The 72,089-nt window shown below is 38.1% G+C and overlaps 4 protein-coding genes and 1 pseudogene across 6 annotated transcripts; 2 read left to right on the top strand and 3 right to left on the bottom strand.

Moving 5' to 3' along the window:
• Window positions 1–9,890: 9,890 nt before the first annotated feature.
• On the top strand, window positions 9,891–10,202 carry LOC103891379 (cornifin-like; annotated as a pseudogene).
• A 7,310-nt stretch (window positions 10,203–17,512) lies between these two features.
• SPRR1B (small proline rich protein 1B) lies at window positions 17,513–19,225 on the top strand. Its single transcript, XM_009244046.3, has 2 exons — window positions 17,513–17,557; window positions 18,652–19,225. Exon 2 carries the CDS (start codon window positions 18,671–18,673, stop codon window positions 18,938–18,940), a length of 270 nt encoding a protein of 89 aa, XP_009242321.1. The 5' UTR covers window positions 17,513–17,557; window positions 18,652–18,670; the 3' UTR covers window positions 18,941–19,225.
• A 6,857-nt stretch (window positions 19,226–26,082) lies between these two features.
• LOC100457143 (small proline-rich protein 2D) lies at window positions 26,083–27,470 on the bottom strand. Of its 2 annotated transcripts, none has more exons than XM_054558941.1 (2): window positions 27,422–27,470; window positions 26,083–26,716 (listed from the first exon to the last, which is right to left on the bottom strand). In XM_054558941.1, the coding sequence occupies exon 2, from the start codon at window positions 26,695–26,697 to the stop codon at window positions 26,479–26,481; it is 219 nt and encodes a 72-aa protein (XP_054414916.1). In that variant the 5' UTR covers window positions 26,698–26,716; window positions 27,422–27,470; the 3' UTR covers window positions 26,083–26,478. The 2 variants fall into 2 exon arrangements, with proteins under 2 accessions (XP_054414916.1, XP_009242311.1); XM_009244036.3 differs by having other exon boundaries at window positions 27,428–27,470.
• A 15,463-nt stretch (window positions 27,471–42,933) lies between these two features.
• On the bottom strand, window positions 42,934–43,126 carry LOC100456773 (small proline-rich protein 2A). Its single transcript, XM_054558934.2, has one exon. The coding sequence runs from the start codon at window positions 43,120–43,122 to the stop codon at window positions 42,934–42,936; it is 189 nt and encodes a 62-aa protein (XP_054414909.1). The 5' UTR covers window positions 43,123–43,126.
• A 16,573-nt stretch (window positions 43,127–59,699) lies between these two features.
• On the bottom strand, window positions 59,700–61,085 carry LOC100456432 (small proline-rich protein 2E). 2 transcript variants are annotated; one of them, XM_002810175.3, is made up of 2 exons: window positions 61,043–61,085; window positions 59,700–60,332 (listed from the first exon to the last, which is right to left on the bottom strand). In XM_002810175.3, exon 2 carries the CDS (start codon window positions 60,311–60,313, stop codon window positions 60,095–60,097), a length of 219 nt encoding a protein of 72 aa, XP_002810221.1. In that variant the 5' UTR covers window positions 60,314–60,332; window positions 61,043–61,085; the 3' UTR covers window positions 59,700–60,094. The 2 variants fall into 2 exon arrangements, with proteins under 2 accessions (XP_002810221.1, XP_009242298.1); XM_009244023.2 differs by having other exon boundaries at window positions 59,702–60,332; window positions 61,039–61,085.
• Window positions 61,086–72,089: the final 11,004 nt, after the last annotated feature.

The raw sequence follows: 72,089 nt of genomic DNA, 5'->3' as shown, positions 1-72,089 counted from the left end.
TGATATTAATTACACTCATATTGCTATGTAATCATCACCACCATCCATCTCCACAACTCTTTTCATCTTGTAAAACTGAAATGCTATACGCATAAAAATAACAACCCATTTTCTCCTTTCCCCAGGCCCTGGCAACCACTACTCTATTTTATGTCTCCAGGATTTTGACTATTCTATGCACCTCATGTAAGTGGAATAATAGAGTATTTGTCTTTTAATGACAAGCTTATTTCACTTAGAATAATATCCTCAAGATTCATCTATGTCATAGCATATGTAAGAATTTCCTTCCTTTTTAAGGCCAAATGATATTCCACCATAGGTATATGCCACATTTGTCTTATTCATACTTCCATTGATGAACACCTGCGTTGCTTCCACATTTAAGCTATTATGAATAATGCTGCTATGAACATGGGTATATAAATATCTTTTCATGTCCCTGCTTTCAATTCATTGAAGTATATACCCAGATATGGAATTTATAGTTCATATTGTAACTCTAGTTTTAATTTTTTAAGAAAAGGTCACACTGTTTTCCAGAGCAGCTGTACCATTTTAAACTACTAGCAACAGTGCACAAAGTTTCCAAATTTTCCACATCCTCACCAACACTTCTTATTTTCTGGCATTTTGATGGTAGCCATCCTAATGGGTATGAGGTGGTATCTCATTGTAGTTTTGATTTACATTTCTCTAATGGTTAGTGATGTTCAGTATCTTTTCATGTTCTTATTGGCCATGGTATACCTTGGCCAGTGTTTTCTGAACTTATTTAAATAAATGCTTAGGCAAGTTATTTACCTAGTTTTCCTATTTTTTAATTGGGACATTTGGTTTTTTTGGTTGTTGAGTTTCAGGACTTCTCTATGCCTTTTGGATATTAATCCCATACGATATATATGACTTGCAAATATATTTTCCCATTCAGTGAGTTCCCTTTTTCACTGTTGAAGACATTCTTTTAGTATACATTATTTTTTAATTTACTAAGTCCAATTTATCTGTTATTTGTTGTTGTCTCTACCTTTGGAGTCATATCCAAAAAAAAATCATTGCTAAATTCAGTGTTGTAAAGTTTTCACCCTATGGTTTCTTCGAAGAGCTTTATAGTTTCAGGTCTTACATTTAGATCATGAATCCACCTTGAGTTTAATTTTTGTATGCAGTCTTAGGCAAGAATCCAACCTTATTCTTTTGCATGTGGATATCCGGTTTTCCCAGCACCATTTGTTGAAAAGGCTGTCCTTCCAAAAATAACTTTATCATGTTTTTGATGGTTTATCTCTGGGCTCTCAGTTGTATTCTACTGGTTTAAATGTCTGTATTCATGCCAATACCACACTGTTTTGATTATTAGAGATTCATAGTAAGTTTTGAAATTAACAGGTGTGAGACTCTTTCTGCTTTGCTCCTCTTTTTCAAGATTCTTTTGGCTATTCAGGATCCCTTGAGATTCCAGATGGATTTTAGGATGGGTTTTCATATTTCTACATAAACATCATTGGGATTTTGATAGAGATTACACTGAATCTGTAGATCGCTTTAGGTAGCATTGACATCTTAACAATATTAAGTCTTCCAGGCTATGAACACAGATGTCTTTCCATTTATTTTATGTCTTCTTTAATTTCTTTCAACAATGTTTTATAGTTTATTGTAAAGTCCATAACTCCCTCTGTTAATTCCTAAGTATGTTATTCTTTTTCATTCCATTATAAATAAAATTTTTTCTTAATTTCCTTTCAGATTGTTTATTATTAGTACATAGAGACAAAATTGATTTCTGTGCATTGACTTTGTATCCTGCTATAATGTGTTATTAGTTCTAGCAACTTTTTATAGAGTCTTCAGGTCATATCATCTATTAACAGATAATTCTACTTCTTTTCCAATTTGGATACCTTTTATTTTTTCTCCTGTCTAATTACTCTGGCTAAAATATCCAGAACTACGTTGAATAGAAATGGCAAAAGAAGACATCCTTGCCTTTTCTTCATCTTAAGGAAAAAGCTTTCAGTCTTTCACCATTGAGTGTGATGTTGGCTGTGGTTTTTTCACATGGCTTTTAGAATGTTGAAAGTTTTCTTCTATTCTTAGTTTGTTGAGTGTTTTTATAATAAAAGAATGTCAAATTTTGTCCAATGCTTTCTTTGCATCAGTTGAGATGATTATGTGATGTTTTTCTTTGTTATTTTAATGTGATATATTATAATGGTGAATTTTCATATGCTGAACCATTCTTGCATTCAGGAATAAATCCCACTTGGTCATGGCATATAGTCCTTTTAATATACTGCTGAATTCAGCTTGTTAATATTTGTTAAAGATATTTGCATCAATGTTCTTAAGAGATATTGTTCTGTAGTTTTCTTTTCTGTCAGTGTCTATATCTGCGCTTGGCATCGAGATAATGGTGACTTCATAAAATGAGTTAGAAAGTGTTCCCTCCTCTTTAATTTTTTGAAAAGTTTGAAAGAGATCGCTGTGAATTCTTCCTAAAGTTTTTGATAGAATTCCCCAGTGAAGCATCAAGTCCAGAACTTTTCTTTATGGGGATATTTTCAATTACTGATTCAATATTTTTACTAGTTATAGATCTATTTGAATTTCCTGTTTCTTTGTGATTTGGTCTCAGTAGGTTTTGTGTTTCTAGGAATTTATCCATTTCATCTAGGTTACCCAATTTGTGGGTGTACAATTGTTCATAACACTCCCTTATAATCCTTTCATTTATGGAGAATAACTATAATGTCCCCATTTTCATTTCTTATTTTAGTGGTTTGAGTCTCTTATCTTTTTTCCTATTCCATTTAACTAAAAGTTTGTCAATGGTGTTAATCTTTTCAAATAACTATTGTTTTTATTGATTTTCTCTATTGTTTATCTCTGTTTTGCTTATCTCTGCTCTAATCGTTATTATTTCTTTCCTTCTGCTAGCTCTGTGTTTAGTTTGTTCCTTTTCTAGTATCTTAAGTTGTAAAGTTAGGCTGTTGATTTGAGATCTTACTTGTTTTTATAAGGTAAGCATTTATAGCTATAAATTTCGGCCATGGCACTGCTTTCGTGCTTTAGGTTTTGGTATGTTGTGTTTTTGTTTTCATTCATTTCTAAATATTTTCTAATTTACATTGTTATTTCTTCTTTGATCCACTGTTTGCTTAAAATTGTGTTACCTTCCATAAATTGGTACATTTTCCAGTTTTTCTTGTTATTGACATCTAACTTCATTCTGCTCATTGAAAAAGATACCTTGTGTGATATATATTTTTTAAATCTACTGAGACTTAATTTTTGCCCTAACATATATTTTATCCTAGGAAATGTCCCACATACACCTGAGAAGAATGTGCATTCTGTTGTTGGATAGAGTGTTCTGTGTATATCTGTTAGATCTAGTTGGTTTACTGTGTTGTTCAAGTCCTCTATTTCCTTACTTATCTTCTGTCTGCTAGCTCTATTCATATTGAGAGTGATATGCTGAAGTCTCTGGCTATTGTTGTAGAATTGTCTATTTCTCCCATAAGTTCTGTCAATTTTTGCTTTGTATATTTGATGATGTGATATTAAGTGCATAAAAGTTTGTAATTGTTGTATCTTCTAGCTGTATTAAACCTTTGTGTATATATATACATATGTATATATATGTATCCTCTTTTTCTCTTATAAGTTTTTTCATTTAAAGTCTGTTTTATCTGATGGTAATATAACTGCCTCTGTTCTCTTTTAGTTACTATTTGCATAAAATATCTATTTTCATCCTTTCACTTTCAACCAATTTGTATCATTGAATCTAAAGAGAATTTTTTCTAGACAGCATATAATTGGATCATGTTTTTAAAATCATTTTGCCCATCTCCGTCTTTTGATTGGAGAATTTAATGCACAGACATTTAAAGCAATTACTGGAGGGGAGGGGCCAAAATGGCCAAATAGGAATAGCTCCGGTCTGCAGCTCCCAGCAAGACAAACACAAAAAGTGAGTGATTTCTGCATTTCCAACTGAGGTACCCAGTGCATCTCATAGGGACTGACTAGGTGTCTGGCATGATCCACAGACAGCAAGGAAAAGCAGGCTGGGGTGATGGTTCACCTGGGAGGTACACGGGACAAAGGGACCACCCTCCCCCAGCCAAGGGAAGTGGTGAGGGACTGTTACCCACCCGGGGTACCATGCTTTTCCCACAGATTTCTGTAGTCCAAGAATCAGGAGATCCCCTCATGAGCCTACACCATCAGGGCCTTGGGTCTCAAGCACAAAACTGGGCAGACCCACCGCAGCTGCTCCCACTGGCGGCTGTTTGGGCAGGCACTGAGCTGCAGGAGTTTTTACCTACACCGGCGGCACCTGGAACTCCAGTGAGGCAGGAGAACCATCCACTACCATGGAAAGGGGGCTGAAACCAGGGAGCCAAATAGCCTCACTCAGCAGGTCCCACTCCCAAGGAACCCTGCAAGCTAAGACCCACTGGCTTGAAATCCCCGCTGGCCAGCACAGCAGCCTAGAGTCTGCCTAAGACGACTGAGTTCCTGGGAGGAGGGGTGGCTGCCATTACTGTAGCTCTAGTTGGCAGTTTTCCCCTGTCAGTACTAGGGAAACTGGGAGGTTTGGACTGGGCAGTACTCCCCACAGCACAGCACAGCAGCAATGGCAGATCATGGCCAGACTGCTTCTTTAGGTGGAACCTGGATCCATCCCCCTTCACCAGGCAGGGCCTCCCTGCAGGAATTCCAGCAACTCCAGCCAGGGGCTTACAGACAGAATTCTCATCTCCCTGGAACAGAGAACCTGGGGGAAGTGGCAGCCATGGCCTCAGGTTCAGCAGATTTAATCTTTCCTACCTGCTAGCTCTGAAGAGTCCAACTCATCTGAACGAGAAGGATTCTCCCAGCACAGCGCACCAGCTCTGCTAAGGGACAATTAGACTGCTTCCTTAAGCAGGTCCTTGATCCCATGCCTCATGACTGGGTGAGACTTCACAAGAGGGGTTGCCAGACATCTCATACAGGAGAGTTCCAGCTGGCATCAAGTCGGTGCCCCTCTGGGACGAAGCTTCCAGAGGAAGAAGCAGGCTGCCATCTTTGCTGTTCTGCAGCCTCCACTGGTGATACTCAGGCAAACAGGGTCTGGAGTGGACTCCCAGCAAACTGTAGCAGACCTGCAGAATAGGAATCTGACTGTTAGATGAAAAACAAACAAACAGAAAGCAACAACATCAACAAAAAAGAGCCCACAAAAACCCCATCCAATGGTCAACAGCCTAAAACATCAAAGGTAGATAAATCCACAAAGATGAGGAAAAAGCAATGCAAAAAGGCTGAAAATTCCAAAAGCCAGAATGTCTCTTCTCCTCCAAATGATCGCAACACCTCTCCATCAAGGGCACAGAATGGGGCTAAAGCTGAAATGGATGAACTGACAGAAGTAGGATTCAGAAAGTGTGTACTAACAAGCTTCACTGAGCTAAAGGATTATGTGCTAAACCAATGCAAAGAAGCTAAGAACCATGACAAAAGATTACAGGAGCTGTTAACTAGAATAACCAGTTTAGAGTGCAAAATAAATTACCTGATAGAGCTTAAAAACACAGCACCAGAATTTCATGATGCAAACACAAGTATCAATAGCTGAATTGACCAAGCAGAAGAGAGAATATCAGAGCTTGAAGACTACCTTGCTGAAATAAGGCGGGCAGACAAGATTAGAGAAAAAAGAATGAAAAGGAATGAATAAAACCTCCAAGAACTACGGGACATGTAAAAGACAGAGCCTATGATTGATTGGAGTACCTGAAAGAGACTGGGAGAATGGAACCAAGTTGGAAAATGCACTTTAAGATATCATCCAGGAGAACCTCCCCAACCTAGCAAGACAGGTCAACATTCAAATTCAGGAAATCCAGAGAACCCCAATAAGATAATCCACAAGAAGATCTGCCCCAAGACAGATAATCTTCAGATTCTCCAAGGTCAAAATGAAGGAAAAAATGTTAAGGGCAGTCAGAGAGAAAGGCCAGGTCTCCTACAAAGGGAAGCTCATCAGACTAACAGCAGACATCTCAGGAGAAACCCTAAAAGCCAGAAGAGATTGGGAGCCAATATTCAATAGTCTTAAAGAAAATAATTTTCAGCCCAGAATTTCATATCCAGCCAAACTAAGCTTTATAAGCAAAAGGAAAATAAAATCCTTTTCAAACAAGCAAATGCTGAGGGATTTCATCACTACCAGAACTGCCTTGCAAGAGCTCCTGAAGGAAGTACTAAACATGGAAACGAAAAACCATTACCAGCCACTACAAAAACACTGAAGTACACAGACCAATGACACTATGAAGCAACTACATTAACAAGTCCACAAAATTAACCAGCCAGCATCATGATGACAGGATCAAATTCACACATAACAATATTAACCTTAAATGTAAATGGGCTAAATATCCCAATTAAAAGACACAGAATGGCAAGCTGGATAAAAAGGAAAAGGCATTAACCGACTCCTTAATAAATGTCATTAAGGTGATAAAAGGCTTCTGGAAGTTATATCTTATGGTCAAGATTAAAATTTTATAGATTGTTTGTAGAATTTTGAAAAACAAATTTAATTGACTTCTTGCTGTTTTTATTAGGGCTTATTGTTTGGAAAATTAAGTATCCTTATTATGCTTCAAAAACTACAGTACACCTGTTGTTAGATTCCAGTCTTGCCTAATGTTTTTCAACTGTTATTATTTTCTACAGTTTGGACCAAATTCTAATTTTCTTGGCTACAAGTCTTCAAAATAATGTTTTCAATTCTTTTCCTTCTTTTTCCCCCCATTTTTCCTAATTGAGAGTCACTAAAAACTAAGCTGTGCTTTCTTAAAGCCCTATGAACTGAAGCTGGACAGCTTAAACTTTGGAAGAAAATAATAGCAACCTATTTACATACATAAGCCACTTTCATACCTGCCTACTAATATATGGACTTCAGAGTAATGTGTCCTACATCAATTTTCCAGGGTTTTCCTTTTGTTTGTTTTTCTCCCTTCCTCCCCCTATTTTCTCTTCATACAACATGAGACTTCACAATCTGCTAAAATGAGCTTTCCTAATAACTCAGGACCTACCCATCTAGGAATAAACCATCCTAGCCATGAGAGATCAGATGAAACCTGGGAAAAGAGACTCAATTTCTTCTAAAATGCTCTCTCCAAAAGATTTTTTTAAAAGAAAAGGGGGGGAAGAATGATAAGAAAATAAATCTTGGGGCCCCCAAATCACTAAGCTAAAGGGAAAAGTCAAGCTGGGGACTGCTCAGGGCAAAACTGCCTCCCATTCTACTTAAAGTCACACCTCTGCTCACCAAGATAAATGCATATCTGATTGCCACCTTTGGAGAGACTAATCAGAAACTCAAAAGAATGCAACTATGTGTCTCTTATCTACCTATGATCTGGAAGCCCCCTCTCTGCTTCCTGCTGTCCCACCTTTCTGGACCGAACCAATATTCATCTTACATGTGTTGATTGATGTCTCATGTATAAAACCAAGCTGTGCTCTGACCACCTTGGGCACATGTCGTCAGGACTTCCTGAGGCTGTGTCATGGGCATGCGTCCTCAACCTTGGCAAAACAAACTTTCTAAATTAACTGAGACCTGTCTGGTTTCACAGCTGGAATGAAGGTAAAACAGCCCTCCCCAAATCCACTTCCTTATAGCAGGGCTCATTTTGCATATAAAAGCCCAGTTGGCCAGAGACTCCTAACCAGACCTGAGAGGCCAGGGAGCTCAATCTTCTGAAGTAAGAGTTCCAACCTGAAACTGTTTAATATTCACCTAATTGTATCTTATTTTGATTGGTCTCCTTGCAATGCTAAGGCTATAGTTATTTGAAATGGATTTGCAGTTTGTACTTAAGGGTACTGTAATGCCCAACCTTGTTTTTTCTTTTTCACCTAGCCTTATTTCCACCTGAATAGACTCTCCCTTAGCTAAGAGAACCAGACAAACTCCATCTTGGCTCTTTCACTGGTAGCCCCTTCCTCAAGGACTTAACTTGTGCAAGCTGACTCCCAGCACATCCAAGAATGCAATTAACTGATAAGATACTGTGGCAAGCTATATCTGCAGTCCCCAAGAATTCATCTGATTGATAATGCCCAAAGCCCCACGTCTATCACCTTGTAATAGTCTTAAAGCCCCTGCACCTGGAACTGTTTACTTTCCTGTAACCATTTATCCTTTTAACTTTTTGACTACTTAACTTCTGTAAAATTGTTTTAACTAGATCCCCCTCCCCTTTCTAAACCAAGATATAAAATTTAATCAAGCCCCTTCCTCGGGGCCAAGAGAATTTTGAGCGTTAGCCATCTCTCGGTCACCGGCTAATAAAGGACTCTTAATTCATCTCAAAGTGTGGAGTTTTTCTAACTCACTCGGGTACAACAGTACTAAAGCAGTTCTTTTTGACTTCCCACTCAGATTACAGCTGTGGGACTGAGACTCAGAAAAGGGAAGTGACTTATTTTAGAGTGCTACTCCTTGAGCAGGAGGAATGAACTAGACTCCATGCCCAGGACACTTTTAGTGATATTTTAATCATTTGTATGATTTTGAGAATTGTCAGCATCAAAGGCACTTCATTAGACAATTTGGATGTTCAAAACTTAAATCTAGGTGCAGTGGCACATTCTGTAGTCCCAGCAACATTGGAGGCTGAGGCTGGAGGATCACTTGAGCCCAGGAGTTTGAGGCTGGCCTAGGCGACATAGCGAGACCCCATTTCTTAAAAAGAAAAAAAAAGTTAAATTCTTCCTTGCTACACAAACTTATGATCTATCAGAGAACATAACACATGCATAAACTTTGCAAACATACAGCATGGGGAGTGATCAGTAGAGAGGACAAATCATGTACCATGCTGTGGCTAAATAAGGAAGATGAGTGTAAGGTTCTTGTATCAGTTCAAACCCCAAGAACGTGCCAACAGACAACACGTGCTGTTTTAATGAGTGCCTGGGTACAGGCAAGCTGAGGCCTAAAATGGCGTCAGCCCCAAGTGAGGACGGGGCAAAGGTTTTATAGTCTCCTGTAAACAGGAAGTGTCCTAGTCTGACGCAACTGCTATGTTGTACCTGGATGGCCTCTTTCAGGATCTTCAGGGGTACGTGTCTTCCAGCCAGGGTAGGTGTCCTCCAGCCAGCTCTCTTCCTGCTTCTGCTATCTTGCTGACACATGCTGCTGATGCAGATGGCCTTGCACCTTGGGACTGAGCCTGAGAAGGGAGGAATTATTCATCTCCTTAAGTTTTCAGGCCCGTGGGAGAATCTTACAATGACACCATCAGGGAGGACAGCCAGGAGGGGTAGGCAGGTGTGGACAAGTAGTGTTGGCATGGAGAGCCTTCCAGAAAACATGTGCAGTGGGCAACATGTGAAAACAGGGTCACAGCTGGATCATATGGGCCTAAGGAGGAGGTTTAGATGGAGTTTTCCCATGAGAACTATGGCACTGTATAAGGTAGGCATGAGTGAGTAGACTTTAGACTATTGACCTTTCCAAATTATTGCAAATCTGGGGCCTCCCATCAGTCCTTGGAGTCTTGTTAGGCTCCCTCACTAGTGTATGCTCTTAGATACACCAAGAAAAATGGAAGCTAAGAGGACATGACTTATATGGAGCAGAACAAATCAACTTTAACTCTCTCCCTTTGAAACTGCTTGGGGATTATCAAAGTTTCCTTTGATATTACATTAAGAAAACAGGAAGAAAGAGAAGAGCCCAGGAGTTCAAGGTTCTCATTCCTCTGGGGACATGCAATAAGATGTTTGGCATTGCATTTAGCTTCATTCCTATTTAATCAAAGCACTGAATCTGCTTTTTTGTCTCTAGGTCCAGCATCCTTTCAAGCATGAGTTCCCACAAGCAGAAGCAGCCCTTTACCTCACCCCCTCAGCTTCAACAGCAGCAGGTGAAACAACACAGCCAGCCTCCCCCTCAGGAACCATTTGTTCCCATAACCAAGGAGCCATGCTACCCAAAACCTGGAACCTGGAACCTGGAAACACCAAGATTCCAGAGTTAGGCTGCACCAAGGTCCCTGAGCCAGGCTGCACCAAGGTACCAATGTACACCAAGGTGAGCAATCTACACCAAGGTACCAGAGCCACATCCTTCAACAGTCACTTCCGGCCCAGCTCAGCAGAAGTCCAAGCAGAAGTAACATGGTGCACAGACAAGCCCTTGAGAAGCTGACCACCAGATGCTGGACACCCTCTTCCCATCTGCTTCTGTATCTTAATTGTCTGTAGACCTTGTAACCAATACATTGTCACCCCAAGTCATAGTCTTTCTCTTATTTGTATTCTAAAAATATGTACTATGAAGCTCCTTTTGCTTGCACACACTCTGAAGAATTCTGTAAGCCCCTGAGTTAAGCAGAAAGTCTTCATGGCTTTTCTGGTCTTCAGCTGCTCAGGGTTCATCTGAACATTCGAATGAAAAAATTGCATGTTTCCTGCTCTGCCCTCATTAAATCACTTTTAATTCCAGTCTCGGCTGTGTGTGTCATTGGCTGAATCTTCCTCCTTCCTTGTTTCCCCATTGTGAGTCAGGACCTATAGACAAAAAGGAGTTGGTGTAGAATTCATCTATCTAAACCCAATACTATATGTTTCTATGTGTGTAGGGGGGTACACTTGGGGGTGTTCCTGGAATGATAATGGGTATTCTGTGATGGTGCATAGAGATTGCCACTTTGGGCAGCCACAGGCTCTCCTTTTGCACTGAACTGAGTCATGCCTGAGTTCCATGGTGCCTGCTCCAGGCCACCTCTAATCCTTAGTATCCTCCCCACTAATTTCCTGTCTGTTCCTAGAAAACTTTACTCCTACATATTTGAACTTGATATTCTGTTTTGCTTTATTTGTTTTACCTTCCAGATACCCCAACACATATAGACATACACACACACTCACTAAAAGGCAGATTCATTTTAAATAGTCACACACTTACATAATCACTCACACAGCTCTACTCTCATTGGCTCAGGCAATGTTACCTTTTGCTGGGTATTTGCCATGTACAGGGAGGCCTGAAGTTGGAGGAGCAAGAGGGAGTGGAGGATACACAGTGCCTCCCTTGCATAATTTTGCAGTCTTGTCTAGAAGTTAGGACATTCACATCTTTTTCACAAAAGTACTCACTATACAGTCTCTCTCTCTTTCTCTCCCCCATCCCTTTTTCTTTCTCTCCCTCAGAATAACCCACAGAAACAGATTTATCCGGTAATTCCAAACAAGATGTGGGTTTTAAACAGGGATTAGGATTACACAATTTAGGTGAGGTGAATAACTGGCCACCAAGTTAGGAAAGAGTATGTAATTAAGGTATAAAACCTCAGGAGTGAAAGGAGACTTAAAGAGCACCTAGTAGAATTGCTCCATTTCTTAAATGTCCTTTGTAGGGACATGGATGAAATTGGAAATCATCATTCTCAGTAAACTATCGCAAGAACAAAAAACCAAACACCACATATTCTCACTCATAGGTGGGAATTGAACAATGAGAACACATGGACACAGGAAGGGGAACATCACACTCTGGGGACTGTTGTGGGGTTGGGGGGAGAGGGGAGGGATAGCTTTAGGAGATATACCTAATGTTAAATGACGAGTTAATGGGTGCAGCACACCAGCATGGCACATGTATACATATGTCATTAACCTGCACATTGTGCACATGTACCCTAAAACTTAAAGTATAATAATAATAAAATAAAAATAAAAATAAATAAAAAAAGAAATTGATACCCAAAAAATTAATTAAGGTAACCCTGAAATTATGTTTCTGCATCACCCTGGAGCATAATTCCTCAGACTCCCAGCTCCCAACTCTCTCCTGCAGCCTTGTCTTTTTTATTTCAGGGGTGACCAACAGGTTTGCAGGTCTGTGTTGAGTGGCTCTGGGATATTGTAGAATGGTCTCTAACAGTAGAAAGGATGACAAAACTTCTGAAGGGCTACAGTAATCACCAGGGAACAAACTCCATTTCTTGATAGGTTGCATGGTTCATAATATCAAAGTGTGAAGCCAGTGACAGGTTACACCTGCATGATACACAGGTACTCCAAATAGATTTTACAATACCTCAGAGATATTTGGAAATGATAAGACAAAAATTGTCCAAAGAATCATTACAAGATGATGAGTAGTTGTCAAACTGGCAAGAGAGAATGATGTCACTTGGGCCTGTTAGGTATGCACATGATGAGGTGGTTTCAAATTACTGCTGATTCTATGATAGAAACTCTAGAGATAATTTCAGGACCAATCACAATTAAGTAGGCTGATTCTGGGTGGGGAAGTGGACTCTATGATACAGAGCTATTACAAATGTAAAGTCATGCACTTACTTGTTCCCATTGTTTGAGACTGCTTTTTAAAAATACGTATTTATTGTGGAAAATATATCTCTCACATAAAAATTGTGATTTAAAGCATTTTTATGTGGGCTTTTTTGGCATTCATTCCATTTACAGTGTTGTGTGTCTTTGTTTATATATATATGTATGTGTGTGTGTATGCATGTGGGTTGGTGGAAGATTAAAAAAATCCCAATACTTACTATAGCAAAATATAAACAGTGGTTATTTCTGGCTGTTTAATGTTAGTGTTTATTTAATAGCTATCTGTTTTTTACATTATGAATTATATAATAATTTTTTTTCTTTTTTTTATTTTTTGAGATGGAGTCTCTCTCTATCACCCAGTCTGGAGTGCAAGCGCTCAATCTTGGCTCGCTGCAACCTTTGCCTCCCTTTCTTTCAGATATTGCTAAGTAACAAGAATAATGTTCTTCTAGCAGTAGCCTTGCCAGCCAGCTCCTGTAATCTTACCTGCATATCCTGTTACATATTCTTCCTGGGGTCGAGAGACATAGTCTTCAAGTGTCCAGCACTTTTCACGTTTCCACAAAGCCCACCTCACCACTGTCCACCACTACATTGTCTCTCCTCAGTGTCTGCCTCTTCAGTAACCACCTAGACAGTGTCTGCCCGAGTCTACTTTGAAGCCTCCTTCATCTGGCCAGCAGCAACACATTTCCCAAAGCAGTCTCAGAAGCTGGCAGGGGGAAAACATGACAAAGACAAATGGATCCTCCCTCTCATGACTCTCCATCAAATGTTCTTCAAAGCCTGAAATGGTGAAGAAGGCCTCTTCACGAAGCTTCAGTCTCTGATCTCCCTGGGATGAGGCTAAATTAAGAGAAGGATTCTTTCCTAAATTTATCGTCATGCAGCATTCCAGGGTAAGCGAGGAAAGGACAAGCCCCAGCAACATCAACTTTTCCAGAGTCTCCAAAGAAGGAACTTAAATCAAGTTCAACTTTCTTACAGTGATCTGTCCAACTTTCTGTGCTCTGGGCATTGATTTCCATCCTTATGATGATTGTGTTTACATATCCACTTCCTGAATTATGTGCCTCTTTCACGATTGTCTTAACCTGATTCCTACAGTAAGTTGTGCCTGACACTAATGCCTCATAGGCAGGAAGTTTATTTGGGAATGCAATCCCAAGGAAGAGGAATAATGGACAAAGGGAAATACAAGAAGGAAGGAATGTCCATTCAAGAAGGCATTACAATTTTGCACATCACCCAGAACAGCTGACAGTCAAGTCCATGGGACGTTTTTTAATAGCAACTCAGTAAATTTATTGACTTATTTTAGGACTGTAACAATAGAATTGTTTTCATTTTAGCACTCAGTCATTTATAATTGCAAAGACATTGCCTTATAGGTCCTTGAATAATGGGAAAAGGGAGAGAAAGTGACTTTGTAACTTAATTAGCATATATGATGTCAGTTAATGATTGTTGAACAATCCCTGTACCAGTTACTGTTGTAAACACTCTACTGTTATTAACCTATTTAGTCCTCCCAGCAACACTGTGAGATACCTACTACTATCTTCATTTTATGTACAAAGAAACTGAAACACAGGTTAGGGTAATAACTTGCCCAGAGTCACCAATATTTCAGCTGGGACCAGAACTCAGTAAGTCTGGCTGCAGAGTTCACATTTGTAACCATTATTTTACAGTCACTTCTCAAACATAAAGTACCTAATACAGGTGCTGTACTGATAGCTCAATAATGGTTAGTTCCTCCCAACTATGTACTTTCTTCCTGAAATATTTTATTATAATTACGACAAAGCCACTCAAAACTGAATGCTGAAACTTGTGTCTTACCTCTTTTTTTATTGGGTCATATAGTAGTCTCCTTCCTCCCTCCCCCTCCCCCTCCCTCTCCCTCTCCCTCCTCCTCTCCCTCTCCCTCTCCTTCTCCTTCTCCTTCCTCTTCTTGTTTGTTCCAGAGGTACACATGCAGGCTCATACATGAGTAAATAACGTCTTGCTCAGGGTTGGTGTACAAATGATTCCATCACCCAAGTTGTGAGCACAGTACCTGACAGGTAGCCTTCCAACTCATTCCCATCTTCCACCTTCCCCCCAAGCACTCCTGAGTGTCTATTGTTCCCACTTTTGTGTCCATGTGTATTCAATGCTTCGCTCCCACTTATAAGTAAGAATATGCAGTATTTGGTTAATTCTGGCATTAGTTCACTTAGGATAATGGCCTTCAGCTTCATCTATATTGTACAAAGAACATATTTTAGCAAAGACATGAAATCAGTGAAGATGCCCAGCAACAGTGAACTGAATAAAGAAAATGTGGTACATATACATACATCATAGAATACTAAGCAACCATAAAAAAGGTCCATGGATGGGACTTTCTGATGATCTTTAAGAAGTAGTCTCAGAACTCTCTGTCCTGGAGATGAAGGCAGGAAATATTTATCCATTGTCTTATTTCCCTCACTATCATCATTTGTCAAATCTGGGCCCATATGTATTGACTCCCCCACATTTCCCAGTTGTACACACAAAAGCATTCCATGAGTGCTCTGCACTGCAGTATCATAGGAGCCCCAGATCAAGAAGAAAGAGGTATGTAGTATGGTCTGCAGAGCAACTTTATCAGGTATCTTCCACACAAAGCCCATCCAAGCCTATGTGAAAAGAGCCACATGACTGTGTATGGATAAAAGGCAGGGCAGAGAGAATTTGTACGGATATCCACGAGGTGTCAAGTACAGTTAATCAGAAAGGTCAGGCTTTGATGTTAATAAAAACAATTAGCAGCATTCTTTCATCCTGAGAAGGTCAGACATAAAAGTCAGAGACATATGGGGAGATGTTAGTTGCAATCAGCAGCCATATGGCTTCCCAGTAAATCCATGGCTGATCCAGCACTGCTGATGAGGAAATTGAGCTTTCTTGTATAGTGAAAAAAAAAAAGCAGCGGGGGGATCTTTACACCTAGCTATTCAATGTAATTTAGAAAAAACAGCAGAAGAGTAAAATGAGAAAGTCTAGAAGCTAGAATGAGAACAGTGCTGACTGAGGGAGAGGAGATATGTCAAGTGAGTGCATCAGGACAACACCTAAACAGCATATTGAATGAAAGTTCCCCCAAGACATGTGGGTCTAGGAAAGACATGGGAGGCAGGGGCCCAGCCTCAGAGCTGAGGTTCAGGTCAGCCAGGTCCCGGGCCTGGCAGCATGGAGGACCGAGAAGCAGGAAGCAGGTTGCCTTGGGCTTGATAATCCCACCATATTGCAAACAAAGTGTGCTTATAATTTCCTTCATAGGGTCTACAGGGAGCAGGTTTGAGGAGAGGCTTGTGTCCAAGTCTAGAAAAGAGCTCAACTGATGCAAGAGGCATGGTGATGACAGTGGCCACAGACCAAAGTGAGGTGACTACTTAAACAAGGAGAGAGAGAAATAGATAAGTGGATGTATTCATCCATTTTCATGCTGCTGACAAAGACATAACAGGGACTGGGCAATTTACAACAGAAGAGGTTTAATGGACTTACAGTTCCACATGGCTGGAGAGGCCTCACAATCATGGCAGAAGGCAAGGAGAAGCACATCACATGTTATATGGATGGCAGTAGGCAAAGAGAGAGCTTGTACAGGAGAACTGCTCCTTTTCCAAAACCATCAGATATCTTGAGACGTATTCACTACCACGAGAACAGCACTGGAAAGACCTCCCACCATGATTCAATTACTTCCCACCGGGTCCCTCCCACAACACGTGGGAATTCAAAATGAGAGTTGGGTGGGGACACAGCCAAATCATAGTGGATAAAATGACAGAAATATCTGTCTCTTGCTAAGCTCTTACAGCTTTTCTCAGCTTATACCATGAGGCCTGCCGCAACAAAGGATTTCCCCTGTAAAAAAATTTCCTGATAGTTCTCAAAACAGCCTCTGGTGTCTCTTCACAAATAACATCATCCATCCATCTCTCCATCCTTCCATTCATTCATTTATTCTATAATTGTCAATTCTCTGAGCAGCTACTACACACCAGGCATCATGTGAAGATGGAAGGTAGAACAATGGCTAAGCAGAGGAACCTCTGGTGGTAGCTGGCTGGTCCTGGGCTCAAGTTCATGAGAGGTGACACAGCTGTGCAGCCAGCAGGTGCTCTATAAACATTTAGATGAGTGAAAATAATGAGGGAGGGACCATCCAACACCTGGATTTGAAGGATAGTTTGGATTTTCCAAAAACCACATTTGCAACAGGTTGTGTACTGCAGGTAGGCTTGGATTAGTGACCTAAGTTTCATCTTATCTTGAGGAGAGTGAACTTTGATATAAGGGCTCAGGGAATCCCAGCTCCTTTGTTCCTTCCCATGTTGGCTGCAGAGAAGGGATTCCCCATGATAGCCAGGGTCTTCAGGGCCTGCTGTCACAATGTACAGAATAAATGGATGGACTAAAAGGGCCAGGTTGCTCCAGAGCTTCCAAATGTGACCGTTCTTCCCAGAGTTTCACTGCTCAGAACTCTCCTTCATAGACTGAGGTCAGCCTGCCCCTATGCTGTTTACCCTGAGTTCCTCCTTGGAGAAAAGGCTTTTTAGAACCAAAAAAATCATTTTAGTTTTTCCTTTCCCCTGCCAGGCAGGAGTATACTGAGTGATGGATTAACAGAATATTACTATTTTTTACCTAGCCACCATGCCCTTGGCCTTCCAGAATAACCAGAAATACCTATTGTTTATCTCTACATCCACTTCATATATTAAACAGCTCTGCAAGTGTCACCTGTGCTGAAGATTAGACTCTTCCAGAAGATAGGACTGTTTCTGGTTCCAGCAGCCCCAGAATGTCTTCCTTCTCTCTCTTTCAGCCCACACCACCCTTCCTATAAACACTACACCTGGGAGCAAAGGGTGCTCAGGGGGATAAAGCCCAGGTGACATCCTTGTCAGACAGCAAGTGCCACAAGTTTCATCACAAAAGTTGAGTCAACAGGTGGATGAAGGAAGAGGGGTGAATCACATCTGACAGGTAAGGAACGTAGGCACAGCAGCCCAGATAGATCCTGTTTCCTTGAGGCAGGGCTTGTTCCATGCATAAAAAGCCAGTTGGCTGGGTACACTACACCAGTTCTAAGGGACCATACGGAGTATTCCTCTCTTCACACCAGGTGAGTCTCTTTACTTGGAACCCTTTAGCATCCATTCTAGGTATTTAATTTTTATTAGAGTCTCTTTGGCATTCTTGGTATCTTTTTTCCTCATTATTGAATTTGATCATAGCCATGCAGACTGTTCAATTGAATTATAACCTCTAGGAATACCTTCATTTTAAAAGTAATCATGCTGTGGGCTTGAAGAGACTTTAGACATTATCAGTTCTTCTTCATTCACTCTTTCTGTGTCAGCAAGAAGGGGGTTGGTATATTCAAGGATCCATAGTAAGTTTGTAATAGGATAACGACTAGAACCCAGGTCCACAGCACTTACCCTGACATTATAATTCCTTCTTATTTATAATTTTAATACAGAGAATTTTATTCTTTCAACAGATACTTTTGTGAGAGCTTACTATATTTGGCAATTTGTTTGCAAAGAAATAATTTAAGCAGCAGAAAATGTACTCTATGATACTACAATTTAATCAGGAAATAAGAGCTAAAATGCATTGCATAATAGTAACTTATCAGTGCCAGGTGATTAGGGCAAGTTCTGTAACAGTTTGGGAATACAGAGATTTCTGGAAGGTTTTCTCTAGAGAAGCCACTAAAAGTCCCATATGAAGCGATCTGTGGTGTTTGGTTAGTGCTTGAATGAGTTGGAACAAGGAAAACATTTAAGACAGAGGAGAGCTTGAGCCAGGCCACAGGTGGGATTGTTTGGGGTTCTAGAGAGGTCAGAGTTATACAATAGATGATAAGCCATGCTATTTATCAGAAATGAGTGGGTAGATTTAATTTATTAGGCTTTTTTTTTCCAAATAACCTCACATTTCCAATGGTCCAGTATTATGAGTCTCATATTCCTGCTAGAAGCCTGTTATTGTGCTGTGTAGGAAGAAAGAGAGCACCAGGAGAGGCCCTGCTCCAGTGGAGCAAGAGCAAATCATCTTTAAGTTCCTCTTCTTCAAAGGCTCAGAAATTAATCAAGTATTCTTTGTGGTCAAGAAGGGGAAAGAACATTTGCTTTTTAAGAGACCAGAAGTGGTATTCACCATGGCTTCTTCCCTATTATTCTCTGTTTAAATCATCTGTTCTGTCTCTAGGACCAGCCACTGTTGCAGCATGAGTTCCCAGCAGCAGAAGCAGCCCTGCACCCCACCCCCTCAGCTTCAGCAGCAGCAGGTGAAACAGCCTTGCCAGCCTCCGCCCCAGGAACCATGCATCCCCAAAACCAAGGAGCCCTGCCACCCCAAGGTGCCTGAGCCCTGCCACCCCAAAGTGCCTGAGCCCTGCCAGCCCAAGGTTCCAGAGCCATGCCACCCCAAGGTGCCTGAGCCCTGCCCTTCAATAGTCACTCCAGCACCAGCCCAGCAGAAGACCAAGCAGAAGTAATGTGGTCCACAGCCATGCCCTTGAGGAGCCAGCCACCAGATGCTGAATCCCCTATCCCATTCTGCGTATGAGTCCCATTTGCCTTGCAATTAGCATTCTGTCTCCCCCAAAAAAGAATGTGCTATGAAGCTTTCTTTCCTACACACTCTGAGTCTCTGAATGAAGCTGAAGGTCTTAGTACCAGAGCTAGTTTTCAGCTGGTCAGAATTCATCTGAAGAGAGACTTAATATGAAAGCAAATGTTTCAGCTCCCTTATACCCCCATTAAATTCACTTTCAATTCCACTCTTGACTGTGTGTCATTGACTCTACAACTTCATTCCTTTCCCTCACGAAGCAGGAGCTGTACACAGAAATGAGTTGGTGAAGAAGGGCTTTGTCCAGAAGGCATCTGATACTCGCACTAGGAGGGTGAAGGGCTGCCCCTCCAAGCATTCCTGGGTTGCCTATGGGAGGTTGTGTAATGCCACCTAGAGGCTGTTGCTTTGGGCATCCAGGGCTGGAGCAGGGCTCTCCTCTTGCAACTCAGTGAGTCATGCCATAGTTTAGTTAGCACTTGTCTAAGCTGACTCTGACTCACTAATCCTGATTGCCTTCTTTCCAAATCTGGCTTTTAGACTGCTAACTTACGAGCCAATTCCTGTTTATTTCAAGTAATGTTGTTCCTACGTATGCTAACCTGCTCCTTCTCACTCATTTCTCTCTGATATCTACATTCTAGATTTCCAAACACCTCCAAAGATGCACAGACTCCGTTCTTTATCTCAGTTAGTGATTTCTAGTCTCTGAGTGCCAACTCTGGACCTGAAACAGAATAAAGGGGATTTAAGGTGCTTGTCAGCGGCATTTACAGTGCCCTGGAGGGATGTACTTCACTCCCTACCCCACCCCTCATTCAAACACACATACACACATATACAACCACACACACAAGATCTAGAGTCCTCACAGAGTAATGCACAAAAGCCGATCCAGTTTGGAGAATGTTTCTTTCACATAGGTGGTAACCACGGAAGTGAGAACTATAAAACCCACCCTCATCCATCTCCCTGTAGTATCAACATGTTTCAAGTCAAATTAAACAAGATAGAATTATCAACAGTGTATTCATATATATGTGCATATATTTTTATATTGATGGAAAAATAGGTTACTTTTGTATGTAACTGGGAGACAAAGAAAGTTGTTCTGCAGTAGTATAAAAGAGATTCTTTTTCTTAGGATGCAAAATGAAATAATAAAAAAATTACATGCCATTGGTATAACTCAAGAAATTGTGATATTTTTGATCACGGCATTTTTACTTGATTGCATTATTTAAAATTACAAAGCCTATATGAAAAATATTTACCCTAAAAGTTGTATTGCCCTAAGGGTTTTCTTGTTTAATTAGTAGGTAAAAGCTACCATCATATCCAAATATAAGTGCCTCCTAGCACCAAACCAATTAACCAAGCAGAAAAAAAAGTGTTGTAATCATGCTATTATTAGTCAGCATAGGTTAGCTGCTATAACAACACCCCCTATATTGTTGGGGCTCCATCAAGTAAAAGTTACTTTCCACTCATATAAAAGTCCAATATGGGTTTGTAAAGTCTTTGTTCCACATAGTCACGAAGAGACACAGTCCTTTCTTCATATGGTCTCACCATCTCTGAGTGCTGTGCCTTATAAATCCAAGCACAAGAACAGGTAAATAGACTGAATATAGAGAAGGTGCCCCTGCACTTATCCACTTGGAACAAGAAATGGCATGCATCCCCTCAGTTCTTATTGACTTGGCTAGAACTTGGTCACATAGCCCTGTCAACCTCACAAAGTTAAGAAATGTAGTTTACTGGTGTGCTTAGAAATAAGAGGAAGACAGAGATTTGGGTGAGCTCCTCAAGCTTCAGCCACAGAATAGCCTTCTTGTTCTCAAATATCCATCTGCTCCTTTTGTCTCATAAGCAGAACACAATCCCCTAAGGAAAAAAACCCTTATGGTCCCCACCAGCTCAAAATCCAGGATCTCTAGATGACATGAAATTCTCTCCATCACATTTTCCTATGGCTCCTTTTGTTAAACAAATTATGAAACAAACAAATGAGCCATTTCTTCCTGTTACCCAGCATCCAATGGCAATGCAGGTACAGGAGAGCTAAATCAAAACTACCATGTTCAAAGGAACATAATGGTGACACATGGCAGCCACTAGGCCTTAGTACTCTGAAATCCAACTGGGCAGGCATTGTGAAGCCACACTCTTCCCACTCTAATATACCAGAAGTGGTAGAAGTTCCTTTTAAGGTGTTGATTCTGTTCTCTGAGAGGAACTCCTTTTAACTTTCCTATTCATTGTTCTTCCATCTGTAGAATTGTCCTTTTCTTAATACTATTCTCTATAATCAAACCTCAAGTATGCATTGTGGATTGTGCCTTTCTTGGTTAGGTAAGCTTTGCAGCTCACTTTTCTTTTTTAAATTTTTTGTTATTTTTTCTTTTCTATAATTTCAACTTTTATTTTAGATTCAGGAGTTGATATGGTTTGGTTCCGTGTCCCCATCCAAATCTCCTGTGGAATTATAATCCTCAATGTTGGAGGAGGGGCCTGGTGGGAGGAGATTGAATTATGGCAGCAGACTTTGCCCTTGCTGTTCTCATGATAGTGAGTGAGTTCTCACAAGATCTGGTTTTTTAAAAGTGTGTAGCACTTCCACCTTCGCTCTCTCTCCTGCTCTGCCATGTGAAGATGTGCCTGCTTCCTTTTTGCCTTCTGCCATAATCATGTTTCCAGAGGCCTTCCCAGACATGCTTCCTGTACAGCGTATGGAACTGTGAGTCATTGAAACCTCTTTTCTTTATAAATTACCCAGTCTCAGGTAGTTCTTTATAGCAATGCAAGAACAGACTAATACAGGGTTATACACTTGTAGGTTTGTTACATGGGTGTATTGTGTGATGCTGAGGCTTGGAATACAAATGAGTCCATTACCCAGATAGTGACCATAATAACCAACAGGCAGTTTTTCAACCGTTAACCCCCTCTGTCTCTTCTCCCTCTGTTACTCACCTGTGTCTATTGTTGCCATCTTTATGTCCATGAGTACCCAATGTTCAGCTCCCATTTGTAAGTGAGAACATGTGGTATGTAGTTTTCTGTTCTCACATTAATTTGCTTAGGATAGCGGCCTCCAGCTCCATCCATGTTACTGCAAAGAACATGATTTCATTCTTTTTTATGGCTGTGTAGCATTCCATGGTGTATATGTACCATATTTTCTTTATCTAGTCCACTGTTGATGGGCACCTAGTTTGATTCCATGACTTTGCTATTGTGAATAGCACAGCAATGAACATACAAGCGGATGTGTCTTTTTGGTAGGATAATCTATTTTCTTTTGTATATATACTCAGTAATGGGATTGCTGGGTGAAATGGTAGCTCCATTTTAAGTTCTTTGAGAAATCTCCAAATTGCTTTCCACAATGGCTGAACTAATTTACATTCCTATCAACTGTGTATAAATGTTCTCTTTTCTCCACAGCCTTGCCAGCAACTGTTGTTTTTTGACTTTTTAAATAATAGCCATTCTAACTGGTGTGAGATGGTATCTCATTGTGGTTTTGATTTACATTTCTGTGGTTATTAGTGATGTTGAACATTTTTTCATGTTTTTTGGCCACTTCTATGTCTTCTTTTGAGAAGTGTCTGTTCATATCTTTTGCCCACTTTTCAATGTGATTATTTGGTTTTTGCTTGTTATGTTGCTTAAGTTCCTTTTAGATTCGGGATATTAGACCTTTGTCAGATGATTTACAGATATCTTCTCCCATTGAGTAAGTTGTCTGTTTGCTCTGTTGATAGTTCCTTTTGCTATGAAGAGGCTCTTTAGTTTAACTAAGTCCCACTTGTCAATTTTTAGTTTTGTTGCTATTCTTGTTAAGAACTTGCTCATAAACTCTTTCCCAAGACCAATGTCCAGAATGGTGTTTCCTATGTTTTTTTCTAGGATTCTTATATTTGAGGCCTTACATTTAAATCTTTAATCCATCTTGAGTTAATTTTTGCAGATGGTGAAAGATAGAGGTCCAGTTTCATTCTTCTGCACATGGCTAGCCAGCTATACCAGCACAATTTATTTAATAGAGAGCTCTTTACACATTCCTCATTTCTGTTGACATTGTCAACAATTAAATGGCTGTAGGTGTACAGCTTTATTTCTGGGTTCTCTATACTGTTCCGTTGGTCTATGTGTCTGTTTTTGTATCAGTATCATGCTGTTTTGGTTACTGTGGCATTATAATATAGCTTAAAGTCAGGTAATGTGATTCCTCCAGCTTTGTTCTTTTTGTTTAGGATTGCTTTATCTATTTGAGCTCTCTTTTGGTTTTATATGAATTTTAGAAAAGGTTTTTCTAATTCTGTGAGAAACAGCATTCATAGTTTGAAAGGAATAGTGTTGAATCTGTAGATTGTTTTGGGCAGTATGGCCATTTAACAATGTACAAATCAGTAGCATTTGCATACATCAATAATGTTCAAGCTGAGAGTCAAATCAAAAATGGAATCCCATTTACAATAGCCACCGAAAAAAAAAAAACAACTAGGAATACATATAATCAAGGAGGCGAAAGGGAGAATATACAACATCTCTACAGGGAGAACTATAAAGCACTTCTGAAAGAAATCATAGATAACACAAACAAATGAAAAATTCCATGTCTGTGGATTGGAAGAATCAGCTCACTTTCTAACCAAGTGTGGTTTAAGGCTCTTGGAAAGCTGTTTTGCTTCATTTCTTTTTGATTTGTTTTAAGATCTAGCTTGTGATTACTTTGGGAATATGATTCCTCAAAAATTTAGTAGATTTCTAATCTATTTTCTTCTAGCCAGTTCTATATGCTAATAACTATACCCACATTTCTTTTACAGATGAAATTCTTGCGCTTATTTATTCCTTCCTTTTTCCATGTCTGTCTTCCTCAACTGTGGCTTCTTTGACACTATTTGGAAAAATAAACTTAGGTGGGATAACATTAAAACTTAATCTAATCTTAAGTGCAAACCTGAGTTTTAATGAACTTTTGTCTCTCAAAATTATTCTCGATTTTATCTCTTTCTATTTAAAAGTGATTGAGTTTCCCAACTCTGCAGATTTTTGGTTTCCCTTTATTCTCTTGCATTTATGTTTACAAAAGAGCCCATTTTCTTTGTTTTTAAAATACCTTTATTGACACAGAATTTACATACCATAAAATTCACCCTTTTGAAGTGTACATTCAATAGTCCTTAGTAGGTTCACAGTTATACAATTTTCACCACTGTCTAATTTCAGAATCCTTTAATCACTCCTCCAAATAACTCCGTAGTGACAAGTTGTCAATCCTCATTCCCCTGCCCCTAGACCCCTAGAAATCACTAGTCTACTTTCTGGTTCTATAAATTTGCCTATTCTGGACATTTCATATAAATAATGGTATACAATATGTGGTCCTTTGTGTCTGGCTTCTTTAACTTAGCATAATATTTTAAATACTGATTTTTGTTGTAGCGTGTATCAGTATTTAATTCCTTTTAATTGCCATCTTTATGTCCATGAGTACCCAATGTTTAGCTTCCGTTCATAAGTGAGAACATCCGGTATTTGGTTTTCTGTTCTCATATTAATTTGTTTAGGATAATGGCCTCCAGCTTCGTTCATTTTGCTGCGAAGGACATGATTTCTTTCTTTTTCATGGCTGTGTAGCATTCCATGATGTGTATGTAATTGTATGTATTCAATTGTAACTTTTTAATTTACTTGTAACTTTGTACCCATTTAATTATTATTTAATCATAATTAAATTGTATTACTTGTATTATTATTATTATACAATTAATTGTATTATTATAATACAATTAATTGTATTATTTAATTATAAATAAAAATTATAATTCATTATTATATTTATTTAATTGTAACTTTATACCCATTTAATTGTAACTTTGTAGCCACTAACTAACCTCTCCCCATCCTTCCCTCCCTCCCCTACACACTCCCCAATCCCTGGTAACCACTGTTCTACCCTCTACCTTCATGAATGCAACTTTTTTAGCTCCGTCATATGAAGGAGAACATACAATATTTGTCTTTCTGTGTCTTACTTATTTCATTTAACATAATGTTCTGTAGATTCATCCGTGTTGTCACAAATAAGATTTTATTCTTTTCATTGCTGAATAGTGTTCTACTGTGTATATAAACCATATATTCCTTAACCATTCGTCCGTTACTGGACACTTAGGTGGATTCCATATCTTGGCTATTGTGCAAAGTGCTATGATAAACAGGGGAGTGCAAATATCTTTTTGATATACTAATTTCATCTCTTTTGGGTATACACCCTGTAGTGGGTTTGCAAGATCATATATTACTTCTATTTCTAACTTTTGAGGACCCTTCATACTGTTTTCCATAATGGCTGTACACGTGGTATTAGGTTTTCCGTTTCTGATTTTGTTGGCTTAGCATAATGGCCTCCAGTTCGATCCACTTTGCTACAACAGACATGATCTAATTTTTTTATAGCTGTGTAGAATTCATGGCGTATATTTATCACATTTTTAAAATCCACTCTACTATTGATGGGCTTTTGGGTTGATTCTATGTCTTTGCTATAGTGAACATGGCTGCGATAAATATACACATGCGTGTGTCTTTATGGTAGAACGATTTATACTCCTTTGGGTATATACCCAATAGTGAGACTGCTGGGTCAAATAGTAGTTCTGTTTTAATGATGATGTACTGCTGCTAATAGACTACTATCAAATGAGTAGTAATGATACGTCAGGAATTGTGTCAACTGAATTCCTGATATTAATTCCATTTTATGCCTAAGATAAGTTAGTGATATAAATATTATTTTCCACACTTTGCAACGAAGAGATTAAAATTCTGATTGATTTGTTCTTCAAATCAATCAAGCACTAATTAAGGAAAATAAAAGGGGTTTAAAATGATATAAAAATAATCATAGATATGGCCCAAAATTCAGATAACTATAATTGTGAAATCCTGGTCCTGGGGATCAGAGAAAGGTAGAACAAAATACAAATAATCATATAATATTACTAATAAAGCAGATTCTAAAAGAAACAAAAGATCCATTCACAAATATATATGCATAGATACTTTATTCAGGGAGTGAAAGATAAGTGACAATTGCAAAGTTGGTAGAAGCTCATGACCAGGTGACAGACAGACACAGAACACATCAACAGAATTCTCTGATGGTTCCCAGGGAGAGAACTGCTGCTCTTTCTGCTGAAGCTCTGGGAGCTGGCACAGCCCAGGACTTCCTTTCCTCAGCTCCACCTGGACAGTGGCAGTATGGCAGCCTCAGAAAGGAAACCTTTTGCTGTCACGGATCATCACAGGCAGGTCACAGGTTAAGGTGAAAGAAGCTCCCTGTGCATCCACGGAAGGCTTTGGTGAGAAGATGCAAGTGGAGCTGTGGAACAAGGTGAGCCAAATATCCTTATCCTTTCATGCTCCTGATGAATCCTAAAGCTGTTACTTGCTCTTGGGTGGACACTTTGGCTGGCAGGGTGGGGAAGGTGTCACCGGAGGATATTTCTGCTGGCACTGCTGAGGTGGGCAGGGCTGTGGACACTTTGGTGGTGGGCAGGGCTCAGGGCACTTCAGGGGTGAACATGGCTCTGGGCACTTTGGCGTGGGGCACACAGGAGGTGGCTGGCAGGGCTGCTTGCACTGCTGCTGTTGATAAGACATCCTGCTGGAGTCTCAGAATCTGAAAGAAATGATACAACAGTGTTGGTGGGAAGGGACTCCTCCAGAGAGAGAAGCCAATGCTTATGTAATACCATGAAATATTATTGCTCCATCTCCAAGAAATTATTTAAACTCTTAACTGCCTTTTCAAGACTACTTCGTTTCTCCCTTCCACTTTAGCAAATTGCTTCATTGGCCCTGGGAAATCCTGTGTTTTCTCATACAATTTTTCCAAAGAAAATATCTCTGTGGTAATGAACCAAGCATGTTATTTCTGTGAAAATAACATCTTTAGGAAAGGCACTGACAAGTTCAGATACCATGAGCAATCTCACAAGCCATTTCTCTTATCATTATCTGTAGTAAAGTCCCAGTGGGTTGACTTGAGCACAGAACAAAGGGCTGTTTGGGAAGGATTGCAGGCTCTTGGCACCTGTTAAGACACAAACCTTTGAAAAAGACACCAGGAAAACATGGGGAAAAATACTTTGTTCTTTTTTCTTCTTCAATTCAAAGCTTTCCTATTAACTTCTCTGCCCATATGGACACCTAACTGTATACAAGAAACAAGCTAAAATAGCATATCACTGTACTCTAAATCTAAATTTCCATCTACTAAGTAGCATCAAACCCATGGTTACAGAATTGTATCAAACAAACTTGCTGTTTTCATATTAAATTCAATATTTCAGGTCACAAAGAACCGAGGAACTCAAGGACTCACACTCACCAGGTTCTCCAAAGCAGATCAGTGCTAGAGTACCAGGAGTTTAAGAGTCGTGCAGCAGGGAACCTCTTTATAGGACTTGCTGCCCCACCCAGTGGGAAGTGGAACTGCCTAAAACTGGGCTGGTCCAGCAATGTCCAAAGTAAAATGCAAATGTATCCATATCTGGCATGAGAGGCATTCTCAAACTAGGACATATCCTGTTCTGGGATCTCCCCACTAGGTTAAGTGCTCATGAGTCACAGAGGACCTGCCTTAGATCTCAGTTTCAGTGACTTTTGTCAGAGAGATAATTGGGGGATTTTCTAACTGGTTGTCAAGGGCTCTCTTTCTTGATTGGGAACAATGATCCCTTCCTATCTTACCTCCCCTGAGTCATAAAACTTCCTGTCCTGATCCACTCTAGCTGGATGCCATATTGTTGTACATGAACCCAACTCTGCATCTACTTTCCTCGTACAATTGGCCAATGTGCTAGAAGGAAGGAGAGACCTAACAAAGGCCTGAGCTAAGCTTTTTCTTTGCTAAGTTCCATGACAACAGGCATGTCACCTCTCCTCCCTGGGATTATAAACAGGGGACAATAATACTTACCTCTGGGTTTGCAGGCTGACCACATTATGCTATCTGCTGACCCTGTTCAAGACTGAAATTTTCTTTGCCACCTCTTTCTCAGATAAAACCTCAGATTTTTACCTATATTCCTTTCCTCTTTGAAGCTGTCTTCTGCACCACATTTGTAGCTTCTGCACCACATTTGTAGAGGCACTTGCAACCCAGGACAGATTTGAGAGTGAGATCTAGTCTCCCCAGCACATTTGCTACTTGGTGCCATCAAGGATGTGTACTACAGCCTTTTTATTTATAAAAGGTAATGGAGAGAAGGAAACTAAAGTTACAAGTATTCACTCAAAATCTATGTATGGAACCATGCCTATATGGTTCCCTATGAACATCCTATAGAGAACAAGCTGCATAGACATTATCATATGTAAGTAATTAGAAGTAGGTTTGCAGAGTGAGGAAGGTAAGAGCACTTAAAGTTTAACTCGAAGGGAAAATACAAACAAAGGGTAATCCAATACGTATTCTTCCTCTCTATTTCCAAACAGGTTTTAGATGTTTCTCAGTGTTTTTTAATTTGCTTGCATGTTCTTCCTTTGTCTTTTCCATAAACCTTCTAGTCCCACAAACTGCTAGATTTTCAACTCATACCCAATGTGTACCTCTCATCTGTCCATTTTGGTACATATTGTTCACTTAACACATATGTTGTCAATGCATTTAGTGATTGTTCTTTCACAACTTTTTTAAACGCTTCCTGCAATCAGTGAGCCTTTCTAAGTACTGTATATTAAACATTTAAAGTGATGTTGCTATTGCTTCCTTATCTGGACCATTAGTCAGGAAGCTTCCCAAGAACATGGTTTTATAAGTAAATAAGAAGAAAGGAGAATGAAGAAGAGGAAAGACTCAAAATCACTGAAGCAGTCACCAGCTGTGCTCCAGGAAGGGCAGTGTTGAATCAAGCCAGCATCACATCTCTCAGTTAAGTAGGTTAGGTTCCCAGAACAGCTGTTGCTCCTGTCAGTAAGGAAGAGCTTTTGGCCAAGATCACCACTGGCCAGGACACTACAAAAATAGAGCCATCATGTCAGCACCCTGAGGCCAGCTGTTTACAAATGGTGTTCTCACCAAATGCTTCCTATAGACTATTACACATGCCAAGCACTTCACCAGCCAAAGTAAAAGTCCTTTACTCAATAAATCACCCACTACTCCCCAAGAGCCTCACATCACATCTAAAACATAAATCCATAGAGAAATGTCTGATTTCTGCCATGCAAAATTGAAGAATTCGCTGCCAAATGAGATCACTGTGTGAGATTAACACAGTTTGGGTCACAACCTGAGACTCCCCTTCTGAGGACACCCCACTCAAACAGGCTGCTTATCACAGCAGTGCAGGCACCAGAGTGGCAGCAGACCTAGTGCCCTCAGCATCTCAGACAGGATCACTTTACAAGTTGACGTGGAGAACTGGAAACTCAGAGTTCCTCACAGACCAGCTACATGAGGAATGGCCATAACATGAAGAGGGACAGCTAATAGTCACAGTTTCCCCAAGTTAGGACATCCAGGCCCTGAGACATGGAGCAAGGCATACTTCACACACACACACACACACATATACACACATACACACACACATACACACATACACACACACATACCTCATGGGTCTTTATCATCTGTCTTCATGTCTAAAGAGCTTAGCTTTATATTCTTTAAGAGTCTGATAGCCTTAGGTTCATTCCTAATACTTCTACTTCCTGATTTTCTAGTGGATGATTAAGTATGAATTACTAGTACATAAAAATGACAGGAAAGAACTTGGTCTAATATTTGATGCAACATTTTATCTCATATTTTACTATGATACATTCCACTAAACCAAACAGTGCTAGCAAATGAAGATTTAAAATTAAGTATGTAAACAAAGAAACAAGAATCATGGCAAAATATTCTTCTTATGCTCAGAGAAATGGTAATTGTAAGCCCCCATGCATATCTTTTATTTCTGAATGGAAGGCTTAGTCTCCATTGTCTTTCCATAATTCGATGTATCAGATAAACATACAGTAGAATTATGAAGATAATTAAGAAGGATGTTTTGAAAGATTACTTAATATTATTTAAAACAAATTTTACTAAAAACTTATGTAAAGGATGATAACATTTTCATTAACATGTATTTATTAAAAGTTAGGAAATATGTAAAACAACATATTAAATGTGATTATATTTGGCTGGTATAATTACAGATGATGTTTATTTTCTTGTTTTACTTTTCAAAATATTCTCCAAATGTTACCTATTATTGAGTAAGGAATCTTAAAATTCTAATTTGAAAAGCTGACAAGAGACAAGCCTGTCCATTGTCCAATTAGTGAGAAAACGGTCTGCCTTCTTTTCAGCATTTTTAGCCAGACACTAAAGGTGGGGCTGGATGTAAGTAGCAGTTGTTTTATTGTTATAGCTCTACATTTGATCACATCACTACTAAAATCTTTCTTGAAGAAAACCCCAATAATAATCCCTGTCCTCATAGCATTGACATACACACACAGAAGCCACAGACACTCCATAGCCATATGTATCTATGAAACAGCTCACCAAAATTAGGAGATCACACTAGGTTAAAAAAATCAGGAATGAATTTGTCTGCTATGCAAGAGCCAGGTGGATAGAAAGCATAAATTGGCCATAATATGATGAAATTGGAAGAAATGGGTGATCAGTAGGACAGGTAGTAACTATAATAGAACATAGTGATAATAATAGTACCTACCACTAATTGTCATGAGAAAACAACTAAAGCAGAGACTGCATTTAAAGTACTTAGCACAGGCTACAGATAGTGCTCAAAATGCTAAAGTAACACATTGTTAATGAAAGAGATAGAGGCAAGATATCGAATTCAAGTTGTTTATGGTTGAGAAAGTTATTTGCTTCACCTTCAAGATCTTTTATATTATCTTATTGAAGTGTGTGCCAGAAATTTTTAGGACAAAACAAATGCAAATATATGATTTAAATGAAGTGTGCAGAAACAATAAGATGGGATGATTTTGACACTTATCCTATGTGATGAAAATGAGAGTTAACCTAAGCAGAAATTTAGAGCAAAGGATAGAAACCAGAGGCTTTAATTGTTCCTTGATGTTTGGACTCTCTAAGACTTTCCTCTGAATTCAGTTAATATAAGAAAATAAATATAAATACAATAAATAGCAATATGTGGATTTGTTCATGTGTAAAAACAAATAGCATTTATAGAGGTTTAGCATTCTGTGTGAAAAAAATATACAATGTTACCTCCAATTTAGTTTGCTGTTACTGTAGTTAGCTGTTTAGGATAATAAAGAAATCACTTATTTAAATATCACATTCCTTCTGGTGGCAAAGTACCTAAATTTTAGGCTAAATCCTTATACGAAACTGAATAGCTCATCAGCATTAACCTTCTCAAAGTGAATAGACCCTATATATTCTACTTTTATTTTCTCTATATGTTAGATCAGTATATTTAAGAGCATAATTTCAACAGCTATTAGTAATATAAAGTAATCCCATATGCTAGTGTTAAAATGAGAATGAGAAGGATATGTGGTAAAGGAACGAATCAGACACCTCTTTTTGTAAGAATCTTTTCAAGACAGTGAATGTGCATAGGCCGTGGTTTCCCTCCAAAAAAATTAAAAAGGAAAACAAAGAAACACAGACAAAATTGTGAAAACATTTGGAGAGAAAAAACTGTTTGAACTCTAACATATAAGACAAGAGACCTGAATTCTGCTGTAAGTGGGAGAAAGGCTAAATAAAATATAAACATTATGAGAAAAGTCAAAACTAATTCACAGTCTTAAAGAGATAAACATAATTTTGTTATATGAGTCAACAAAAGCACATTCAAAAATTGATCTAACAGATTTCAAAATACGTTGACAAAAAATAGCTTGCATTCAAATGATTATAGCAGCTTTATTCATAATCTCCAAGATCTGTGATCTACCAAGATGCCCTTCAATAATTCAATTGATAAACTGGGATGCATCACACCCAAGCAATGGAATACTATGCAGTGATAACATGGAATGACCTATCAAGACTCACAAAGACATGGTTGAATTTAAAATGCAAGCTGATAAGTAAAAAATAGTCAGTCTCAAAGGCTATGTACTGTATGGTTCCATTTATACCAATTCTGAAAAATGCAAAATTACACATCCAAAAAGCACAAAAAACTTCCAGTTAAATTAATTCAATGACACTCACACTGAGACACATTATAATTAAACTATCAAAAGGGATAATATTGAAAACAGCAAGAGGGAAGTGAATCATCATATCTAAGGGATTATTAATAAATAGTTGACCAAATTCTTACCAAAAGTCTTTAGGATCAGGAGGCAGTGGGATGATATATTGAAAATAAAGAAAACCTGGAATTCTTTCAATCTAGAATTCTACAGCTGGCAAAATTGTCCTTAAAAATGATGGCAAAATTATAACGTTCTTGGAAATCAAAACTTAAGGCAGTTCATTGCCCCTAGATTTTCTGTATGAGAAATAATAAAGAGAGTCTCTGAGGTTGAATAAAATGCTAGAGAGAAATTTGAAACTGTATGAGAACACAAAAATGTCTGGTAAATGTACACAGGAACATAAAAATTATTGTAATTTTAGCTTGTAACTCCACTTTTTATTTCCTACAAGATTTAAAATGCAAATGTGTACAAAATAATTACAAATCTGTGTTACTGAACACACAATGTATAAAGATATAATTTGTGAACTCAACATAAAAAGAGGATAGGATTGTATGAGTCAAATTTTCTTTTTTTATTTTTTTTATTTTTTTTATTTTTTGAGACAGAGCCTCACTCCATCACCCAGGCTGAAATGCTGTGGCGTGATCTTGGCTCACTGCAATCCCTGCTTCCTTGTTTCAAGCAATTCTCGTGCCTCAGAAATTACAGGCAGACGCATGCCACCATGCCCAGCTAATTTTTGTATTTTTAGTAGAGACAGGGTTTCGGCATGTTGACCAGCTGGGTATGAGTCAACTTTTCTATGCTATTGCAGTTACATAGTGTTAATTCAAATTAAATTACTATAACTTTAGAATATTATACATAATCCCAATCGAAATCACATAATAAATATTTTCAAGTATACACAAAAGAAAAAAGTCAATAAAATAGTTTTAGTACAAAAAAACAAATATCGTAAATCAGAAAGTGTTGAAAGACAAACAATATACAGAAAAGAGTAAATGCAGAAAGAAGACCTCCCTTATCAGTAAGTACTTTAAATGTGAATGAATTAAACTCTCCCCAACAACACAAACTGGAGAACTGAATCAAAAAGAAAAAAAAAAAGATTCAACTATTTGTTGTTTAAAAGAGACTGACTTTACAGCTAAAGACACAAAGGAGGTGAAAGTAATAGGAAAGAAAAAGATATTTCATGTAAATTGCCAAGAGACCAGACGTGACTACACTAACTTTAGACATCATTAACTTTAAGTTGAGAACTGTTATAAAATACTACAAAGATAAAGAGATTTATTCACCAAGAAATTATAGGAGTTATAAACATACACTTACTGAACATCAGAACTCCAAAATATACAGAGATACAGTGAGATAAATTAAAAGAAGAAATTAATAGGTCTAAAACAAATGTTGAAAACTCGAATACTTCCCTCTCAAAAATGGATAGAATGATAGAAGTTAAAAACAATAGAGGACTTAAATATATAAGCCAATTGGAACAAACAGACAAATATAGAATACTCCAATCAAAAGGAACAGGATCCCCCTTACAGTTTTCTCAAGAGAACATGGAAGAACACTCTCCAGGATAGACCACATATTAGGCTAGAAAACAAGTTAATATATTTTAAAAGACTAAAATCATACAAAGTACTTTTCCAATCACAATAAAATAAAATTAAAAACCTATAGCCCAATTAAAACTGGAAATTTCACAAATATGTGGAAATTAAACAGCAAACTCTTAAACGACCAACAGGTCAAAAAAGAAATCACAAAGAAAATTAGAAATCGCTTGGGACTACTGACAACAAAACACATCAAACCAAAACTTATGGTTTGCAGCAAAAGCAGTGCTAACAGGGAAATTTATAGCCAGAACCACATTTTTTTTTGTTTGTTTTTGAGACGGAGTCTTTCTCTGTCGCCCAGGCTGGAATGCAGTGGCGCGATCTTGGCTCACTGCAAGCTTTGCCTCCCGGGTTCACAACATTCTCCTGCCTCAGCCTCCCGAGTAGCTGGGACTACAGGGCCCGCTACTACACCTGGCTAATTTTTTTGTATTTTTAGCAGAGACGGGGTTTCACCATGTTAGCCAGGATGGTCTTAATCTCCTGACCTCGGGATCCATCCATCTCGGCCTCCCAAAGTGCTGGGATTACAGGCACGAGCCACCGCGCCCAGCCCACATACATTTTTAATGACAGAAAAATATCTCAGATCAATAACCTCATGTTACAGCTTAGGAAACTACAAAAACTAAAGTACACTAAACCCCAGAAAAGTAAATACGAGCCTAGAGTAGAGATACTAATAAAGTACAAGCAAACCATAGAGAAAAATCAATAAAATTAAGTTTTATTTCTTTGAAAAGGTCAATAAAATTGAAAAATATTTAGACAGACTACAGGGAAAAAAATACAATATAACATTCAAATGGCTAAAATCTGAAAGAAAGTGAGGACGTTACTATTGATTTTACAAAAATAAAAAAATTTTAAGCAGAAACTATGAACAATTCTATCAGTTTATCAGATAACCAGAAACTATGAACAATTCTATCAGTTTATCAGATAACCAGTTGAACAAACTCTTAGATATACACTATCCACCAAATCAAATCATGAAGAAATAGAAAATTTGAAAAGATATATAATAAGTAAAAAAATTGAATCACTAATCTAAAATCTCACAAGAAAGAAAAGTGTTGACCCAGAAGGATTTACTGGAGAAGTATATGCCAATCCTTTTCAAAATCTTTCAAAAAAGAAAGCTGAAAATAGGGACTACTTCCTGTCTTGTTCCATGAGGCGCGCGAATACCCGGATACAAAAGTCAGACAAAGACACTACAAGAAATGAAAACTACAGACCAATATTCCTCATGAATATTGATGCAAAAAAGCCTCAGAAACATTTAGCATACCAGATCGTTCCTGTGGCCCTGGGCAAGATGGCCAACTGGATGCAGCCAGGTGGAACAGCTGCCACTAAGGAGCCGAGATGACAGGTGCACTTCTAACAGATATTCAGAGGGAAGGCACTGCGAGTGAATGAAGAGAAGATCCAGAAGCTAGGCTGAAAAGAGAGAAAGGTGGGAGTTCTACACAGGGACACTACACACCAAGACTGGTTCCTGGCCTCCAGTGACTCCAGGGGAACAGCTGAGTTGAACCGACAGGGAACAACCCACTCTCGCCATGGGCCTCTGGAATCCCGGCAGGGGGAGACCCCCTTAACCACCAGGGACGCTCCAGTTGGCAGGGAGAGCTGCTTAGGGAAGTGACAGGGGCAGCCTGCCAGCTGATGTGGAGCCTAAAGGGTTTGGTAGAGGAGTGTCTGTAATGGAGCAGGGCCAGGGATGGCCATCTCCCTAGGCTCAACTTGCTAGTATAGGAGACTTTAGCCCCTGGGGAACTGTTGGACCTGAACTGCGCAGGGCAATCTTGCCCTTCAGATGGGGCAAGTCTGACCTGAGCACCCCCTGGTCAGCTGGTCTCTCCTGGAGTGCCAGCCTGGCTGTACCTGCTTGCAGGGCAAACTCGGGTGACCTTGGGACCCACATCATAGCCTCTGTGCTGGCAGATCACAGCTGACAAGTGGAGAACTCCAGCAGGGCAGCCACCCACAGTTACCTACCAGCCCATCTGCTCACTCCACACACTGCAGCTTCCCCTGGGCCCAGAACAACACTCCATGTCACTTTGCTGGCATGTGTGTGCATGAATGGGTTTTGCTTTCGTCTCCTCACCAGTACATGTGAGTGTGTGCATCCTGCCCTGCCACTGCTGCAGTGAGAGTACGGTCAGCCCATTATCCCTGGCAATGACCATTGCAGTCACAGAGCCATGGCAAGCACAGAGCCAGGAAGCCCCACCCCTGCCAGTGCACCACCCATGCCAGTGTATACCCTTGTACCAACACTGCCATGGGAGTGAAACTAGGCACTGAAAACAGTGGAAACTTCTGCACCCCAAACAACCACCCCTGCCCGTGGCACAGAGAGAAAGCACACAGACCTGCACCAGCCAGCATCCCATCCACACACCAACAACTCTACAAGTGTCACCACACACACACAGTTGCCAGCAGGGACCCTGTACCCTGCCAAGAAACATCGCCTCCACCACTGTGGTGAATGTCCCCCCAGAGGCAAGTAGCCTAGCACCTGCAAGAACCCTGCTCCAGCCTAAAAGTATGCACCCTGCCATGCTGCCACTGCTCCTGGCACATACAAACAAGAATGGACCCTGCTGCCACCACACTACAAAACACTTTGGCTGACACCACTCATCACAGTGTAGTGACCAGGGATCAGGGAGCACCTCAGCCTCCAAACCACAGTGGATTCCTAACCTGGGGGAGCCAAAGAACAAAGTCAAGCCTGATATAGTTCCCCCAGAGTTACGGCATGCAGTCCAGGAGTTGGGAGCTGAGTGTTGGGACCCTAAAATCTTTCACAGATGAAGCCAGTCATCTGAATTGACCTTACACCACAATCAAAACCTCAAGGTTATCAAATGTGATTAAAAAAAAAACCATCCAAACATCACCAACTTCAAAGATTGAAGGAATATAAGACACAAAGATAAGAAAGAAGCAATGCAAGAACTCTGAAAACTCAGAACACCAGAGTGCCTTCTTTCCTCCAAATGACCACACAACCTCTCCAGCCAGGGTTCGGAACTGGGCTGAGATGGCCGAAATGCTAGAAATGGAATTCAAAATATGGATAGGCAGGAAGATCAATAAGATGCAGGAGTGTTCTGAAACCCAATCCAAGAAGGCTGAGAATCACCATATAACAACGCAGGAGCTGACAGACAAAATAGCCAGTATAGAAAAGAACATAACTGACCTGATAGAGCTGAGAAACACACTAGAAACTATACATTTTGTAAAGTGTTTCTCAGCTCTATCAGGTCGGTTATGTTCTAATGCAATCACGAGTATTAGTAATAGAGTAGACCAAGCAGAGAAAAGAATCCCAGAGTTCAAAGACTAACTTTTTGAAATAAGACAGTCAGCCAAGAATAGAGAAAAAAAGAATTAAAAGAAATGAACAAAACCTCAAAAAATGGTATTTTCTAAAGAAACAAAATCTGTGACTCATTAGTGTCCCTGAAAGAGATAAGGAGAGTGTAACCAGCTTGAAAACATATTTCAGGATATCATCCATGAGAACTTCCCCAACCTAGCTAGACAGACAGACATAAAATTCAGAAAATGCAAAGAACCCTAGTAAGATACTACAGAAGAACATCATCCCCAAGATACATAATCATCAGATTTTTCAAGGTCAAATGAAAGAAAAAATCCTAAAAGCAGCTAGAAAGAAAGGTCACGTCACCTACATAGGGAAACCCAGCAGACTAACAGTAGACCTCTCAGCAGAAATCACACAAGCCAGAAGAGATTGGGAGCCAGTGTTCAACATACTTAAAGAAAGGAAATTCCAACCTAGAATTTCAATTCTAGCCAAACTAAACTTCAGAAGTGAAGGAGAAATAAGATACTTTTCAGACAAGCAAATGCTGAAGGAATATGTTACCATAAGACCTACCTTACTAGAGCTCCTGAAGGAAGAGCTAAATATAAAAAGGAAAGACTATTATCAGCCACTACAAAAACACACTTAAGTACACAGAACAGTGATGCCGTAAAGCAACCACATACATAAGTTTGCAAAATAACCAGCTAACTTCATGATGACAGGATCAAATCCACATATTTCATTAGACCATAATCAAGAAGATCTTTTAAACTAATGAGAATAAAGATACAACATACCAGAATCTCTGGAACACAGCTAAAGCAGTGTTAAGAGGGAAATTTATAGCACAAAATGCTCACATCAAAAAGTTAGAAAGGTCTCAATTTAGCAACATGACATCACAACTAAAAGAACTAGAGAATCAAGAGAAAACCAACCCCAAAGCAAGGAGAAAATAAGAAATACCTAAAATCAGAGCTGAACTGAAGGACACTGAGACATGAAAAATCATTCAAAAGGTCAACAAATCCAGGAGGTGGATTTTTAAATTAATGAAATAAATAGACTGCTAACTGGACTAATAAAGAGGAAAAGAGAGAAAATCTAGGTAAACACATTTAGAAATGACAAAGGAGATATTACCACTGACCCCAGAGGAATACAAATAATCATAAGAGAATATTATGAACACTTCTATGCACATAAGCTAGAAAATCTAGAAGAAACAAATACATTGTTGGACACATACACCCTCCCAAGCCTGAGCCAGGAAGAATTTGAATCCGTGGAAGGACCAGTAATGAGCTCCAAAATTGAAACAGTAATAAATAGCCTACCAACCAAAATAAGCCCAGAACAAGACAAATTCACAGCTGAATTTGACCAGATATACAAACAAGAGCTAGTATCTGCTCTTGTTTTCGGCTAAACAAATATTCCTACTAAAATTATTCCACAATATTGAGGAGGATGAACTCCTCCCTAACTCATTCTATGAGGCCAGCATTATCCTGATACCAAAACCTGACAGGGACACACACACACATACACAAACATACACACACACACACACAACCCATCAGGTCAATATCCTCAATGAACTTCAATGCAAAAATTCTCAACAAAATACTGGCAAACCAAATCCAGCAGCACATCAAAAAGCTTATCCACCACCATCAGGTTGGCTTTATCCCTGGGTTGGTTCAACAATAAAAAAATCAATAAATGCAATTCATCACATAAACAGAACTAAAGGCAAAAATCATATGATTATCTCAATAGATGCAGAAAAGGCTGTCCATAAAATTCAACATCCTTTCATGTTAAAAACTCTCAATAAACTAGATACAAAAGAAACTTACCTCAAAATAATACGAGCCATCTATGAAAAACCCACAGCCAATATCATACTGAATGGTGAAAAGCTGGAAGCATTGCCCTTGAATACCAACACAAGACAATTATGCTCTCTTTCACCACTCCTATTCAATATAGTATGGGAAGTCCTGGACACAGCAATCAGGGAAGATAAAGAGAGAATGGGCATCAAAATAGGAAGACACAAAGTCAAACTATTGTGTTTGCATACAACATGATTCTATATCTTAAAAAAAAAAAAACCCCATAGTCTCGAAATAAAAGCTCTTTCAGCTGATAAACAACTTCAGCAATGTTTCAGGATTCAAAATCAATGCACAAAAATTACTAGCACTCCTATACACCAACAAAAGACAAGCCAAGAGCCAATTAACAAACACAATCCCATTCACAATAGTGGCAAAAAGAATAAAATATCTAGGAATACAGCTAACCAGGGAGGTGAAAGATCTCTACATGGAAAGCTACAAAACATTCCTGAACAACATCAGAGATGACACAAATGTAGGCAGCACATTCCATGCTCATATATAGAAAATCAATATCATTAAGATGACCATATTGCCCAATTTACAGATTCAATGTGATTCCTATCAAACCACCAATGACATTCTTCACAGAACTAGAAAAAAAACTATTTTAAAATTCATATGGAACCAAAAATGAGCCAAAATAGCCAAGGCAATCCTAAGCAAAAAGAAAAAAACTGGGGGCATCACACTACCTGACTTCAAACTATACTACAAGTCTACAGTAACCAAAACAGCATGGTACTAGTACAAAAACAGACACACACTAATGCAACAGAATAGGGAAGCCAGAAATAAAGCATCACACCTGTAACTATCTGATCATCTAAAAAGGTGATAAAAACAAACAATGGGGAAAGGACTCCCTATTCAATAAATGGTGCTGGGATAACTGGCTAGCCATATGCAGAAGATTGAAACTGGATGCCTTCCTTACAACATATACAAAAATCAACTCAAGATGGATTGAAGACTTAAATGTAGAACCCATAACCATAAAAACTTTGAAAGACAACCTAGGCAATACCATTCTGGACATAGAGACAGGCAAAGATTTCATGAATAAGATGCCAAAAGCAATTGCAACAAAAACAAAAATTGGCAAGTAGGATCTAATTAAACTAAAGAGCTTCTGCAAAGCAAAGGAAACCATCAAAAGAGTAAACAGACAACCTACAGAATGGGAGAAAATTGTTGCAAACTATGCATATTATAAAGGTGTAATATCTAGCATCTATAAAGAATTTAAAGAAATTCACAAGAAAAAAAAACAGCCCTATTAGAAAGTGGAAAAAGGACAGGAACAAACACTTTAAAAAGAAGACATATGTGTGGTACACAAGCATATTAAAAAAAGCTCAATATCACTGATCATTAGAGAAATGCAGATCAAAACCACAATGAGAGACCCCAGTCAGATGTCTACTGTTAAAAAGTCAAAAATAAAAGGTGCTAGCAAGGTTGTATAGAAAAAGGAATGTTTATACACTGCTGGTAGGAGTGTAAATTAGATCAACTATTGAAGAAAACAGTGTGGCAATTACTCAAAGAACTAAAAACAGAACTACCATTCGAACCAGCAATCCCATTACTTGGCATATACCCAAAGGAATATAAACCATTCTATATCATAAAGACACATGCATGTGTTATGTTCATTGCAGCACCATTCATAATAGTGAAGACATGGAATCAAACTAAGTGCCCATTAATGATAGACTAGATAAAGAAGATATAGTACATATACACCATGGAATACAGGTACATAGATGGAGCTGGAGGTCATTATCCTTAGCAAACTAATGCAGGAACAGAAATTCAAATACCGCATGTTCTCACTTATAAGTGTGAGTTACATGATGAGAAAACATGGACACCTTAAAGAGAACAGCAGACACTGGCACCTACCACAGGGTATGGAGAAGGAGAGGATCAGGAAAAATAACTAATGGGTGCTACGATTAAACCCTGCGACATGAGCTTGCTTATATAACAAACCTGCACATGCACCCCTGAACTTAAAAGTTAAAAAAAGCTACGCTGGAGAGGGTGCAAAGAAAAAGAAGCCTTGTATACTCTTGATGGGAATGTAAATTAGTACAGTTGCTATGCAAAACAGTAAGAAGATTTCTCAAAAAACTAAAAACAGAACTACTATTCAATCCAGCAATCCAGCTACTGTGTATCTATCCAAAGGAAAAGAAATCAGTACGCAAAAAGGATGCCTGAACTCCTATGGTTATTGCAATACTGTTCACAATAGAAAAGATGTGTAAGCTAAGTGTCCATTAATGAATGAATGAATAAAGAAAATATGTATATACACACAATGAAATACTATTCCATTGTAATAAAAAGAATGAAATCCTGTTATTGGCAGCAACACGGATGGAACTGGAGGTCATTATGTTAAGTAAAATAAATCAAGCAGAGAAAGACAAATATTGCATGTTCTCACTCATATGTAGGAGCTACAAATGTTGATCTATAAAGGTAGACAGTAGAATGAGAGATACCAGAGGCAAGGAAGGGTGTTCAGGGGGATGGAGAATGAAGAAATACTGGTTAATGAGTAAAAACATATAGATACATAAAATGAGTAAGTTTTAATATTTGATAGCAGAGGAAGGTGACTACAGTATACAACAATGTATTGTGTTCTTCAAAATAGCTAGAATTGAAATGTTCCCAACAAAGAACAATGATAAATGCTCCAGGTGATGAATGCCCTAAATTTCCTGATATCCTGATTTGATCATTACACATTCTATTCATGTAAAAAATCACATGTATGCAGTAAATGTGTACAAGTATTATGAATCAATACAAATAACATGAGAGAGTCTTCTTATTTCCTGTGTTAGTTACACCCAAGCCACTCTTTTGCTGGAACAAATGTGGTAGTGGTTGTAGTGGGGAGTGATGATGATGATGAGGAGGAGGATGGTGATGGTGAAAACAATGATAATATGTGGCTGAGAATACAACTCTATCAAATGACAGCTAATTACGTGTCAGGCATTGTGCCAACCAAATATCAGATAGTAATCAAATTTTATGCCTTAGACTAGTTTGTAATGTCAATGTTATTTTGCTCACTTTGCAGTAAAGAGAAGTTGTCAATTCCAATTCAGAGAAGTTGAATAATATCCTCCTCAAATCAATCAAACGCTAATTAAGGAAAATAAAAGGGGTTTAAAATGATACAGAAATAATCTTTGGTATGACCCAAATTGTGAGATCCTGCTGTGAATCAAAGAAAGATTGAAATAAATCCAAAAGATTACATAATATTGCTAATAAAGCAGATTTGAAAAGAAACAAAAGATCCATTCACAAATATATATGCATAGATACTTTATTCAGGGCATGAAAGATAAGTGACAATTGCAAAGTTGGTAGAAGCTCGTGACCAGGTGACAGACAGACACAGAACACATCAACAGAATTCTCTGATGGTTCCCAGGGAGAGAGCTGCTGCTCTTTCTTCCGAAGCTCTGGGAGCTGGCACAGCCCAGGACTTCCTTTGCTCAGTCTCCACCTGGACAGTGGCAGTATGGCAGCCTCAGAAAAGAAACTTTTTGCTGTCAGGGATCATCATGGGCAAATCACTGGCTAAGGAGAAAGAAGCTCCCTGTGTATCCATGGTAGGCTTCGATGAGAAGATGAAGATGGAGTTGTGGAACGAGGTGAGTCAAATATCCTTATCCCTTCTTGGTCCTGATGAATTCTGAAGCTGTTACTTGCTCTTGGGTGGATACTTTGACTGTCAGGGTGCGGAAGGTGTCACAGGAGGATATTTCTGCTGGCACGGCTGAGGTGGGCAGGGCTGTGGACACTTTGGTGGTGGGCAGGGCTCAGGGCACTTCGGGGGTGGACATGGCTCTGAGCACTTTGGTGTGGGGCACACAGGAGGTGGCTGGCACGGCTGCTTGCACTGCTGCTGTTGATAAGACATCCTGCTGGAGTCTCAGAATCTGAAATAAATGATACAACAGTGTTCGTGGGAAGGGAATCCTCCAGAGAGAGAAGCCAAAGCTTATGTAATACCATGGCATACTATTTCTCCAATCTCCAAGAAATTATTTAAATTCTTAATTCCCTTTTCAAGACTTTCTGGTTTCTCCCTTCCACTTTAACAAACTGCTTCATTGTCCCTAGGAAATCCTGTGTTTTCTCATACAATTTTTCCAAATAAATTATCTCTGTTATAAAGAATCAAGCATGTTATTTCCCTGAAAATAACCAATTCAAGAAAGGCAGTCACAAGTTCAGACACCCTGGGCAATCTAATATGCTATTCCTATCATCATTATCTGTTATAAAGTCCAAGTGGGCTGACTTGGGCATAGAGCAAAGGGCTGCTCAGGGAGAATTGTAGTCTCTCACACCTGCTAAGACACAAACCTTTGTAAAGGACACTAGAAAGACAGAGAATAAAGAAAAATACTTTGTTCTTTTTTCTTCTTCATATCAAAGGTTACCCCTTAACTTCTCTGTCCATATGGATACCTACCTGTATAACAAAAGAAAGCTAAAATATCATATAATTGTGCTCTAATCCTAAATTTTCATCCACTAAGTAGCATCAAGTCAATGTTCATAGGATTGGATCCACCAAACTTGCCATATTCAGATTAAACTCAACATTTCAGGGCACAAAGAACAGAGGAACTCAAGGAAGCCGACTCACCAGGTTCTCCAAGGCAGATCAGTGCTCAGGTACCAGGGGTTTAAGAGTCGTGCAGCAGAGGATCTCTTTATAGAGCCTGCTACCCCATCCAGCAGGAAGTGAAACTACCTAAAACTACGCTGATCCAGTAATTTCTTAAGCCAAGTGCAAATTTATCCATGACTGGCAAGAGCAGGATACTCAAAATAGGAAATATCCTGTTCTGAAATCTCTCCACTGGGTTAAGCTCTCCTGACTCACAGAAGCCCTGCCTTGGATCTCAGTTTCAGTGACTTATGGCAAAGAGGGACTTGGGGGAATCTCTAACTGGTGGTCAAGGGACCTCTTTCTTAATTGGGAACAAAGATATTTTCCTGTCTTACACCTTCCCTAAATCATAAAACTTCTGCCCTCATTTACTTTATCTGAATGCCTTATTGTTATACATGAACTCAACTCTATGTCTACTTTCCTCATGCAATTTGCCAATGTGCTAGGAGGAAGGAGAGACCTAACAAAGGCCTAAGTTCTAGCCCAAGCCTTTTCTTTGCTCATTGTATGACCACAGGCAAGTCACTTCTCCTCCACGGAACTGTAAACAGGGAGAATAATACTCACCTCTGAGTTTGCAGGCGTTGACCGCATTGTGCCACCTGATGACCCTGTTCGAGCTTGAAATTTTTTCTTCTACCTCTTTCTTTCTCTCATAAAACCCCAGATTTTACCTATATTATCTTCCTCTTTAAAACTGTCTTCTCCAATCCGTTTGTAGAGGCATTTGTCTCCCAGGATAGATTCCAAAGTGAGATCGAGTCTCCCCAGCACATTTTCTACTTGCTGCCCTTAAGGATGTGTACTATAACTTTTTATTTATAAAAATGTACTCTCGGACACCACCTTAAGGAAATAGAAAGAATGGAACCAAAGTTACAAGCACTCACTCAAAATCTATGTATTGAACCATGCCTATGTTCAATACATTTTACATACATTTTTAGTATAATTTGAATATTTTAAATATTACATAATCTCCCAAAACATTCTGTAATGTCCTGTGAACATCCTATAGAGAACAAGCTGCATAGACTCATGTTATCATATGTAAATAATTAGAAGTAGGTTTGCAGAGTGCAGAAGTTCAGAGCACTTAAAGTCTGAAATCTAGGGGAAAATAAAAACTAAGTGTAATCCAATATGTATTCTTGCTCTCTATTTCCAAACAGGTTTTAGGTGTTTGAAAGACAGTGTTTTAAAATTTGTTTGTATGTTTTCCCTTTGTTTTTTCCATAGACCCTCTAGTCCCACAATCTGCTGGATTATCAACTCACACCCCAATGTACACCTCTCATCTGTCCATTTTGGTATGTATTGTTCACTTAACACGTATGTTGTCAATGCATTTAGTGATTGTTTTTTCACATCTTTTTTAAACTCTTCTTACAATCAGTAAGGTTTTCTAAATATTGTATATTAAGCATTTAAAGTGATATTGCTAGAGCTTCCTTATCTGGACCATTAATCAGGAAGCTTTCCAAGAATGTGGTTTTGTAAGTAGATAAGAAGAAAGGGGAATGAGGAAGAGGACAGACAAAATCATTAGAGCAGTCACCAGCTATGCTCCAGGAAGAACATGTGTTGAATGAACCCAGCATCACATCTCTCAGTTAAGCAGGTTAGGTACCCAGAACTGCTATTTCTCCTGTCAGTAAGGAAGGGCTTTTGGCTAAGATAATCACTGGCCAGGACACCACAGAAATAGAGCCATCACATCAGAACCTTGAGGCCAGGTGTTTACAAATGGTGTTCTCACCAAATGTTTCCTATAGACTATTACACATGCCAAGAACTTCACTGGGCAAAGTAAAGGGCCTTTACTCAATAGGTCCCCTACTACTCCCCAACAGCCTCACATCACATCTAAAACACAAATCCTTAAAGAAATATCTGATTTGTGCCATGCAAAATTGAAGAATTTGCTGCCAAATGAGATCACTGTGTGAGATAACCCAGTTTGAGTCACACCCTGCGACTCCCCTTCTGAGAACACCCCACTCAAACAGGAGGCTTATCACACCGGTGCAGGCACTAGAATGGCAGCAGCCCTAGTGCCCCCCGCATCTCAGACAGGCTCACTTTACAAGTTGAGGTGGTGAACTTGAAACTCAGAGTTCCACGCAGACCAGCTACATGAGGAATGGCCACAATATGAAGAGGGGCAGCTAACAGTCACAGCTTCCCCCAGTTAGGACATCCAGGCCCTGAGACATGGAGCGAGGCATAATTCACACACACACATTCCGTGGGTCTTTATTTGTCTATCATCTATCTTCATATCTAAAGAGCTTAGCTTTATGTTTCTTAAGAGTCTGATAGCCTTAGGTTCATTCCTATTATTTCTACTTCCTAATTTTCTAAGGGATCATTAAGTACGAATTATTAGTTCATAAAAATGACAGGAAAAAACAAAAACTTTTATTTGGTCTAATATTTGATTCAACATTTTATCTCACATTTTACTATAATACATTCTACTATACAAAATAGTGCTGGCAAATGAAGATTTAAAATAAAATATGGAAAAAATAAAGAAACAGGAATTGTTGCAAAATATTCTTGATATGTTAAGAGAAATGGTAACTGCGAGTCCCCATGCATATCTGCCTTCTGCTTTTATTTCTGAATAGCAGGCTTAGTCTCCATTGTCCTTCCGTAATTCAATGAATCAGATAAACATATGGTAGAATGCTGAAAGTAATTAAGAAGAATGTTTTGGGAGATTATGTAATATTATTTAAAATATTCAAATTATACTAAAAATGTATGTAAAGCATGATAACATTTTCATTAATGTATTTATTAAAAGATGGGAAACATAAAACAACATATTAAATGTGATTATATTTGGCTGGTATAATTACGGATGATGTTTATGTTCTTATTTAACTTTTCAAAGTATGCTTCAAGTGTTACCTATTATTGAGTAAGGAATCTTAAAATTCTACTTTGAAAAGCTAACAAGAGACAAGCCTGTCCATTGCTCAGTTAGTGAGATAGTGGGTTGTTTTTTTTTTTTTTTTAAGCATTGTTGGCTAGACACTAAAGGTGGGGTAGGATGTTAAGCAGCAGTAGTTTTATTGTAATAGCTCTACATTTGATCACATCCCTTCTAAAATCTCTCTTGAAGAAAACCCCAATAATAATCCCCCTTCCTCAGAGTATTGACATATACACACAGATGTTTACAAATGGTGTTCTCTCCAAATGCGAGAATTGTAGTAACCACAGACACCCAATAGCTGTATGTGTCTGTGAAATCATTCACCAAAATTGGGAGATCGTTCTAGGGTAACAAAATCAGGAATGAGTTTGTCTACTATCTGAGAGCCACGTGGATAGAAAGCATAAATTGGCCATAATATGATGAAATTGGAAGAAATGGATGATTAGCAGGACAGATAGTAAGGATAGTAGAATATGGTGATAATGATAGTAACTACCACTAAATTGTTATGAGAAAACAATTAAATCAGAGACTGCATATAAATACTTAGCACAGGCTACAGATAGTGCTCAAAATGCTAAAGTAACACATTGTTAATGAAAGAGATAGAGACAAAATATCAATTTCAAGTTGTTTATGGTTAAGAAAGGTATTTGCTTTCTCTTTAAGATCTTTTATATTATCCTTATTTTAATTGTGTGCCAGAAGTTTTTAGGACAAAGCAAATGCAAATATATGATATGAATGAAGTGGGCAGAAATAATAAGATGGGCTGATCCTGACATTTATTCTTATGTGATAAAAATGAGAGTTAATCTAAGCAGAAATTTAGATCAGTTCCTAGTTGTTTGTACTCTCTAAGACTTTCCTCTGAATTCAGTTAATACAAGAAAATAAATCTAAATACAGTAAATAGCAATACGTGGATGTGTTCATTTGTAAAATATTATCGTATATAGATATTTAGCATTCCATGTGAAAATATGTATAATGTTACCTCCAATTTAGTTTACTGTTATGTGGTTAGCTGTTTAGGACATTAATAAAAAACACTCATTCAAATATCACATTTCTTCTGGTGGCAAATTACCTAAATTTTAGGCTAAATCCTTATAAGAAACTGAATAGCTCATTAGCACTAACCTTCCCAAAGTGAATAGACCTTATAGAGTCTACTTGTATTTTCTCTATATGTTAGATCAGAATATTTAAGAGCATAATTTCAAGAGCTATTAGTAATGTAAAGTACTCCTGTTGCTTAATGTTAATGAGATTAAGAAGGACATATGGTAAATGATAGAATGAATCAGACACTTCTCCTCGTAAGAATCTTTCCAAGATAGTGAATGTGCATAGGCTGTGGTTTCCTTCCAAAAAAAGTCAAAAAGGAAAATAAGGAAACACGAACAAAATTGTGAAAAACTTTGAAGAGAAAAAAAACTGTGTGAAATCTAATATAGGGGAGAGCTGAAATTCTACTGTAAGTTAGAAATATATGAAATAAAACAAACATTATTAGAACAATCAAAACTAACACACACTCTTACAGAGATAAACACAATTTTGCAATATGATCCAGCAAATTTTGATCTAGTACATTTCAGAATATTTCAACAAAAAATAACCTGCATTCAAATGATTGCAGCAGCTTTATTCATAAATTCCAAGAAGTGTGATCTACCAAGATGCCCTTTAATAAATGAATCGATAAACCATGGTGCATTATACCCATGCAGTGGAACACTATGCAGTGATAACATGGAATGATCTATCAAGAAATACAAAGATATGAATGAATTTAAAATGCAAACTGGTAAGTTAAAAAAGTGTCAGTCTCAAAGGCTACACACTGTTTCTAAAATGGTTCCACTTGTATGATTTCTGTAAAATGCAAAATTACACATCCAAAAAGCACAACAAACTCCAAGTTCAATTAATTCAATGACACCCACACTGAGACACATTATAATTAAATTATCAAAAGAGAGAATCTTGAAAGCAGGAAGAAGGAAGTAAATCATCATATCTGAGAGATCCTTAATAAGTAGTTGACCAAATTCTTATCAGAAGTAGTTTTCAGAATAAGTAATTTTCAATATATCATCCTACTGCCTCCTGATCTCCAAGGCAGTAGAATTCTACGTTGAAAGTGATTTCTTTCAATGCTGTAGAATTCTAGAAAGAAACCACTTTTTTTTTTTTATTATACTTTAAGTTTTAGAGTACATGTGCACAATGTGCAGGTTAGTTACATATGTATACATGTGCCATGCTGGTGTGCTGCACCCATTAACTCGTCATTTAGCATTAGGTGTATCTCCTAATGCTATCCCTCCCCTCTCCCCCCGACCCCACAACAGTCCCCAGAGTGTGATGTTCCCCTTCCTGTGTCCATGTGTTCTCATTGTTCAATTCCCACCTATGAGTGAGAACATGCAGTGTTTGGTTTTTTGTCCTTGCAATAGTTTACTGAGAATGATGATTTCCAATTTCATCCATGTCCCTACAAAGGACATGAACTCATCCTTTTTTATGGCTGCATAGTATTCCATGGTGTATATGTGCCACAGTTTCTTAATCCAGTCTATCATTGTTGGACATTTGGGTTGGTTCCAAGTCTTTGCTATTGTGAATAGTGCCACACTAAACATACGTGTGCATGTGTCTTTATAGCAGCATGATTTTTAGTCCTTTGGGTATATACCCAGTAATGGGATTGCTGGGTCAAATGGTATTTCTAGTTCTAGATCCCTGAGGAATCGCCACGCTGACTTCCACAATGGTTGAACTAGTTTACAGTCCCACCAACAGTGTAAAAGTGTTCCTATTTCTCCACATCCTCTCCAGCACCTGTTGTTTCCTGACTTTTTAATGATTGCCATTCTAACTGGTGTGAGAAGGTATCTCATTGTTGTTTTGATTTGCATTTCTCTGATGGCCAGTGAAGATGAGCATTTTTTCATGTGTCTTTTGGCTGCATAAATGTCTTCTTTTGAGAAGTGTCTGTTCATATCCTTCGCCCACTTTTTGATAGGGTTGTTTGTTTTTTTCTTGTAAATTTGTTGGAGTTCATTGTAGATTCTGGATATTAGCCCTTTGTCAGATGAGTAGGTTGCAAAAATTTTCTCCCATTTTGTAGGTTGCCTGTTCACTCTGATGGTAGTTTCTTTTGCTGTGCAGAAGCTCTTTAGTTTAATTAGATCCCATTTGTCAATTTTGGCTTTTGTTGCCATTGCTTTTGGTGTTTTAGACATGAAGTCCTTGCCCATGCCTATGTCCTGAATGGTAATGCCTAGGTTTTCTTCTAGGGTTTTTATGGTTTTAGGTCTAACATTTAAGTCTTTAATCTATCTTGAATTAATTTTTGTATAAGGTGTAAGGAAGGGATCCAGTTTCAGCTTTCTACATATGGCTAGCCAGTTTTCCCAGCACCATTTATTAAATAGGGAATCCTTTCCCCATTGCTTGTTTTTCTCAAGTTTGTCAAAGATCAGATAGTTGTAGATATGCGGCGTTATTTCTGAAGGCTCTGTTCTGTTCCATTGGTCTATATATCTGTTTTGGTACCAGTACCATGCTGTTTTGGTTACTGTAGCCTTGTAATATAGTTTGAAGTCAGGTAGCATGATGCCCCCAGCTTTGTTCTTTTGGCTTAGGATTGACTTGGCGATGTGGGCTCTTTTTTGGTTCCATATGAACTTTAAAGTAGTTTTTTCCAATTCTGTGAAGAAAGTCATTGGTAGCTTGATGGGGATGGCATTGAATCTATAAATTACCTTGGGCAGTATGGCCATTTTCACGATATTGATTCTTCCTACCCATGAGCATGGAATGTTCTTCCATTTGTTTGTATCCTCTTTTATTTCATTGAACAGTGTTAACCACTTTCAACCTAAAATTGTACAGCCAGCAAAATTGTCCTTAAAAATGAGGGCAAACTTATGACATTTCCAGAAATCAAAACTTCAGACAGTTCGTTGCTCCTAGATTTTCTGTATGAGAAATGATAAAAAGAGCCTCTCAGGTTGAAATAAAAGGATGCTGGGCCAGGCGCAGTGGCTCACACCTGTAATCCCAGCACGGTGAGAGGCTGAGGTGGGTGGATCACAAGGTTAGCAGTTCGAGACCAGCCTGACCAACATGGTGAAACCCCATCTGTACTAAAAATACAAAAATTAGCTGGGTGTGGTGGTGTGCACCTGTAATCCCAGCTACTTAGGAGGCTGAGGCAGGAGAATTGCTTGAACCCAGGAGGTGGATGTTGCAGTGAGCCGAGATCGCACCACTGCACTCCAGCCTGGGCAACAGAGAGAGACACTGTCTCACAAAAAAAAAGGATGCTGGAGAGAAACTTTGTGAAGATATAAAGGTATCTGATAGACATGCACAGGTACATAAAAGCCAGCATTATTGTAATTTTAGCTTGTAACTCCACTTTTTATTTTCTACAAGATTTAAAATGCAAATGTATACAATTACAAATCTCTGTTAGTGAACATACAATGTATAAAGATGTAATTTGTGAACTCAACATAAAAAGAGGATGGGGTTGTGTGAGTTAATTTTTCTATGCAATTGGAATTGTTGTTGTTAATGCTAATTAACTGTATATAATAACTAAGATATTATATACAGTCTTCACTGTAACCACAAAATAAATATTTTAGAATACACAACGACAGAAAAAAGACAATTTAAAAAGTTTTACCACAAAAAAAAGCTAAACACATATCAGGCACTAATGAAAGATAACATAGAGAAAAGAGTAAATGCAAAAAGAGGACCTACCTCATCAGTTATTATTTTAAATGTAAGTGAATTAAACTTTCCCCAGCAACAGAAATTGAAAGCATAGATCTTAAATTAAAAAATTGATTCAACTATTTGCTGTTTACAAGAGACTAACTTTACAACTAAAGACACAAAGAGGTTGAAAGTAATAGGATGGAAAAAGATATTTTATGTAAATGGTAGCCACAAGAGACCAGAGGTGGCTACAATAACATCAGACAAAATTGAGTACTGTTACATGAGACTATAAAAGACATATATATTGATAAAGAGATTTATTCACTCAGAAAACATAGAAGTTATAAACATACATTTCCTAACATCAGAACTCTAAAACATATGAAAATACATTGAGAGAAATTAAAGGAAATTGATAGTTCTATGATAAATGTTGAAAACCTAAATACTTCACTTTCAAAAATGGCTAGAATAATAGAAGTTCAAAAAGAAAATAGACGACTTAAAAATATAAACCAATTAGTCCAAACAGAAAAATACACAACCCTCTACCCACCAACAGCAGGATATACCCTACAATTTTCTCAGGAGAACATGGAACACCCTCCAGGATAGACCACATATTAGGCTAGAAAATAAGTTAATATATTTTAAAAGACTAAAATCATACAAAGTACTTTTCCAATCACTTTGAAATGAGACTAAAAATCTATAACCAACTTAAAACTGGAAAATTCACACATTCGTGGAAACAAACAAACAAAAAAACACTCTTAAACAACCAACAGGTCAAATAAGAAATCACGGGAAAATTAGAAATAGTTTGAGACTACTGACAACAAAAACACATCATACCAAAACTTCAGGATTGCAGAAAAAGCAGTGCTAACAGGGAAATTTATAGCCATAACCACATACATTTTTAATTTAAAAAATTCTCAGATCAATAACTTCATGTTACACCTTAGGAAAATACAAAAAGAAAAGTAAACTAAACCCAAAAAAAGTAAATATGAGAGACTAGAATGGAGATAAATAAAATAAAAGACAAGAAAACAATAGAGAAAATCAGTAAAACCAACTTTTATTTCATTGAAAAGGCAACAAAACTGACAAATTGTTAGATTAACCACAGAAGAGAAAAATGATGTAACACTCAAATAGCTAAAATCTTAAAAGAAAGTGGGGAAGTTACTACTGATTTTACAGAAATGAAAAGAATTTCAAGGGAAAACATAGAAACAATTCTATGTCAGCTTATCAGATAACCCAGTTGAAATGAACAAATTCTCAGAAATATACTGTCTACCAAACCAAATCATAAAGAAATAGAAAATTTGAAGAGATGTATAAAAAGTAAGGAGATTGAATTACTAATCTAAAATCTAACAAGAAAGAAAAGTGTTGACCCAGAAGGATTTATTGGAGAAGTATATACCAATCCTTCTCAAACTCTATCAAAAAAGAAAACTTAAAATAGAGAATACTTCCTGCCTTATTCCATGAAGCCAGGATTACCCTGATAGAAAATCCAGACAAAGACACTGCAAGGAATGAAAACTACACACCAATATTCCTCATGAATATTGATGCAAAAAGTGCTCAAAAACATTTAACATACCAGATAATTCCTGTGGCTCTGGGCAAGATGGCCAACTAGATGCAGCCAGGTAGAATAGCTACCACTGAGGGACAGAGACGACTGGCCCACTTTTAACAGATTTTCAGAGGGGAGGCACTGAGAGTGAAGCAAACACAAAACAGAAAAAAGCAGGGATTGCAATCCCAATTTCAGACAAAAGAGACTTTAAACCAACAAAAATCAATAAAGAAAAAAAAAAGCATTGCATAATGGTAAGGATTCAATGAGAATACCCAACTGTCTTAAATATAAATGCACCCAACACAGGAGCACTCACATTCATTAAGCAATTTCTTAGTGCCCTTCAAAGAGAATTAGACTCCCACACAATAATAGTGGGAGACTTTAACACCCCACTGACAGTATTAGACAGATCATGGTGGCTGAAATTTAACAAATGTATTCAGGACTTGAAGTCAGCACAGAACCAAATGGACCTGATAGACATCTACAAAACTCTCTACCCAAAAACAGAGACTATACATTCTTCTTTTAGCCACATGGCACAAACTCTAAAATCAATCACATGGTGGGAAATAAAACACTCCTCAGCAAATACAAAAGAACCGAAATCATAACAACCAATCTCTCAGAAGACAGCACCATGAAATTTGAAATCAAGACTGAGAAATTCACTCAAAACCATACAATTACATGGAAATTTAATAAGTTGCTCCTGAATGACTTTTGAGTAAATTATCAAATTAAGGCTGAAATCAAGAAGTTCTTTGAAACTAATGAGAATGAACATACAACATACCAGAATCTGTGGACACAGCTAATGCAGTATTAAGAGGAAATTTGTAGCACTAAATGCTCACATCAAAAAGTTAGAAAGATATCAGTGTAACAACCTAACATCACAACTAAAAGAACGAGGAAACCAAGAGAAAACCAACCTCAAAGCAATCAGAAGACAAGAAATAACCAACATCAGAGCTAAGCTAAAGGAGACTGAGATATAAAAAAATCAAAATATCAACAAATCCAGGAATTACTTTTAAAAAATAATAAAATAAATTGACTTCTAACTAGACTATAAAGAAGAAAAGAGAAAATATTCAAATAAACACAGTTAGAAATGACAAAAGGGATATTGACAGATGAATTCTACCAGATGTACAAATAAGAGCTGGTACCATTCCTGCTGAAACTATCCTAAAAATTTGAAGAGGAGGACTCCTCTCTAACTCATTCTATGAGGCCAGCATCATCTTCATACCAAAACCTTGCAGAGACACAAAGACTAAAAAGAAAATTTCAGGCCACTATCCTCAATGAAAATCAATGCAAAAATTCTCAGCAAAATACCGGCAAACCTAATCCAGCAGCACATCAAAAAGCCTATCCACCAGAATCAAGTTGGTTTTATCCCTGGGGTGCAAGAATGGTTAAACATACACAAATCAATAAATTTGATTCATCACATAAACAGAACTAAAGACAAAAATCACATGATTGTCTCAATAGATGCAGAAAAAGCTTTCCATACAATTCAACACCCCTTCATGTTAAAAACACTCAGTAAACTAGATATTAACCAAATGAATATTCCTCAAAATAATAAGAGCCATCTGTAACAAATCCACAGCCAATATGATACTGAATAGGGAAAAGCTGGAAGCATTCCCCTTGAAAACCGGCACAACACAAGGATGCCCTCTCTAACTACTTCTATTCAACATACTATGGAAAGTCCTGGCCAGAGCAATCAAGAAAGATAAGGGTAGAAAGGGGATCAAAATAAGAAGCAGGAACTCAAACTATCCCTGTTTGCACAAGACATGATTCTATATCTAAAAAACCCTATAGCCTCGGAACGAAAACTCTTTCAGTGGATAAACAACTTCAGCAATGTTTCAGGATTCAAAAACAACATACAAAAATCAGTCAATCAATCACTAGCACTCCTATATATCAGCAACAGCCAAGCCAACAGCCAAATCAGGAACACAATCCCATTCACGACAGTGGCAAAAAGAATAATATACCTAGGAATAAAGCTAACCAGGGAGGTGAAAGATCTCTACACAGAGAACTACAAAGTATTGCTGAACAACATCAGAGGTGACACTAATAAATGGAAAAACATTCCAAGCTCGTGAATAGGAAGCATCAATACAGTTAAAATAGCCAAACTCCTCAAAGCAGTTTACAATTTCAATGTGATTCCTCTCCTATCAAACTACCAATGACATTCTTCACAGAACCAAAAAAAAACAACAACAATTATAAAATTATATGGAACCAAAAATGAGCTTGAATAGCCAAGGTAATCCTAAACAAAAAGAACAAAGCTGGAGTCATCATGCTACCTGACTGCAAACTATACTATAAGGCTGCAGTAACCAAAACAGCATGGTACTAGTACAAAACAGACACAGAGACTAATGGAACAGAATAGGGAACCCAGAAATAAAGCAACACACCTGTAACTATCTGATCACTAAAAATGTAACAAAAACAAGCAATGTGGAAAGAACTCCCTATTGAATAAATGATGCTGGGATAACTGGCTAGCCCTATGCATAAGATTGAAATTGGATGCCTTCCTTACACTATATACAAAAATCAACTCAAGATGAATTAAAGACTTAAATGTAAAGCCCCAGATTATAAATACCCTGGAAGACAACCTAGGCAATACCATTCTGGACATAGGGACAGGCAAATATTTTATGACAAAGACACCAAAAGTAATTGCAACAAAAGGAAAATTGACAAATAGGATAAACCAAAGAGCTTCTGCACAGCAAAGGAAACTATCAAAAGAGTAAACAGACAACCTACAGAATGGGAGAAAAGTTTCGTAAAGCATGCATCTGATAAAGGTCTAATATTCAGCATCTATAAAGAGTTTAAACAAATTTGCAAGAAAAAAAACAGCCCCATTAAAAAGTGGGCAAAGGACAGAAATCGACACATTTCACAGGAAACATACATGTAGCCAATAAGTATACGAAAAACAAGCTCAACATCACTGATCATTAGAGAAATGTAAATCAAAACCACAATGAGATACTAACTATTTCACACCAGTCATAATGGCTATTATTACAAAGTCAAAAAACAAAAAGTGCTGGAGAGTTTGCAGAGAAAAACTAATGCTTATACAGTGTTGGGGGAAGTGTCAATTAGATCAGCCATTGTGGAAAACAGTGTGGCAATTACTTAAACAGCTAAAAACAGAACTACCATTCCTACCAGCAATCCCATTACTTGGTATATACCCAAAGGAATATAAACCATTCTGTGTCATAAAGACACATGCATATGTTATGTTCATTGCAGCATTATTCATAATAGCAGACATGGAATCAAACTAAGTGCCCATCAATGATAGACTAGATAAAGAAAATGTGATACATACACACCATGAAATACTATGCAGCCATAAAAAAAAAGAGATCAAGTCCTTTGCAGGAACATGGGTAGAGCTGCAGGCCATTATCCTCAGAAAACTAATGCAGGAACAGAAAATCAAATACCACATGTTCTCACTTATAACTGGGAGCTAAATGCTGAGAAAACATGGACACATATTGGGGAACAACAGACAATAGGGCCTATTGGAGGGTAAAGGTTAGGGGGACAGAGAGGATCAGGAGAAATAACTAATAGGTACTATGATTAATAACTGAGTGATGAAACAAGCTGTACAATAAACCCCGGTGACATGCATTTACCTATATAATAAACCTGCACATGTACCCCTGATCTTAAAATAAAAAATTTAAAAAAATAGCAGATAGTGGACAGGATGCAAAGAAAAAAGAAGCCTATATACTTCTGGTGGGAATGTAAATTAGTACACCCGCAGTGGAAAACAATACAAAGATTTCTCCAAAAACTAAAAATAGAACTACCATTCAATCCTGCAGTCCAACTACTGTGTATCTATCCAAAGGAAAAGAAATCAGTCCATCAAACAGATGCCTGAACTCCCATGGTTATTGCAGTACTATTCACAATAGCAAAGATATGTAACCTAAGTGTCCATTAACGAATAAATGGAAAAAGAAAATATTGTATAGACACACAGTGAAATCCTATTTTGTTGTAAAAAAGAATAAAATCATGTCATGTGCAGCAACACAGATGGAACTGGAGGTCATTATGTTAAGTAAAATAAGTCAAGCAGGGGAAGACAAATACTGCATGTTCTCACTCATCTGTGGGAGCTACAAAAGTTGATTTATAAATGTAGAGAGTAGAATGATAGTTACCAGAGGCAGGGAAAGATGTTCAGGGGGTGGAGAATGAAGAAATGCGGTTAAATAGTACAAACATAGAGAGACATGAAAGAGGTAACTTTAAATATTTGATAGCGGAGTACAGTGGCTACAGTTTACAACAATGTATTGTATTTTTCAAAATAGCAAAAAGAGAGGAATTAAAATGTTCCCAGGAAAGACAGAAATGATAAATGCTCAAGGTCATGGATTCCCTAAATTTCCTGATATCCTGATGTGATCATTACACATTTGATCCATGTAACAAAATATCACATGTACCCCGAAAATATGTATAAGTATTATGAATCAATATAGATCAATGGAACAGAACAGAGCCCTCAGAAATAACGCCACATATCTACAACTATCTGATCTTTGACAAACCTGACAAAAACAAGCAATGGGGAAAGGATTCCCTATTTAATAAATGGTGCTGGGAAAACTGGCTAGCCATATGTAGAAAGCTGAAACTGGATCCCTTCCTTACACCTTATAAAAAAATTAATTCAAGATGGATTAAAGACTTAAATGTTAGACCTAAAACCATAAAAACCTTAGAAGAAAACCTAGGCAATACCATTCAGGACATAGGCATGGGCAAGGACTTCATGTCTAAAACTCCAAAAGCAATGGCAACAAAAGCCAAAATTGACAAATGGGATCTAATTAAACTAAAGAGCTTCTGCACAGCAAAGGAAACTACCATCAGAGTGAACAGGCAACCTACAAAATGGGAGAAAATTTTCGCAACCTACTCATCTGACAAAGGGCTAGTATCAAGAATCTACAATGAACTCCAACAAATTTACAAGAAAAAAACAAACAACCCCATCAAAAAGTGGGCAAAGGACATGAACAGACACTTCTCAAAAGAAGACATTTATGCAGCCAAAAAACACATGAAAAAATGCTCACCATCACTGGCCATCAGAGAAATGCAAATCAAAACCACAATGAGATACCATCTCACACCAGTTAGAATGGCAATCATTAAAAAGTCAGGAAACAACAGGTGCTGGAGAGGATGTGGAGAAATAGGAACACTTTTACACTGTTGGTGGGACTGTAAACTAGTTCAACCCTTGTGGAAGTCAGTGTGGCGATTCCTCAGGGATCTAGAACTAGAAATTCCATTTGACCCAGCCATCCCATTACTGGGTATATACCCAAAGGACTATAAATCATGCTGCTATAAAGACACATGCACACGTATGTTTATTGCGGCACTATTCACAATAGCAAAGACTTGGAACCAACCCAAATGTCCAACAATGATAGACTGGATTAAGAAAATGTGGCACATATACACCATGGAATACTATGCAGCCATAAAAAATGATGAGTTCACGTCCTTTGTAGGGACATGGATGAAATTGGAAATCATCATTCTCAGTAAACTATCGCAAGAACAAAAAACCAAACACCGCATATTCTCACTCATAGGTGAGAATTGAACAATGAGAACACATGGACACAGGAAGGGGAACATCACACTTTGGGGACTGTTGTGGGGTGGGGGGAGGGGGGAGGGATAGCATTGGGAGATATACCTAATGCTAGATGACGAGTTGGTGGGTGCAGCGCACCAGCATGGCACATGTATACATATGTAACTTACCTGCATGTTGCGCACATGTACCATAGAGCCTAAAGTATAATAATAATAATAATAATAATAATAATAATAATAATAATAAAGAAAAAAAAAAAAAAAACAATAGGGAGTCTTCTTATTTCCTGTATTAGTTACATCCAAGCCACTCTCTTTCTGGAACAAATATCTTGGTGGTTGTAGCAGGGGGTGATGATGATTATGATGATGATGATGCTTCTGGTGGAAACGATGATATATTGCTGCTTATTAGCAGCAAATTCAATAAAATGACTGCTATTATGTGTCAGGCATTGTGCCAACCAAATTTCAAAATTTCAGATAGAAATTAGATTTTATGACTTAGAATATTTTATGATGTAAATATTGTTTGGTTCACATTGCAGTAAAAAGAGACATTTGGAGAAGGGGAATAATATGTTCTGCAAATCAATCAAACACTAAGAAAAATAAAAGGAGTATAAAATGATAGAGAAATAATACTTGCTATGACCCAAAATTCATATAGCAACAATTGTAAGATCTTCCCTGAGGATCACAGAAAGATAGGAATATATCTAAATGATCATATCACATTGCTAATAAAGCAGATTTGAAAAGAAACAAAAGATCCATTCACAAATATATATGCATAGATACTTTATTCAGGGAGTGAAAGAAAAGTGACAATTGCACAGGTGGTAGAAGCTCATGCCCAGGTGAAAGACAGACACAGAACACCTTAACAGAATTCTCTGATGATTCCCAGGCACACAGCTGCAGCTCTTTCTGCTGAAGCTCTGGGAACTGACAAAGCCAAGGTTCCTTTGCTCAGTCTCCACCTGGACAGTGGCAGTATGGCAGCCTTAGAAAGAAAACCTTTTGCTATCAGGGATCATCACAGGCAGATCACAGGCTAAGAGGAAAGAAGCTCCCTGTGTATCCATGGTAGGCTTCGATGAGAAGATGCAGGTGAAGCTGTGGAACGAGGTGAGCCAATTATCCTTATCCTTTCATGCTCCTGATGAATCCTGAAGCTGTTACTTGCTCTTGGGTGGATACTTTGGCTGGCAGGGTGGGGAAGGTGTCACAGGAGGACATTTCTGCTGGCACTGCTGAGGTGGGCAGGGCTGTGGACACTTTGGTGGTGGGCACGGCTCAGGGCACTTCGGGGGTGGACATGGCTCTGGGCACTTTGGCGTGGGGCACACAGGAGGTGGCTGGCAGGGCTGCTTGCACTGCTGCTGTTGATAAGACATCCTGCTGGAGTCTCAGAATCTGAAAGAAATGATATGACAGTGTTCACAGGAATGGACTCCTCCAGAGAGAGAAGCCAAAGCTTATGTAATACCATGGCATATTATTTCTCCAATCTCCAAAAATTTATTTAAACTCTTAGCTCCCTTTTCATGACTTCCTGTCTTCTCCTTTCCACTTTAGCAAGTTGCTTCATCAGCCCTAGGAAATCCTGCCTTTCCTCATACAATTTTTCCAAAGAAAACATCTCTGTAATAAAAAATCCAACATGTTAATCCAGGAAATTAACATCTTCAGGAAAGGCAGTCACAAGTTCAGACCCCCTGGGCAATCTCACAAGCTATTCCTATCATCATTATCTGTTGTAAAGTCCCAGTGGGTTGACTTGGGCACAGAGCAAGGGCTGTTCAGGAAGAAGTGCTGGCTCTCACACCTGCTAAGACACCAACTTTTGAAAAGGACACCAGAAAAATATGGAAAAGAGAAAAATACTCCATCCTTTTCTTCCAACCAAAGCTTTCCTATTAACTTCTCTGTCCATATGAACATATAACTGTATATTTTTTAAAAAGCTGTGTAAAACACTCTATCACATAGTCTAATCCTGTAGTTCCATCCACTAAGTACCATCAAACCCATGATCATAGGTTTGGAGCCACCAAACTTGCTGGACTCAGATTAAATTCAACATTTCAGGGCAAAAAGAAGAGAACTCAAGAAAGCAGACTCACCAGCTTCTCCAAAGCAGATTGATGCTCGAGTACCAGGAGTTTAGGAGTTGTAGAGCAGAGAACCTCTTTATAGGGCCAGCTACCCCACCCAGCAGGAAGTGGAACTGCCTAAACTGGGCTGGTCCAGCAATGTCCCAACTAAAATGCAAATTTATCCATAACTGGTATGACAGGAATTCTCAAACTGGGAAATATCCTGTTCTGGGACCTCTCCGCAGGATTAAGTGCCCCTGAATCATGGAGGCCCTGCCTTAGATCTCAGTTTCAGTGACTTATAGCAAAGAGGGACTTGGAGGATTCTCTAACTGGTGGTCAAGGGCTCTCTTTCTTGATTGGGGGCAATGAATACTTCCTGTCTTACACATTCCCTAAATCATAAAACTTCCTACCCTGATCCACTTTAGCTGAATGCCATATTATTGTACATGAACCTATCTCCACCCCTTCTTTCCTCGTACAATTTGCCAGTGTGCTAGAAGGACCTAACAAAGGCCTGAGTTCTGGCCCCAGATTTTTTTGCTAAGTTGTATGACCACAGCCAGGTTAACTCTCCTCCCTGGAACGGTAAACAGAGAAGCATCATATCTACCTCTGGTTTTGAAGGCAGTGACCACATTGTGCCATCTGTTGACCCTGTTCAAGCCTGAAATTTTCTACTTCACCTCTGTCTTTCTCTCACAGAACCCCAGATTTTACCTATATTCCTTTTCTCTTTGAAGTTGCCTTACGCACCTCTCATAGAGGCACTTGTGTCCCAGGACAGACACCAGAGTGAGATCCAGTCTCCCCAGTATGTTTGCTACTGCTGCTATCAAGGATATGTACTACAGCCTTTTTATTTATAGAAATCTACTTAGTCACCACATTAAGGAAATGGAAAGAAGGGAACCAAAGTTACAAGCATTCATTTTAAATCTATGTATTGAACCATGCCTATATCTTTGCCTGTGAACATCCTATAGAGAACAAAATGCATAGACTCACAATATCTTATGTAAACAGAGAAGAGAAGGGCTCTTCTCAGAGTAGAGAAGGTCAGAGGACTTAAAGTCTGAAATCTAGGGGAAAATATAAATTAAGTGTGATCCTATATGTTTGCTTTCTCTACCTCTCTTTCCAAACAGGTTTTAGTCTTTGAAAGACGGTATTATTTTATTTGTTTGTATGTTCTTCCTTTGTCTTTTCCCAAAGCCCTCTAGCCCCACAACCTGCTAGATTATCAACTCACACCCCAATGTATACCTCTCATCTGTCCATTTTAGTACACATTGTTCACTCGATACGTATGTTGTCAATGTGAATGTCTTTCACATCTTTTTAAAACTCTTCCTGCAGTCAATGGGGCTTACTAAACATCATATATTAAACATTTAAAATACTGCTGCTGGAGCTTCCTTATCTGGGCCAATAATCAGGAACCTTTCCAAGAATGTGGTTTTATAATTGGAGAAGAAGAAGGAAGAGGAAGATAAGAAAAAAAGAGGAAGAGGAGTGACTCAAATTCTTTGGAGCACTCACCAGCTATGCTCCAGATAGAGCAAGAGCACTGAATCAACCCAGCATCACATCTCTCAGTTAAGCAAGTTAGGTTTCCAGATCTGCAATTGCTCCAGTCTCTAAGGAAGGGCTTTTGGCCAAGATCACCATGGCCAGACGCTACACAAATAGAACTATCATGTCAACACCTTGAGTCCAGGTGTTTACAAACAGTGTTCTCACCAAATGCTTCTACATGCCAAGTACAGTGGGTGCAGTAAAGGGATTTCACTCAATAGGTCCCCTGCTCCTCCCCAGAGCCTCACATCACAACACAAATCCTTACAGAAATGTCTTGTTTCTGCCATGCAAAATTGGAAAATTGGCTGCCAAACGATATCACTATGTGAGATAATACAGTTTGGGTCATGCCCTGAGACTCCTATTCTGAGAACACCCCACTCAAACAGGCTGCTTATCACAGCAGTGCGGGCACCAGAGTGGCAGTAGCCCTGGTGCTCCCAGCATCTCGTGCAGGCTCACTTTACGAGTTGAGATGGTGAACTGGAAACTCAGAGTTCCTCACAGACCAGCTACATGAAGAGTGGCCACAACATGAAGAGGGGCAGCTAACAGTCACACCTTCCCAAGGTTAGGACATCCAGTCTCTGAGACATAGAGCGAGGCATACTTCACACACACACACACACAACACGAGTCTTTATCTATCATCTATCTGCATGTCTAGAGAGCTTAGCTTTATCTTCTTTAAGAGTCTGATAGCCTTTAGTTCATTCCTATTACTTCTACTCCATAATTTTCTAAGAGATCATTAAGTATGAATTATTGGTACTTAAAAATGACAAGAAAGAACAAACAACTTCTTTGCGATTCACAAAGTATATTTGAATTTTATTATATATTCACTCATTTGTGCATGTATTTATAATGCTATGAAATTTACATCACATATGTAGCTTTGGCTACTACTACAGTCAAGATACATAACTGTTCCATTACCACAAGGCTCCTCTGCTCCCCACTTATAGCCACTCCTCCTTTCTCAAATACTTACCTCTAGTAAATATTACTCTTTTTTCTATCTCTATGATTTCATTATTTTAAGAATATTTTAGTGAATTTATACATCATGCAACCTTTTAATAATTGTTCTTTTTTTCATATAACAATTTCATGGAGATCCATTCACTTTGTGCACTTTTAATTTTGTGTAATACTTGATTCAACATTTTATCTCACATTTCAATACTATACATTCCACTGAACAAAATAGTGCTGGCAAATAAAGATTTAAAATTAAATATGAAAAAATAAAGAAACAAAATTATGGTAAAATATTCTTGATCAGCTCAGAGAAAGGGTAACTGCAATTCCCCATTCATATCTGTCTTCTGCTTTTATTTCTGAATGAAAGGCTAAGCATCCATTGTCCTTCCATGCCGAATCCAATAAATTACAGAACATTCATATGGTAGAATAGTGAAAATCATTAAGGTGGATGTTTTGGAAAATTGTTTAATATAATTTAAAACACTGGAGTTGTACTAAAAACATAATAAAGCATGACATCATTCTCATCAACATTTATTAAAAGGAAATGTATGAAACAATATATTAAATGTGATTATATATGGCTGGTGAAATTACAGATGATACCTATTTTCTTGTTTTACTTTTCAAAGTATTCTCCAGATGTTACCTATTACTGAGTAAGGAATCTTAAAATTCTACTTTGAAAAGTTGACAAGAGAGAAGCCTGTCCATTGCTCAGTTAGTCAGATAATGGTCTTTTTTTTTTTTTCAGCATTTTTGGGCAGACGCTAAAGGTGGAGCTGGATGGAAGTATCAGTTGTTTTATTGTTATAGCTCTACATTTGATCACATCCCTTCTAAAATCTCTCTTGAAGAAAACCCCGATAATATTCCCCATCCTCATAGCACTGACATACATACACTGAAGCCACAGACATGCAATAACCATATGTATCTACAAAATAATTCACCAGGCCGGGAACGGTGGCTCATGCCTGAAATCCCAGCACTTTGGGAGACCAACATGGGTTGATCAAGAGGTCAGGAGTTCAAGACCAGCCTGGCTAAGACGGTGAAACCCAGTTCTACTAAAAATACAAAAATTAGCCAGCCGTGATTGCAGGGGCCTGTAATCCCAGCTACTCGGGAGGCTGAGGCACAGAGTTGCTTGAACCCAGGAGGCGGACGGTGCAGTGAGCTGGCGTCACGCCTCTGCACTCCAGTTTTGGCGACAGAACAAGACTCCGTCTCAAAAAAATAAATAAAAAAATTTCAAAAAATAAAAATAAAAATGAAACAGTTCACCAAAATTGGCAGATCGTACTAGAGTAAAAAAATCAGGAATGAGTTTGTCTACTATCCAAGAGCCAGACAGATAGAAATCATAACATTGGCCATAATATGATGAAATTGGAAGAAATGGATGATTAGTAACAGGTGATAAAGATAATAGAACAAAGTGATAATAATAGTACCTACCACTAAATTGTCATGAGAAAAAAATTAAATTGGAGACTGCATTTAAAGTATTTAGCACAGGCTACAGATAGTACTCAAATAGTAAAGAAACACATGGCTAATCAAAGAGATAGGGGCAAAATATTGAAGTCAAGTTGCTTATGGTTGAGAAAGATATTTGCTTTTCTTTAAGACCTTTTATATCACCCTTATTTTAAGTGTGTGCCAGAAGTTTTTAGGACAAAGCAAATGCAAATATATGATTTGAATGAAGTGTGCAGAAATAATAAGATAGACTGATCTTGACATTTATTCTTATGTGATAAAAATGAGAGTTAACCTAAGCAGAAATTTAGAACAAAGGATAATGTTTCCGTGTTGTTTGGACTCTCTACAGCTTTCCTCTGAATTCGGATAATAAAAAAAATCTAAAAACAATAAATAGCAATATGTTGATTTGTTGATTTGCAAGATATTAACATGTATAGATATATTTATTCTGTGTGAAAAATATATAATGTTTTATTCTTGTGAAAAAATATATAATGTTACCTCCAATTTAGTCTACTGTTACTGTGGTTAGCTGTTTAGGACAATTAAAAAATTGGTCATTTAAATATCACATTCCTTCTGCTGACAAATTACCTAAATTTTAGGCTAAATCCTCGTAAGAAACTGAATAGCTCATTAGCACTAATCTTTCCAAAGTGTATAAACCTTATAAATTCTACTTTTACTTTCCCCATATGTTAGATCCAAATATTTAAGAGCAAAATTCAAGAGCTATTAGTAATATAAAGTACTCCTGTATGCTTAGTATTAATGAGATTCAGAAGAATATGTGGTAAATGATGGAATAATTCAGATACTTCTACTTGTAAGAATCTTTTCAAGATAGTGAATGTGCATAGGCTGTGGTCTCCCTCCAAAAAAGTCAAAAAGGAAAACAAAGAAACACAAACAAAATTGTGAAAAAATTTGGAGAGGAAAGACTATTTGAACTCTTACATAGGATGAGAGTCCTGAAAATTCTACTGTAAGTTTGAGAAAGGTTAAATAAAGTATAAACACTAAGAAAAAAATCAAAACTAACTCACAATCTTAAAAGATGAACATAATTTTATGATACGATCCAGCTACAACACATTCAAAAATTGATCTAGTACATTTTAAAATATGTCAACACAAAATAATGTGCATTCAAATAATTATAGCAGCTTTAGTCATAATATCCACTATCTGTGATCTACCAAGATGTCCTTCAATAATTAAATGGATAAACTGTGGTACATCACACCCATGCAATGGAATACTACACAATTATAACATGGAATGACCTATCAAGACTCACAAAGACATGGTTGAATTTGAAATGCAAACTGGTAAGTTAGAAACGTCAGTCTCAAAGGCTGTAGGCCCATTTATATGATTTCCATAAAAGGCAAACTTATGCATCCAAAAAGCGCAACAAACTCAGTTCGATGAGTTCAGTGACACCCACCATGACACACATTACAATCAAATTATCAAAAGGGAGAATCTTGAAAGCAGCAAGAGGGAAGTGAATGATCATATCTAAGAAATCCTTAAGAAGTAGTTGACCAAATGCTCATCAGAAACCTTGGAGATCAGGAGGTAGTGGGATGATGTATTTAAAGCCATAAAAGAACACACTTTCAACCTAGAATTCTATAGCTGGCAAAATTGTCCTTTAAAATGAGGGCAAAATTATGGCATTTCCAGAAATCAAAACTTGAGGCATTTCATTGTCTGTAGATTTCGTGTATGAGAAATGATAAAAAGAGACTCTCCAGTTGAAATAAAAGGATGCTGGAGAGAAACTATATGAAGATACAAAAATCTCTGATAAATGTACACTGGTACATAAAAGCCAGCAGTGTTGAAATTTTAGCTTGTAACTTCAATTTTTATTTTCTACAAGATTTAAAATGCAAATGAATACAATATAATTACAAATCTATGTTAGCAAACACACAATGTATAGAGATGTAATTTGTGAATGCAAAAAAAAAAAAAGGATAGAGTTGTATGAGTCAAATTTTCTTTCTTTTTCTTTTCTTTTTTTTTTTTTTTTTGACACAGTCTCACTGCATCACCCAGGCTGGAATGCAGTGGCATGATCTTGGCTCACTGCAACCTCCACCTCTGGGCTCAAGCTATTATCTTGCCTCAGCCTCCTTAGCAGTAGAAGTACAAGCATGTGCCACCACACCCGGCTAATTTTTGTATTTTTAATAGAGGCAGAGTTTCGTCATGTTGGCGAGGCTGGATATGAGTCAACTTTTCGATGCAATTGGAATTAAACGGTTGTTAATTCAAATTAGATTACTATAACTTTAGGATATTATACATAATCCCCAATGAAAACACAAAAATATTTTTGAGTATACACAAAAGATAAAGGCAATAAAATCATTTCACTACAAAAAAATCTAATAAACATAAATCAGACAATATTGAAAAACAAACATTATACAGAAAAGAGTAAATGCAGAAAGAAGACCTTTCTTATCAGTAATTACTTTAAATGTAAATGAATTAAATTCTCCCCAACAACACAAATTGGAAGAATGAATTAAAAAAATAGTTCAACTATTTGTTCTTTACAATAAACTAACTTTACAGCTAAAGACACAAAGGAGGTGAAATTAATAGGATACAAAAAGATATTTCATGTAAATAGCAGCCAAAAGAGACCAGAGGTGGCTACACTAACATCAGACATAATTAACTTTGAGAACTGTTATAAGAGACTACAAAAGATGTGTATATATATTTTTTTAAGGAGCTTGCTTTCTTTTTTTTATTATACTTTAAGCTTTAGCGTACACGTGCACAATGTGCAGATTAGTTACATATGTATACATGTGCCATGCTGGTGCGCTGAACCCAGTAACTCGTCATTTACCATTAGGTATATCTCCAAATGCTATCCTTCCCCCATCCCCACCCCACAACAGGCCCCGGTGTGTGATGTTCCCCTTCCTGTGTCCATGTGTTCTCATTGTTCAATTCCCACCTATGAGTGAGAACATGCAGTGTTTGGTTTTTTGTCCTTACAATAGTTAGCTGAGAATGATGGTTTCCAGCTTCATCCATGTCCTTACAAAGGACATGAATTCATCACATTTTATGGCTGCATAGTATTCCATGGTGTATATGTGCCACATTTTCTTAATCCAGTCCATCATTGTTGGACATTTGGGTTGGTTCTAAGTCTGTGCTATTGTGAATATTGCCACAATAAACATACGTGTGCATGTGTCTTTATAGCAGCATGATTTATAATCCTTTGGGTATATACCCAGTAATGGGATGGCTGGGTCAAATGGTATTTCTAGTTCTATTTTAAAAAATATTTTTTATTTTTTATTTTTTTATTTTTATTATTATTGTTATTACTATTATACTTTAGGTTTTATGGTACATGTGCGCAATGTGCAGGTAAGTTACATATGTATACATGTGACATGCTGGTGTGCTGCACCCACTAACTCGTCATCTAGCATTAGGTATATCTCCCAATGCTATCCCTCCCTCCTCCCCCCACCCCACAACAGTCCCCGAAGTGTGATGTTCCCCTTCCTGTGTCCATGTGTTCTCATTGTTCAATTCCCACCTATGAGTGAGAATATGCGGTGTTTGGTTTTTTGTTCTTGCGATAGTTTACTGAGAATGATGATTTCCAATTTCATCCATGTCCCTACAAAGGACGTGAACTCATCATTTTTTATGGCTGCATAGTATTCCATGGTGTATATGTGCCACATTTTCTTAATCCAGTCTATCATTGTTGGACATTTGGGTTGGTTCCAAGTCTTTGCTATTGTGAATAATGCTGCAATAAACATACGTGTGCATGTGTCTTTATAGCAGCATGATTTATAGTCCTTTGGGTATATACCCAGTAATGGGATGGCTGGGTCAAATGGAATTTCTAGTTCTAGATCCCTGAGGAATCGCCACACTGACTTCCACAAGGGTTGAACTAGTTTACAGTCCCACCAACAGTGTAAAAGTGTTCCTATTTCTCCACATCCTCTCCAGCACCTGTTGTTTCCTGACTTTTTAATGATTGCCATTCTAACTGGTGTGAGATGGTATCTCATTGTGGTTTTGATTTGCATTTCTCTGATGGCCAGTGATGGTGAGCATTTTTTCATGTGTCTTTTGGCTGCATAAATGTCTTCTTTTGAGAAGTGTCTGTTCATGTCCTTCGCCCACTTTTTGATGGGGTTGTTTGTTTTTTTCTTGTAAATTTGTTGGAGTTCATTGTAGATTCTGGATATTAGCCCTTTGTCAGATGAGTAGGTTGCGAAAATTTTCTCCCATTCTGTAGGTTGCCTGTTCACTCTGATGGCAGTTTCTTTTCCTGTGCAGAAGCTCTTTAGTTTAATTAGATCCCATTTGTCAATTTTGGCTTTTGTTGCCATTGCTTTTGGTGTTTTAGACATGAAGTCCTTGCCCATGCCTATGTACTGAATGGTAATGCCTAGGTTTTTTTCTAGGGTTTTTATGGTTTTAGGTCTAACATTTAAGTCTTTAATCCATCTTGAATTAATTTTTGTATAAGGTGTAAGGAAGGGATCCAGTTTCAGCTTTCTACATATGGCTAGCCAGTTTTCCCAGCACCATTTATTAAATAGGGAATCCTTTCCCCATTTCTTGTTTTTCTCAGGTTTGTCAAAGATCAGATAGTTGTAGATATGCGGCATTATTTCTGAGGGCTCCGTTCTGTTCCATTGATCTATATCTCTGTTTTGGTACCAGTACCATGCTGTTTTGGTTACTGTAACCTTGTAGTATATTTTGAAGTCAGGTAGTGTGATGCCTCCAGCTTTGTTCTTTTGGCTTCAGATTGACTTGGCGATGCGGGCTCTTTTTTGGTTCCATATGAACTTTAAAGTAGTTTTTTCCAATTCTGTGAAGAAAGTCATTGGTAGCTTGATGGGGATGGCATTGAATCTATAAATTACCTTGGGAAGGATGGCCATTTTCATGATATTGATTCTTCCTACCCATGAGCATGGAATGTTCTTCCATTTGTTTGTATCCTCTTTTATTTCCTTGAGCAGTGGTTTGTAGTTCTCCTTGAAGAGGTCCTTCACATCCCTTGTAAGTTGGATTCCTAGGTATTTTATTCTCTTTGAAGCAATCGTGAATGGGAGTTCACTCATGATTTGGCTCTCTGTTTGTCTGTTATTGATGTATAAGAATGCTTGTGATTTTTGTACATTGATTTTGTATCCTGAGACTTTGCTGAAGTTGCTTATCAGCTTAAGGAGATTTTGGGCTGAGAAAATGGGGTTTTCTAGATATACAATCATGTCATCTGCAAACAGGGACAATTTGACTTCCTCTTTTCCTAATTGAATACCCTTTATTTCCTTCTCCTGCCTAATTGCCCTGGCCAGAACTTCCAACACTATGTTGAATAGAAGTGGTGAGAGAGGGCATCCCTGTCTTGTGCCAGTTTTCAAAGGGAATGCTTCCAGTTTTTGCCCATTCAGTATGATATTGGCTGTGGGTTTGTCATAGACAGCTCTTATTATTTTGAGATACGTCCCATCAATACCTAATTTATTGAGAGTTTTTAGCATGAAGGGTTGTTGAATTTTGTCAAAGGCCTTTTCTGCATCTATTGAGATAATCATGTGGTTTTTGACTTTGGTTCTGTTTATATGCTGGATTACATTTATTGATTTGCATATATTGAACCAGCCTTGCATCCCAGGGATGAAGCCCACTTGATCATGGTGGATAAGCTTTTTGATGTGCTGCTGGATTCAGTTTGCCAGTATTTTATTGAGGATTTTTGCATCAATGTTCATCAAGGATATTGGTCTAAAATTCTCTTTTTTTGTTGTGTCTCTGCCAGCCTTTGGTATCAGGATGATGCTGGCCTCATAAAATGAGTTAGGGAGGATTCCCTCTTTTTCTATTGATTGGAATAGTTTCAGAAGGAATGGTACCAGTTCCTCCTTGTACCTCTGGTAGAATTCGGCTGTGAACCCATCTGGTCCTGGACTTTTTTTGGTTGGTAGGCTATTGATTATTGCCACAATTTCAGCTCCTGTTATTGGTCTATTCAGAGATTCAACTTCTTCCTGGTTTAGTCTTGGGAGGGTGTATGTGTTGAGGAATTTATCCATTTCTTCTAGATTTTCTAGTTTATTTGCGTACAGGTGTTTGTAGTATTCTCTGATGGTAGTTTGTATTTCTGTGGGATCAGTGGTGATATCCCCTTTATCATTTTTTATTGCATCTATTTGATTCTTCTCTCTTTTTTTCTTTATTAATCTTGCTAGCGGTCTATCAATTTTGTTGATCCTTTCAAAAAACCAGCTCCTGGATTCATTTATTTTTTGAAGGGTTTTTTGTGTCTCTATTTCCTTCAGTTCTGCTCTGATTTTAGTTATTTCTTGCCTTCTGCTAGCTTTTGAATGTGTTTGCTCTTGCTTTTCTAGTTCTTTTAATTGTGATGTTAGGGTGTCAATTTTGGATCTTTCCTGCTTTCTCTTGTGGGCATTTAGTGCTATAAATTTCCCTCTACATACTGCTTTGAATGCATCCCAGAGATTCTGGTATGTTGTGTCTTGGTTCTCGTTGGTTTCAAAGAACATCTTTATTTCTGCCTTCATTTCGTTATGTACCCAGTAGTCATTCAGGAGCAGGCTGTTCAGTTTCCACGTAGTTGAGCGGTTTTGAGTGAGATTCTTAATCCTGAGTTCTAGCTTGATTGCACTGTGATCTGAGAGATAGTTTGTTATAATTTCTGTTCTTTTACATTTATTGAGGAGAGCTTTACTTCCAAGTATATGGTTAATTTTGGAATAGGTGTGGTGTGGTGCTGAAAAAAATATATATTCTGTTGATTTGGGGTGGAGAGTTCTGTAGATGTCTATTAGGTCCGCTTGGTGCAGAGCTGAGTTCAATTCCTGGGTATCCTTGTTGACTTTCTGTCTCGTTGATCTGTCTAATGTTGACAGTGGGCTGTTAAAGTCTCCCATTATTAATGTGTGAGAGTCGAAGTCTCTTT

The sequence above is a fragment of the Pongo abelii genome, chromosome 1, assembly GCF_028885655.2.
Source record: "Pongo abelii isolate AG06213 chromosome 1, NHGRI_mPonAbe1-v2.0_pri, whole genome shotgun sequence".
Lineage (NCBI taxonomy): Eukaryota > Metazoa > Chordata > Mammalia > Primates > Hominidae > Pongo > Pongo abelii.
This window is presented reverse-complemented; position numbering and strand designations above follow the sequence as displayed.

Bases quoted from the DNA above. Each gene is read 5' to 3' on its own strand.
- SPRR1B (XM_009244046.3), top strand. From the start codon at position 18,671: ATGAGTTCCCAGCAGCAGAAGCAGCCCTGCACCCCACCCCCTCAGCTT.
- LOC100457143 (XM_054558941.1), bottom strand. From the start codon at position 26,697: ATGTCTTATCAACAGCAGCAGTGCAAGCAGCCCTGCCAGCCACCTCCT.
- LOC100456773 (XM_054558934.2), bottom strand. From the start codon at position 43,122: ATGTCTTATCAACAGCAGCAGTGCAAGCAGCCGTGCCAGCCACCTCCT.
- LOC100456432 (XM_002810175.3), bottom strand. From the start codon at position 60,313: ATGTCTTATCAACAGCAGCAGTGCAAGCAGCCCTGCCAGCCACCTCCT.